This window comes from Lepeophtheirus salmonis, chromosome 9, assembly GCF_016086655.4.
Source record: "Lepeophtheirus salmonis chromosome 9, UVic_Lsal_1.4, whole genome shotgun sequence".
Lineage (NCBI taxonomy): Eukaryota > Metazoa > Arthropoda > Copepoda > Siphonostomatoida > Caligidae > Lepeophtheirus > Lepeophtheirus salmonis.
Window position 1 is genome coordinate 20756842 of NC_052139.2, and position 58920 is coordinate 20815761.

The 58920-nt window shown below is 30.2% G+C and overlaps 1 protein-coding gene and 1 long non-coding RNA gene across 2 annotated transcripts; one reads left to right on the forward strand and one right to left on the reverse strand.

Annotated features, from left to right (window-relative positions):
- The first annotated feature begins 5551 nt into the window (after positions 1-5551).
- Positions 5552-37656, forward strand: LOC139906421 (uncharacterized). The gene is made up of 2 exons (XR_011781920.1): positions 5552-5688; positions 35769-37656. It is a non-coding gene; the product is annotated as an uncharacterized lncRNA (long non-coding RNA).
- An 18064-nt stretch (positions 37657-55720) lies between these two features.
- On the reverse strand, positions 55721-57192 carry LOC121124114 (uncharacterized). Its single transcript, XM_040719227.2, has 9 exons — positions 57033-57192; positions 56924-56968; positions 56721-56759; positions 56639-56665; positions 56527-56583; positions 56300-56467; positions 56214-56237; positions 55985-56159; positions 55721-55912 (listed from the first exon to the last, which is right to left on the reverse strand). The coding sequence occupies exons 1-9, from the start codon at positions 57100-57102 to the stop codon at positions 55801-55803; spliced, it is 717 nt and encodes a 238-aa protein (XP_040575161.1). The 5' UTR covers positions 57103-57192; the 3' UTR covers positions 55721-55800.
- Between the last annotated feature and the right edge of the window lie 1728 nt (positions 57193-58920).

Sequence of the window (58920 nt, forward strand, 5' to 3'; positions counted from 1 at the left end):
AAAACTTCATATCTTATACCCACGTACATTATAAGTCCCTCTTCTAAAATTTACTGTCAAGCTTTTCAAAAATATCATTACATGTGCATGTTCCCACAGTATGGATTAAAACACTATGGTTCTTACTTTTATTTAGTAACTTATTTTGAAGAGCGATTTTAACAGAAGGATGCACTGTACTAAATTACTGCTATACCTCTTGTGTCTGTTTTAGGTTATGACCTTATTCTATACAACAACTAAACGCTCGGTTGTAATTTCATTTTTGTATTATAATATCAACTCATATGAAAATAATGTACATTTTTTTTTGCAAGCAAATAAATTAATAATTTTATTCGTTTTTTTAGAATACATTTCTCGACCCTGCCATTCGGCTCACTTTGAGAACAGCTGGCTTAGCAGATAAGGTCCTCGCGAGAAACTAGTTTCATGAACTTAATATACATAGTTTTTATAGATGTATATTTTTTGTAACAGTATACGTTGAGCCTTGGCTTCAATGAATTTTAGTAGTTTAAGCTCCATGTAATTATTTACGCTTGTTAAAATGATTGAGAGATTGAAGAAACTCAGTACTCATTTATTGTAATTGACTGTTGCAGCGGCTTCCTTTTCATTCTTCACTGATGATGACAATCAAGAAACAAAAGAAACAAATGATCATAAAATATCTCGGCAAATGGCAAAAGATACGTTTCATCGAAAATTTAATGATTCTTTGTTCCTTACTTGATTTCTTTAAGTAAAGAAACAGCCTCATTTATTGTTTCATTAACAGCTCGCCTATAATTATATGAAATATAATAAATATTTTTTTTAAAGTTGATGATTCTGTTCTATGCGAAGCTCCATATTTGTGAAATAGTAACTCTGGTTACATAAAAGTCTAATCAAAAATTACAAATGTTTAAAGCAATTAAAAATAAGGATTAGATAGTAGTTACGTTGACAAAAGATTTCATGCTTTAATTTCTACAGAATAAAAGCAATTTCTACTACGTTGCGTTCAAGAACACAAGAAGATACTGAAGGTAAAATAAAAACACTTGAAAGAAAATATATTCAATAGCATTAATTTACTTTGTTATTAATTAAAAGTAATCCTAATATATGAAATAGAGTCGTATTATTTATAAGTTTGATAAATATATATATATATATATATTTTATAAATGTCAAGCAATACTATGTAGAATGTTTTTAAGAATTGGAAAATCCCTCAGTTCTGTCTAATAATCCATACAACCTCAGATACCCGAGGGTGTTTTGGGTGTCAGATATTGTATCTTTCTGGATAATACAAATTTACTAATACAGTACCCGGGTAGAAAATTTGTCCTATCCCCACTAAAGACAGGAGAGAGTGTTCTAATTAGAACATTCTCCCAGTTTGATTTTTTCCATTTCGGACTAGTTTCTACGAATTGTATTCCAGCACTTTCGTGAAACAACCACATTGTGTTAGCTATAACTCTTTCATTGTGTTTGGAGTACACCAAATCCTGAGCTGTGATTCATTTTCTGAATTTTTAACGCCAGAATAATTATTTCCTGTTCATTTATTTTACATTTGTCTCACAAGCATTATTTTAAATTCTTAAACTTTTTGTATTGTGGGTAAAGGGGAGCGACGCCCAAGACAGTTTCTATTCAGAGAGAAGAAGGCACATCTATAAATGAGTATATACTAACATCCAAGTGATAAAGATTCGATTTGACATATTTTAAAAAGTGGTACAAATATTACTGGCTCTAGGAAAGATTGAAGGTTCCAGTCCAATTCATCAACAACCAGAGGATATTTGCCTATTTTGTAATGTATCTAATTGAACTATCGAACATCACTTCTACAACTCCAGGCTTTTAAAAAAAGTCTTATAAACAAATCGTACATAACCTAATCGATCATTTTGGGACAAAAACGGGTAAAGATGATTTTTTAGGACACTATGAAAGGAAGGTTAACGCTATTGTTAAGATAAGTCAAATTTGTCAATCCAGATGGAATTATAGTACTAATTTTTTTTTCAAGGAAGTCATCATAATCTTAAAGCCTTTGGAGTCTTCAAATTCCTCAATCTGATCATTTAAAAAATCTGATTCCCTAGAATACCTTGATTTTGCTCAAGAATAGTTGATAGGAGGTCTTGGATTAGGAATACTTTATTGATAGCCTTGCTTAATAGGTTGGAAAGATTTAAGGAATAGCTTCCAACCGACAATTCCCTTGACAAATGGAATGTTAGATCTTTTTTGTTTGATCACTTATACATGAAATTGTCCAATTTAAAATAAAGAGAGCAAATCCTTGAATGTTTGATTGGTATCTAATTTTTTCTTGCAACAACCTTGATCCAGACATCTCGTGTTAGCTTATTCTGGCAAAAATAATGTAATGAAAGTTTACATTCATCATCTCAAAATAGAACCAATCCTTTAGTAGGAGGTATCCAACTTTGACAGCCAAAAACAGAGCCATAATTTATCATTGTATCCTATAAATAATTGAATCACAAAAGGACAAAAAAATTACAGACAGCAATTTTATTAAGTATATCATGCAAACTGGAGCTCCTCTTAGCTATAGACTTCCTTGACTAAGTTTCATATAAGCCCCGAGCACCACCTTTCCATGAGTCATGCTCCTCCAATGAAATAGCGCAACAGTACTTAAGAAGTTTAAATATATACAAATATATTAGTTCTCACATCATGGACTCTAGAAATAATACGTTAAAAGACAACTTTCTGGTGAAAATAAGGAACTAAAATTTCAAATGATGGAAAATAATTTTTATTTTTATTTTTATTGATAGTCTTTATTCACTCGGCAAATCGTTAGATTATCAGAAACATGAATTACCAACAGTCCATGTCAATACTTTTCAAAATACACCTAATAAAATAACCCCGATATCAATCAAGAAAGACCATTGCAAATGATTTGAGTGATTGCCTTCATTATTGACATGTATGACCAAAAAATTTGTGAATCACTGGAATAATTTTGTATTATACTCTACCCTTAAATTTTCGGATCCTCACCTATATAGTATAGTGTATATGATTAAATATCACTATTTTTGGGCAAACAGAGTTGCACTGATTAAGTATCAGTAAACTTTCTTGTATTACAATCATTCCATCTGATCTAAGAATCTTCTTTGAACTCCATATACATTAAGTATTTAACCTTCTCTAGGAACGACCGTGAATCGAATATAAAAAAATGCTATTATGTTGTCTACTGAACTATATATGGCTATAGTCTTTATTCATATTATAATTGATTGCTTAAATTTACAAAATGGCGGACATCAAAAATGCTGAAGTCATGTAAAAAAAAAATATATATTTCTTGCAGCCTTTGATCATACAATTAATATTTAGATAAAACTGAAAAAGCATACTTTTTTAGAATGCTTTTTTTGAAGACTTTTATATAATATTTAATACTTCCTCAAATTAATTTGCAAAGTGAATGAAAACAATCTCACTTATTTACAAATGCTACATAAATTAGAAAAAAAAATCATCATTTATAGTAAATATTGTTTATTGGTGTCAGGCGTAATCTAATAATAATTTGAATAGCTAAATTTATAACCTATTATTCGTAGATTTTGGGTAATTCTATCAATGAAATTAGCCTTAAGTAATCATTATAATATTACATAAACTCCATCTAACCTAGGAATCGTTCTGGAATTACACATGATAAATGAATATGTTCTGCTTTACAAAAAATCGATTCTATGATTTTGCTCAAGTGCGTTGTCTGATGAACTACACCTCTTCATTTTTGTATATGTATATTAGGGAATCTGGAGTGTTAATTAATAAAATAGTATCTTTTTAGCAATTTGGAGGGGTAAAAAAAATCAGAGCAATCTTTATTTTGAAATATTATAGTTCTGGCTCGAAGTAGCTATTTCCAAAAAGGTTGTCTTTTTTAAATTAATTTCAAACAAGTGAGAGGTCATACACCCATGACAGCAATGTCAACTTTGGAGCGTGTCAATCAAAAAAGGGTGCAAGTTGGAGTTCACTAATTTCTAACAAGTTTTTACAAGTTGTGCTTTAGCAGTTTTGTAGGTTAATGGTGGTGTCTGTAGAATTATATCTTTTAAAATAAACTAGGAAAAATAATTTTTTTGGAAAACTACATTAAAATTAAATTTCTAATTTTAAATTTTGTGGAAAAAATGTTTCCCAAATTTACTGTTGTTCATCAAAAAAAAATTGAAAAATAACTTTTTTTTTTTAAATTTCGAAATCTACAGTTATTCACAAAGAAATAAATTAAAATTCCCAAAATGTGTTTGAATATAATTTAAAAGTAATTATAATTTTAAAGTTAAAAAAACTTTGAAATGATATTTCAGAGATTAAATTTTGAAGAAAGATTCAATTCAATTTTAAATATTAAATTTTTTGAAGAGAAATTAAATTGAACATAAGATTTTCTAACAAAAATCAAAATTCCTAAGCCAGCCTGGGGACGTTCGTGAATATCCATCCATTAGTGTTGCATTAGTTACTACTCTTTGAGAGTAATGAGTACATTCAATTCAGACCTGTGACTCATTTTCTGAATTTACAACCATAGAGTTTTTTTTTCATGCTCATTCACTTTCAAACACATTCATAAACTTAAATTTGTATTTTGTAATAATAAGATTAATTCAAATGAATTTATCCCTCTATTCTGTAGGATATTAGGAATATTGAGAAAATATTATGAAGCAATAATTATCATTGTTGTGGGCTTCTACGGGTTGTGTCAATATTTTATGGTGACAAACAATCGTTTTTTCTGAAAGTATAATACTATAGAGTTATCCAATTTTAATTACTCCTACGTTTGTTAAACTTCATCATATAGGCTTTCTAAGTTAAATAACCTATGGTGCACCACTATCTCCATAATGAGGCCACATTTTTTTATTACTCCAACTATGTATATCCCCTGTACTCAGATACCTACAGCATATTGCCATTGTTTAACAAAGATGTTTGAACGTAGGGCGTTGTATGTTGTTTTGGCGGATAGGCATTGATTTTTGGCTAAGTTAAAAAAAAAAAAATGACATCGAGCGACAAAGTATTCATTCTACATCAAGGAAGAGTCAGAATATCCTGACATCCCCAACGTACAAGAGAATGTTGAGATATCAAACATAATCCAAAGGCAATTATATTGAAAAGTCATATTCACTTTTTTAATCGACTATCATATGGCATTGATTGGATCATCATTCTTTTAGGTGAAAATCCGTAGAAAAACGTGTTGGTTGTTAAATAGAGGCCGCACCTTGTACATCTTCTCTATTCTCCTATATTTTAAATATACCAAATTATTGTATTTATGTATGTACTTTTTTGAGGGCGGTTCATTGTTGAGTATAAATTGTTGATATTGTGAAAGAGGAAATAATCATCCATTGGTAAGAGCGATTCCTTGAGCTTCCCTCTGCTTACTAAAAAAAATAAAATAAGCGGATGTAGTTGTCTCTGTTTTTTTCCTTTACAAGCTATTCTCTTATTCAGTTAGGAAAAATATTGAAGACGTTCAGATCATCGACAGAGAATTAGTTGTTGTACTTGGGAACAAGAGTAGCATTTACATAGTGAACCAATTGAATAAAATTTGAGGAGAAACTTTCGTACAAGGTCGACATAATAGTAAGTTTATCTTATAAATACTAATGTAACATTAATCTATTCATCGGTTTTTGGTTTTTTCAATTGATAGAAAACCCTAGTATATGTCTCACAGTGTATTTAAAGTTATTATAATTAATCAACTTGAACTATAAGGTGTTATAATTTTTCAGCTTTTTCGAATTTAGATTACGGCTAGAGGAGAAAAGATGCTACGAGGTATAAAAATTATCTATGCTCAATTTCCTTGTTTTACTAAGTCATTTGTAGTAGTCACACATCTCGATCCCATTGTGAAAAGAGACAAAAACTCTTTTCTTTGGGAATATAGATACAACGACATTTTTATTTACTCTTTTTATGTTAATTTTGATATAAACTTTTTAAACTTATAAAAATGCATATTAAGTGGTTTTTTTCTAAATTGTTCTATGAAACAAAAAGAGGAAAAATTTATTTAAAATATGATGATTTGCATTAAGTGACCATCCTTTCTTTATTTACGTTTTCAGGAAGGAAATATCAAAATTTTTAATTGTAATTCTCTCTTTTTGCTACACATGGTAACTTAAAAAAAAAATACTTATATATGTTTTTGACAAGTTAATATTATGTTCCTCATAATTAATTCATGTAAAATATTCATTACTGCTGTATTTAATGTTTAATTACGAAATAAATAACATTGGTATTCTTTCAAAATTTGAATCGAAATTAACATTTTTTCATAGATTATTGTCTTACCCCATGGTAACCCTTCCGTACTTGCTGTGATTGAAAGTTGAAAAAAGTTGAGAAACAAACAACCCTAATGTAAAAGGTGATTCCATTTATCAGAAATTTCAAATTACATTTATTAATTGTTTTGAATATCCAGGGTCTTTAATTTTTAATAAATATAATGTGGTTTGATAATGATGGTATAACGACTGTATCTACCGGGTGTACACATGATTATATCTGGCAAGGGAAAGGTAAACAACAAAAAAAAGATTTGAAGAATCCACAGCTGTAAAAGAAAAAATATGTTTTTTGGAAAATAAATTAAAGGGGGGTGAAGGGGGGGGGGGTATTATGATGCACTTATGTTGTTTTGTTTCGCATACTCTCTTCTACAGTGAAGGTAAATGAAGGTAATTATATAAATTATTACGATATATGTAATTATACAATGTATTGAACACAACGTTATGTTTCTAAAAAATAAATAGTTTTTCTTTATTGAATCAATTTACTTGAACTGCAATTAATATCAACACAATAAAAACAATGATCGTTGTGTATCAAAAATTTACTTTCCCGAACAAAAATTAAGAAAAGTAAATTTCCAATTTATTGATTTACTTAATACACATTAAATACATATACTTTAGAATACGTGCATGTATATTTTTAAAAACTGGAATTGAACTTTAACTATTCTTGTTTCGACAAATAACTCGGTATCATGTGTTAGCCAAAGACTCCCGCAGTCCCAATTTTCTAACAAACTTTCAATATTATTTCACTGACTTATTTTGGCCAATCATAGGCTTCGTGTTCTAACTTTTGGGATGGATTAAAATACATAAAACTAAAAAAGTTTTTAAAATCCATAGCTCTTCACTAAAAAGCTCTAATTGTTGCTATTGCTGCAGAATTTGCTCCTATGACCTTTTTTAAGAGAATAAATCTTTTTTTTTAAATTTAAAAAAAAGTTAAAATTCCTTAATTTAAGAGTGCTACAACCCCTCCAGTTACCCCCTGCGAACGCCACTATTAAAGTAGTGAAGTTTTATTTGATTTATGAGACGTTTTTTAACTCTGATATGACTTTTCAAACGTAAACTATTGGATCTATATCTGTTTTTACGGTTTGTAACCCTTTTGAATGATTTATAAAATAATTTTAAAATATAAATGTATGATAACCATGAAGATTAAAACACAAATGAATTATTTCAGCTAGATTTAACTTGGATAGGGCATAATGGTGTATTTTTGTGTATATACACGTCAACACAACAGCAACCTATAATTTTATTTCTCTAAATAGAGTGTGGATTATATTCGTATTTTTTGACAAATTATTATCAACTTAATATAATGCTCAACCGTCCTAAATTGCGCTTCAATTAGCCAAAATATATATTCGCAATAAAAGAAACATAACTTAATTTATTTCATGTGAGAGGGGCTGTATCGGGATTTATATCAAATAAAAGTTCGAAACTATGTGCGTCACCAATTCTTAATTATCATTAGTCATCCCACTAATTTGAATACAAAGGCAATAATTAACTCAAATACGTCAATGAAATATTGGATTTTATGTAATGTTGTGCAAGTCCTTATTTATTAGGTCCAATCCAGTTTTAGGATCTGTCTTTCGGACTGTCTGTTCCGAAACAGTCTGAAGTCCGGACAGAAAAAAAATTGAGTGAAGTCATCATGGACAAAACTTTATAAGTTTTAGGACTTATATGCAGGAACTCATGTTTTCAGTTCTAAATAAGTCCCAACATAATACTAGCTGCAAGTTTATTTATTACATAAAAGTTGTGGGCCTTTACCTTTTGTAGCATGTATAAGCAAATTGTATGAGTTCCAACCAAAGAAAACATGAATAATTTTTAAATGAAAGATTTATGGTAGTTTATATTTACGGTTTGATTTTTGGCTATTTTTATACAGATTACTGTAATATGAGTACTCAGAGGTCCATTGTCAATGCCCAGGGTTATATTTACATAATAACGATATAATTATATTTTATAGAAATGAAGTGATAACATCAATTAATAGATGGGTAATGGAATACCTTTTGATATAATTAAACAGTGCATTTTGAGGCGAATACATTAAAACTTGTACAATGTGCTCATACATGCTGCAAATTTTACGTACATTGGACCAATTACATAACAGATATTAGGAAAAAATAATTGGGTATTTTTTCCTATATTGTAGATTTTTGCTCAAGGTTGCTTGTCAACACATCACATATTTTAGATTTTTTTCTTCAAATAAATAGTTTGTTTTCTGTAAGCACAGAAAGTATAATTAATTTGTGTATCTATCTACTGACCTTTGTTGAATAATTTATGAGTAAAGTCAAAACTATAATTAGGTTGTTCATTTTACCAATTTATAATTACATTAAATCTTCCATTATAAAGGCATTCAAAGCCAAATTAGTGTTATTTGCAAGGTATGTTCATAAAAACATAATGAATTAATTAGAATGAAATGTTTCCTTTATTATATCTGATGAACATATTAATCATGTGAACATTCAAAAGTGTAGTAATCACGTATGGATGATCAATTCGGCATGTTCAGAGTAAATCCTCCAACAAATAAAGCAACTTAAACCTTACTCTCTATCAAAATTATATCCCTTCTATTGTCTAGTTTTATTATATATCTTACTCTAAAAGGGGTTTAAAATATGTTATTACATCGTTATATAAGGATATTTCCATATTATAGATGGAAATTAAATACTACAGTGGAAAGAACAATAAATATGTATATTCTTATTTCTCGTTCCTAATCGAAATTGCAAAAAAGTTACAATTTTAGCTTTTTTTAGGGACTTTTTATACATATTACATTCATTACATTCAAATATCACTGTTTATCATTGGCTCGATTATTATTCAATATAAGTATCAAGTATTTATTTGTTTTCAATGCCATTGGACGGAGTTTAATCAAAATTAAATGTGAATTAATTCATTTTATGTAGTAAAAATATGAAAGGTGAAACACCAAGAAAATGCTGTAAATTAAATTGTAAAAGTGTTGTGCCAGTCTGTAACTTTTTGTTTAAACTAATTGTTCTAAGAAAATGGCGCATGCTGAGAATGCTTTTCTGTAGCACCCTCTAAGTGGTTCACGTGCACCTATATTTCTAAGTTTTATATTATACTAGCAAAGAGTTACCTGGCTATGCTCGGTCCAAAAGGGAACTGGCAATAACAAAAACAATTGTGAAGAAATATTCAGAAAATACTTCTATATTACTATAAATTTTCTTAAATATTTAATTTATTAATAGTTGTTACTTTTTAAAAGTTGTTCTTAGGTATACACAACCATGCTTTACACCGTTTCCGTATCATAGTATAAATATTTGCATTTTTCCAGAAGCATGAACTTCATATTGATATTCGTATAATAATAGGATTTTTAAGCGTAAGAATTATATACTGATTTTGAATATCTTGTCGATTAAGCAGATGTTTCGATTAGTGGAACCTGTACAAATAAATTTTAGTTAAGAAGCATAGTTTGAAAAATTTTGTGATACAGAAAATAGATATATTATTAATATACCTAATCATAAAACCCTCAGAGTCATTATTTATTGTGATACAAATGACAATTTAAAGTAAGAATTAATTGTTTTTTGAGAAAAGTTGAACCTTTAAAAACATAAATCAAACTAAAATTTGATATATGGGTTGTCAATAATCACGTTTGAAGTGTTACATATCACTCTTGTTTTTATTTACTTTTATTAAGTTGACGTAGGGAATCTTTTGAATAATTAATGTACAATTTACCTATATTTCTTACTTGTCTTGGAACCGTTTATCAATATTCTATGAAATAAATTGATATAATATATCCATATCTTCAACAAATGCAGTTAAATAAAGTTTTGAATTTGAAAAATTGACAAGAAAAAAAAAATCACCCGACTTTATAGCCTTTTTCTGAAGGCCCTAAGGATGATAGCGAAAAACTAATACCATTTTTGGCATGGGGAAATAAACTATATGTTATACTACATAATACATCAATATATGTATACATTATATTAATCTAGTTACGTAAGATAATCCACGAAGTCTCTTCATAGCACCCCCTCCACCAAAAAATATTCTAACTATTGGGGCTTTTAACCTTAGTAGTAGCATTAAAATTTTTTTTTGAACAATTGTGTTATAAAATTTAACTAACATGTATGCATAAAAAAAATTTCTGGATAACAACTCCATTTTTTTAAATTGTCCAAAAACTCCCAAATCAAAATTTGAAAATAAAATTACGAAATACTTTTCTTTTCCAATTTTTGCAAAAAAAAGTTATAAATAGCATTTATTGGAACTGTAAAGAGTAGTAAAAACCTACCAATATTTTTGGTACTTGCAGAAACAAAGAAGTTATTAAAAATAAATTTGTCAAAAAAATAATCCTTGATATCTGGTTAATTTTAGCAAATATTTCTGAAATTAAAAAAATATGTTATTCAATGTTAGAGTCCAAATTGTATCGTTTAGTAGCATTTCTTTTTAAAAATTGAAAACTGACGTTTGATGGGGGAAAAAAAGACAAAAATTTAAAAGAAGGAAAAATTATTCAAAAAATAACAGATATTTCAGCAAAACATCAATTTTTATCTGTCAAATTTATATGCTAACAAATCTATAGAGCAAAGTGTACAAAGTTTATTTTTTTGAGCTTACTTTTTGATTTATAACTCAAACTCATATCTAGAACTCCTTGAGCTTCAAAAGTGTTTTTTTGTTTGTGTGTTTTGGGTATAGGATACCTCCCCCCTCCTATTTACAGCCTATCTTAGCCTGACCAGGCTCAAAAGAGGTACCCTCCCAAAATTTCAGGCTCCTAGGTTCAATGATGTAGGCAGCATAAAGAACACACAAACTCTATCGTATGTATGGGTATATAAAATACAGATAACAATATCATTTACATAGTTTAATTTTTTTCCAGATACTTCGTATTTTTGTTATACAAAATAGTTCCTTTTCTACAATAGAACAACATTTAATTGATATCGGATATGAGAAAACTAGATTAAATATATTGGGCATATAAGACGAATAATTATACTTCTATGTCTTTGTTGGACACAGAGTAAAATCGATTTACATCGGAGTAATTCTTGCCAACACCTTTGTTTATTTCCCCCATCTCGCCTTGTCTCCACAGATTGTAGCTGATTGTTTAAACCTCATTACAACTTTTATAATTTTCCGGAATACCATGTTGATTATTTGTATCTTTGTTTTTTTTTTTTTTTTGTCTTAATTTAAAAATAATAGTATTTTTTGTTATTATTGTTTTGTTTTTTTAATTTGTGGTTTGACATTTTTAACAAACCATAAGTGAACTGGGATATTATACATCCTTAAATTTATAAAAATGCTTCAATTCCTTTGAATCTTAATTCAATTTCCAATAGTTCTCAGATGCTCATAAAACATTAAATTTGATTATAAGCCATTCTGAACTTGTTTTGATAATGACCAGTTTAGGATATATTCGTATTTAATAGAGCTGGGTTTAGGTATGGAAATCGTAGACCGGTCAACACCCTTCTATTTTTGTAGGTCTGAAATAATTTGGTCCAACAAAATCTGTATCGGTATGATATAACAATTTGGTGGAGATTGGTCAAAAGGAAGAGTTTGCTCTGAAGAAAAAATTTGGTATAGTTCGGCCACAAAAAAATCGGTCCTAATCGACTTTGCAGATTAATTGGTCCATACATTGAGACTGCAAAAAATATCGAGGAATAAAGTGAGACCGAATCAAAATTGGTATACAAAGTGAGACTGAAAAAAATCGGTCTGTGGTCTGAGAGTGCAGTCCAAAATGGTATAGAAAAAAATACTTAAGACCAAACCAAAAAAATAGGCACTGGACCGACCCTCAACACTAGTACTTAACAATTTTTAATCGAGTTAATCCTTTGTTTTTTCTCTTGATCTTATCTTTTTTTTTTAATGTTAGGACGGAGAAGCTATACATATATATATACGCAACCTCTCAAAAATTGATGGTTACTAATTTGATTTGAAATTAATAAAGATTCAATATTTTTACTTTAAAATTAGCCAACTATATTTTTTAATACTGTATTCTCATGTTGTTGTATTTCAAAATATGACTAAATTTTCTCGAAAAAGATATTTACTTACGAGGTTTAATTAAAAAAATCATTAGATGAAAATTGTCAAAGTTATGTGTAAAAAGAATCAAGTAATTTAATCAAACATATATTTTATATAACATAATATTATAGATAAATTGAAAGTATTTATATATGATAATTGCTTAATAGTTCATCCACATATAACAGTTCACAGCTGGCAAGAAGAAAAATACAAAGGGCTACCAGCTATGTTTTTTCTTTCTCAAATTTGTTCTTTCTTTTCTAGCAGTCGAGGTTGATAAGTGCGTAAAATAGCTGGATTTGTACAAAAATAGTATTTTTATTATTAATATTGATTCAGCATCAACTATTATGAGACACCTAAAATATTTATTCCTATAAGGGAGGAGTTTAAACCTGAAGAAAACACAAAAAAAGACGACTATAACTTCTTAAAGGGATAAAAATATATCGAACACATAAAAAACTGAAAAAAGATAAACTACTAATCATATATGTCGAACAAAATATATTTAAGAAAGAAACATTATATGTAATCAAACCTGGTACTACAGCCAAATATTTTAAGCGTTTCCTCAGACTAAACCATTTTATAATTTACAATTTTGACAAAATTGGAAAACTAGTTTAAAAGTTTACCTGTCCTAAAAGGGTGCTTATTCTTTTTTTTCTATGCCTGACCACATAACGCAGATTTGATTATTTACAGAGGGAGACTAGTACTGTGGTGGTCCTTATTTATATGGTCCAGTCCTGAACTGATGGTCTTTGGAATTGCTCATACAAATATTGAGGGTCTACGAAAGCGAATAAGACATATTAAATATGTACTAAGATTATTGCACATACCTTCCACAAATATTATTTTTTCATTAATTAAAATATAATTCGATCATATTATATTGTTTCTTAATTATAATATATGATTTATCATATATTATACAACGGAATTATTAAAAAAGAAAAAAACACCCTCATTGATGTCCCGAAGGATTTATTTTATCTTCTTTAATGACCGACATGTGGAACTTGACTAGAATACGATCCTCAGTCTTAAATACGGGCTGACAACTATGGTTGTTTGTATAAAACTTGCAAAAGTATTGTATTACAATTTCATCTCATTATAGTAACGAGGTTTTATTAGGCAACCAAACTACAGCTGAAACAAAATTATGAAGTTTTGTTTTTATGCTGATATCTCCATCCATACAATTTAAAGACCCATTACAGCCTCATACAGCCAAGAAGAACTAATTCTTTTGCAACAATAATACGGCTGACTTTTTGCCATCATCCATGTGGCCCACCTCCAGTCCTGACCTCAACTCCCTGATCTTTATAGTTTTGGTGCGTTGGAGATTAATATTTGTCGCGCCTCTCATGTAAGTTTGTATTTGCAACGAACTGCCATCCAGCAGGTGGTATGCAATGAACACATTCTTCATTGTAAAAAAAAACTGTGTATACTATTATGCTTCTGAAGAAGGACTTATTGAATAAAAAATATTGCTAAATATTTTTTTTAAACATATCCATATTTGTTTAGAGTTGTCTTTCCTTGATTCCATAAAAGTCTCGGTTTAGTAATTTACTCATACTACTCCAAATTTTAGGCCCTACTCTGTAAGTACCTAAAATTTACATTACAACCGTATTGTATAATATAGATTACAGTGAATAAAAAATACATTTTAGCCAGTTTTTCTTCAAGATGTTGGATAAATTGCATGATATTTTGCATTTTAAAAGAAGCTTTTTTGGAAAGAGCAATATTTTTTTACTAATAGACACAGTCAAATTTTATTATTCGTTTTTGTCGTACCTTATATCCTTTGAGTACTTGATTACTTTGCTATTAGTTAATATATTTATTATTAACACTCTACTTTAAGGATATCCAATTTAAAATATTTTTAACTTATCTTATAATTAGCTTGTTTATTTCAAAATTCTAAACTAAAATGATCTACTATAAAGGGCAATTATATTATATAACTTGTGAATTACAGGGTTCGGAAGCAATACGTGAATGTTAATAAATGATAACTATGTAATTCAAATGGAGAGGTTTTCTTATTTTTTCCGGCATATTCCGAGTCTCCTGCACTTTCTGCATAAGTAAACATAAATAATTATTTCTCAAATCTTTCATCATGAGTTTGCAAGAAGCAAAAAGGCAGAGGATATCAGATCATCTATATGCCACAATTGAGAAGCCTTTTAGAAGTGCTCCAGGAGCCTTATTTTCAAGGTAGCCAAGATGAAAAAGGATGGAAAATACCTCTCAAGGAGGGAAGGATGTAGTATACAGAACTTCAAAAAGGGATTCCCAGTTTCTGGGGGACCTGAAGAAGAAGATGAAGGAGGACTCAATAAAATCCATGAATCACCTCTCTAACGAGTTTGATGGGGACGAGGGGACAATCAGGAGGGCTGTGAAGGAGGACTTGGGGCTGCCCTCTTACACAAGGACCCCACACCACCTGTTGACTGACACTCTGAAGGAAAGGATACTAGAGAAGTGCTAGAAAGTTCGTGCGTGGATCAAGGCAAATGGATCTGCAATAAAAATTTATTGTGAGAAGAGGATTTTCACTTAGGAACAACTATGTGTAGACCCAAGATGGTGCACCCTCAAACACATCGGCCAAATACCAGAAGTTCTGCGACGACAACATAGCTGATTTTTGCCCTAAGAACATGTAGCCATCATATTCGTTCGATTTGAAATTAGAAATTATTTATCAAAAAATAAAATTATTGACATTTTTCAAAAATTCGTCATTCAGTCCACGTTTTGCTTCCAATCCCTGTATAATGGCTGCTGATTTTTTCATTTCTTTAAAAATAACTTTATATTGAGACGGATTGTAAAATTATAGGAAAGAAAATAATGTTTCTACACCATGTATAAGTTTAAGTTTAGGAAAAGTTATGTCGTATTTTTTACTTCATTTCAATGCTTTATAAGAAGTGCTACAATCGTCTGATTTAATCCTAGTATGCTCTGTTCTGTTCCAAAAAATTTTGATAAGCATAATCCAACTTCGTATTGCCTTTCTTGCAGAAGCCCTTCACCCTATTAACAAAAAAAAATCGGATAAACAATTTTCATAAGCCTCTATTGGGGCCGAATTTGTACCCCCAAGTACGTTGATGATTGAGAGGAAGGTTGTAATCACTTGATGCCAGACATGGAGAGTAGGGTAGATGTATAAGAATTACAATCCGTGCTGCTAGAGCTTTTTGTGGGGCATCAAATATGTGTGCGGTCTGGCGTTGTCTTGATGAAATACAATTCCTTGTCTATTCTAGTTTCATGTTATATCCACTCTTCTATAGAAGAAGAATGGTTTTATGATCGATGTTCAGCTCCTTGTCGATGTTACAACTACTAATATAAGTACCTATCTTTATGGCATGGAAAATTTTTTCTTGGATGCCTCCATACTTGACGCACTGTAATTCACGACTGAATAGGCAAGGGAAATACTTTAATGAAAAAGATATATTTAGTTCAAAAAGGGGCAAGAAATACGAAATTACTTTTTCACCCAACTATTATGCACTCATATGTAATGAAAGGAACGATAACGTTAATATACTTTCTTAATTGATAATTTAATGTAATTTTCAATAAAAAAAATAATGTAAACAGTTTATTTTTAATGAGTGTATATATTTATAAAAAAAAAGTTATCAAGTTCATTCATATAACTACATCTACTTAACATAAACTCTCCTAATTAAACTCCCTTATTCATGAATATAATAGCTTGGGGAAAAAGTAATTTCGTATTTTTCGTTATATATTTAAACCTAAAACATAGTTTTACGTAGTATTCCACTCTCTCTTTGATTACTTGTTTATACCGAGAATTTAACTTCATAATATTCTACTCACATTTTTCTTGTCTTTAATGTCAATAAATGAAAATAGCCAACATTCAAAGACCTCTAATGAAACAAAATTTGTACCCTCAAGCGCATTGGTCCTATACAGGAGCAGGTAATAGTAACTTGTTACTAGTCCAAACTGTTGGGCAGATGCAAAATAACTTTCCAACTTTGCATCCGAGGTCCCGGAGTTTCTGGTCACTCATCAAAGTAGGGCCTGGTGTTTTATACATGAAACAAGATTTTTTTCCTATTCACCCATGTGTTTCTTTTTATTCGATCGCCGGCTTCAAACGGTCGAGTTGTTCTCAATGGAACGCTGAACTGAGCATTTGGACAGAAGGGAGCAACTTATCGTCGATTATTTGCTGGAAGTCACACCAAACACACAACAACACCTTCCTGGCAGTCAATTCTGGGCTGTTCAGGGTCTGGGCCGCTTCATTGGATTTCGAATATGATCTATGTCACTTGACATTCTTATTAGTTATTCATTTTTCATCACCAGTCACACATTGCTTTAAAAGTTAAGCTTTTTTCTTTCAAGTAGAAAAAATGTTAAATATTGCAAATATATTGCAAATCTTCCTTTGAGACTTTCATACTTGACGCGAGAGAATTCACGACTAAACTAATCTAGCACAATAATGTTCCAAAAGCGTTTGTAGTACGCCCGCACACCTTAACAACGCTGTATTCTATTGGGTGATGTGAACAATAATGAACAAGATATATTTTGTTGAAAAAAGACGTAAAAAAAGAAATAGGAAAATACTTTTTCCCCAATCTAATATTATGCTTTTAAAAACTTTTCATGTTCTATGGCTCTTTAAGGAACTGGACTATATCAAATGTTAAGAAGGACTCATTTTCTAGACATACAACCTCAGTTTAATTGTTTTCATGTTCAATAATGCTCTTAAATTCTTTTTGTTGAATGAAAACATTTTTAGTAGTAACTGGCATGGCCAGAGTATTTAGGCGTTTACTAACAGACAAACCTTTATTTTAATATTATAAAAGATATCTCCCAAAATAATAGCTTGATATTTCTTTAATATGATGTGATGAGCCAAGAAGTACTTAAGACTACTCACCGGATGTCTTTTACCCTACACAAGCTCTTTATCTAACCAAGCCTAAACTAACATTCATTATTATTTATAATATATGAATGTGTACTTCATTTTTTTATATGAGCTCGTTATTAAAAACATTGTCAGACACACAAATAAACAAAAATTCAGACTTTGGTTTATTCATAGAGATAACTATTTGTGAATATTTAAAGAGTTAAATGGTGTGAATTAGTTAAGTATTTATATTTGTGTTTGAAGCCCAATAGGGCCAACTTGATACATATAAACTTAGAAATGAAGGAAGAATAGTTTGTTTTTATTCTATGCTATGGGAAGAGAATTGCTTCCTAATTTTGAATGTAGAGATAGTTTACAATTATAAAAGGATCAAATATCTTTATTTATGGTTTTTAGCTAAAATTAAATTATGTTCAATAATATGCAAATTTATTGACAACCACCATTGTTATTACAACTTACCCTAGAGCCTCATCGATGGAACATTGTAGGAAGTTGATACAAAAATGGCTCACATTAAATTTGATATTTTTTAAGTATCATCATGACAATGTTATGAAATCGGTGCCAAAATTTGCAAACAATTAGATTTCAATATTATACAAACTAAGTAACATGCCAAAAAGTACATTTGTGTACCCAATAACATACGTCGTAATTTACTGATTAGATATGACGTATCTCAGTGATTGAATTTTTTATCTAATGTAGTTCTGAACCCTGTGTAAATGAACTGGGATTTTCAACATCTCAATTTTGATAAAATTTGTTTAATGTGTTTAAAATAGATTTGAATACTAGAAACAGCATTAATATGCTCTTGAAACATCTGTCAGTGTAAATGCAAATTTTTGTTGTTTAATAATGTACTTTCATTGAACTACTAAAAATTTTGCAATTTTGAATCAAGGTTTGGTGAATTTGATTAATGAATTGTTTTTAAGTCATTCTTTTGCTTAGCCTATTTTTCTATCTTCGATTTAAGGAAAACGATCGTCTACAAATTTAATATCAGCTGTTATCCCATGTATCACACTCATTGTCATCAAAGTTATTCAGTAAATTTTTATATCAAAAGTTCGATTAAGTTAATAAATATTTCATCGAAGTTTTTATGGACAATGAAATTATAATATTGGAACTATAATAAACACAAATTATGCCGATATCGAATGTTATGATTAATTAGCGTAATTTTGACTCTATGTCATCTGTGTATTAAGAAATAAAATTCGCTAAATATTTGGGTCAACGTTTAAACTAAGTTCATTAAGTATATTAAAAGAAAGGATGCTCACTAATAGAGGCTTAACCAAGTTGGGTGAATTATGATTTTTGGGGTGTGGGAAATATTATTTTTGTTTATATCCCTCGTTAACTACATTTAATATGAAAATTAAATACAACACAAAATTGACAATAGTTGGAAAAGGATGAGGACTCTATTTATATTCTGAAATGGGATATTTGGGATTAAAAGGTAACTCCCCACTTATATGGTATCGAAAGTATCCATGGGACGTAACAGATGCAACATTTTTGCAGATTATTTACTCTGAGTGGCTATAAGATTATATAGGAGCTACTTTCAGCGCATAAATTTGTATCTATACAAAGGAAGCATCCAAAGTGGGAAAGAGTTGCTGTCTAATCAACAGAAGATAATTTTTCAACATTCAAATCAATGTCTGAATTCATATTATGAAATTAAAATTTGTAATACATGATTTGTAATCATTAAGTTATTTAATATAGTATATTGATGAAATTTGAATAATATTTCTTTTTGAAAAAAAAATCCACCAAACAAGCATTCCCCCTCCTCCCCCAAAATAGATTCCTGTCACTGAAGGTAAAAATGTTTTGTGGTGGGAAGGGTTCCTTGGATTAAATTAAGTATTTTACAAGTGGTACATCTCTAAAAAAAAGAAGATTGAGAATCCCTGGGTTAGAGTATGTATCTGATTTTTGTTGGAAATAACTAATCTGATCTTGTGTAAAAATAGTAAAATTAAATAAAATAATATGTGCAATTATGCTCCATAAACAAAAAATCACCAACCCTTTTTTTATAATGCGAGGCAATGCCGCTGTAGAAGTACTTCTAGGTAGGATTTAGACAAGAAACTAAATACATTTTGACAAATTATTACTTTTTTTCATAAAGAAAGGCAATTTATCACACACTCTTAGAGTAGTTAATTGTAGTTGTGGTTATGCTATCAATTATTTTATGTCAAAATTTGAATGTTGGTTTCAAATCAGCAAGTATTCATTTCCCTACAGCCAGTTATTAAATAATAACCTCCTCAGGAAAGTTGAAATGAGGTAATGTTTTGCCCCATTTTGTTCGTTAGTTTGTTTGTTGGTCACCAGGATTACGCCAAAAGTACCAGTGATTTTGATCAAATTTAGTACAAACATTGTGTATGGTCACAGTAAGAGGTAATTGAGTTTTAAGCGGCCAAGGTCAGGGAACACAAAACCTAAAAAATGCTTAATCTAATATTGGGCTCTAAAGAATACTAATTCTAGTTATCTTTTAGTTATCAAAAGGCAGTCATGGTCTTCTGATCTTGTTCCTCTGAGTAAAAAATGAACTTCTAAAGACTTTATTTTTAGGTACTCTCTTAAAATAAGTATCTTGATCCATTCAAATTCAATTTAAATTATTATTTCCTAGGCCTTGCATGCTCCACTTTCAGGAAGTGAGCTACATAATTAATTTTTTAAATATTGTTTTTGAAATAACAAATGTAGTTGTCCCACTTAGCAAAATAACTGAAAAACTAATGAATAGATTGTCATAAAATTTTAACAGCTGTCTTTTGAAAGTTGGGTCAGACTGAAATGGAGTATAAAATTCACTATTTATGCGGAAAGACTAGGAATGTTCAGGCAATGTGTTCATTTCTATGACAATTTGAGCATTTTCACAAAAGGTTTTGGTAATTTATGGATTTATTTTGAATTTATAAAATAAAGTATAACTTCCAGAATTTAATTATCATCCTGTCAGCTCCTTCATTTTACTCAGTTTATGGTTAAACCTCCGTTAATCGACATAATTACATACTCTAAAATATTTTTTAACCCCATGACTTTCAACAAGAAATAATTATCTGTGGGTTATCAAGATAAGATATATAATTTTATATGATCAAATTTAATGTTTCAAAGCATAATGAAAAGTATTGGCAATAAAAAGGCAGATTCAAAGTAATAAAAAACATTTTTTTAAATAGCAGGTAATATAAATTCTCAGTTCCCAAATGGAAGGATAATCGGAAGTATATTCTCAAATTATAATTAAGATAAACAGCGCTAGACAACAAAACAAATGTGTAAAATTACATATTATGTTCTAACAGAATTTGGTACATTAATTACAAATCTTTAATTAGTTTTTTCGTATGAACTCTAATTTTCAAGGATGGATTGAGTTCTTCAAGGTCAAAATGAGTAGTAATATCTATTTGATATTATTGTTATTAAAGCAGAAATTTATGTAGGCTTAGTTCTGGAATTTTTTATATTGTACGAAAAGGAGGAAAAAATAATAGTTGTATCCAAATATTAATAGGTACACAATGGAATTTTGTATACAATATCCTTTCAACCTCCTCTAATTAGTACTTTCCTCTATAATAATAGAAAACAAACAAATATTAAAGGTAAAATAGACCTTTTAGAACCCAAACAGTCTTAAATGAAACCTTCATTTGTCATGTTTGGGTTGTTAGATCAAATTACAAAAATGAAAATTGAATGATTGCATAAAGAATATAAAAACACATTTAAAATAAAAATAAAATTTAAAAATTGAATGAGCTAAATATTACTCAAAAGTTTGTTCAAAACAAAATAAGATAAAAATATACAAAAATTCTCGTAAATCAGATAATTGAAGATTTGTAATCCATTTGCCAAGTATTACTAGAATAGAATATGTAATATTAAATTTTTTTAAATATCTCAAGGCTTACTTAAAACAATTAAAGGTAACGTGTGTCCACGTCATTGGCTTCATTTGAAGGTTATACACAGCCAATGCTATTAATAGAAGGTTAGTGAGCCTCAATTTTCAGTTCTCAATGAAAATTTGTAGTATAATAGATGACGTCATTAGGACATATATGCATGATATAAAGCAGCTGGCTCTACGTATTATTAACTCAAAAAACTTAAGTGAGCCATATACAGAGTCATTTTATAAATATCAATTGAGGCTGAGTTTTTTAGCTTCCAAATTGTATATTCATAAATATTATATGGGGGAAATGGTATTGACCTCATAAGCTAGGTGTTTATATAAATTACTCACAATGTAGTATTATCTATAGTTCGGCTCAATAATGGGTAAATACTAGGGCTGGAACGGTACGCTAAACCCAAAATATTCTTAAAAATATTTGATTTATATAGAAAACAAAGGTTGATATAAAATACACACGGGTTATTTAATACTATTAATTTATATTTTTTTTTTGCAAAAAGCTGATCTAGTCTACACTTTCCTGTAAAAAAAAAAGACCGATTAACATTCACAGGATTCACAGTTGCGATGTATCATGAAGTTAACTAGGAAGCATAGGGAAACAATTTAAATTATCCCTCAAGCGTATCACAGGGGGTTTCGTTAACTGGGATATACTTTATCATTTTGTAAGTCGTTATCTCATTTTTTTTGTATTTTCAAATACATAAACTATTTCTTATATAGATAGTTAGTAATTAAAATCTTACTTCACTATCTATATGAAATAATTGAAAAAAAGAAAAAAATGATATCAAAATATTTCATTTGTGATAAATTAATATTATATATATACGAACCGAATGAAAGGTAAAAATGTACTGAAATTTTTTGAATTACAACCCCCTTTGCCTTACCAGTTGTGATAGTTACACGGTTTAAAAAAATATGTTGGATTTTTGGACACGGAATGCTGTATGTTTAGATTCAATTTTAAAAGATAAATATGGCAAAAATGAATATTTTAGAGTCTAATTTTTAGACAAATTTCGAAGTTCAACGTATCAATATTTTTATAATTAGAACGAAAATACACAAAAAGATTCGAATTGTTATTATAAATAAAAGTTAGATAATATATTTACATGTAAAGACATAAATATAGAAAAATGTTAAAAGGGTCATATCACTTTAATTAGATAAAATATACATTAGGTTTATTCTTGTATAATACTCATCTTCTAAAAACTTGATAACTGGAAACATTTGTTCGCCATAAGCATAGTGTACGCCATTAAAATTAGGCCTAAAAATGTAATATCACTTTTTCCCCTTAATGTAAGGCTGGGGAGATAATAAGTTTGTTTTTCTCGCTGATTACATCTCATATTGGATAATCCGATAAACCTTTGTTCATGTGCGAGTCTATATGACAAATACTTTTTACAGTATCGTACTTTACCTGTTTAATCGTGAATATATGTGCCTCAAGTATGAAGGTCTCAGTAGAAAAAATTCGGCATTTAACAAACATTTTATAAACCGAATTTATATCTGCGAATCGCTGCTGAATTGGAAAAAAAAATTGCTACATTTCTAAGACAAATTGTTACTGCCCATACAAAAATGGATCAAAAAGCGACAGAGACAGGGAGTAATCTACTATTAGCTGCTCCCCCATGACCACAAGCTTAATTCTGCCCTCTCCTGTGAACAGCTTTGACCCGTTTGAAGCTTGTGATCAAATAAAAGCAGTCAGAATGAGTGAATAGGAGAGGACTTGTGCTTCTTCAAGACAAGACCAGCCTGCACATATCGTTAATTTTGTGCCCGAAACTCTAGGAGCTCAGATAGGAAGTTCTTATGAGTCCATATCTACCTGTTCTTGTCTATATCTAACGCATTAGGAGTGTAAAAATTTAGCCTCAATAGAGGCTTGTGGAAATTGTTTGTCTGAGTTTTTTATCAATAGGGGCCAAGCTTCTGCGAAAAGGGCATTATGAATTTGAATTCTTGTTGGCAACAAGTTATCGAACAGAATGCGGCATATTTGGCTTAAATCGGATTACTGTAATAATTGTTTTAAAGCATTGAAATAAAACGAAAAATACGAAATTACTTTTTTTCGAAGTTCAAAAAATTAAAGTTAAATTTTGCTTGATAGGATTTGAATTTTCATATAAGTTTATATCAACCGTGGGCCTGTGTATATAATTAATGTCATTTCATCCTTTGATACATTGATACTTATGCTGACACAATAAAAAATTCTAATGCTTATAGCAATGAATAGTTGGCAAAAAGAAAAATACAAGAGATCACTTGGGTTTTCAAATTTTTCCTTTCGACTTACACTTTTGTAGTGGATACATTGAACCCTGGTGTGGTCTTTACTTTTTGTACTCACCCCTTGCCTTACGGGTCAAAATGACCCAATCTTAAATATTTACTGTCCATTTTTTTAAAGTTCAAAACCTATAATATTTTATAAAATGAATTAACAATATAACAACTAATTTTGAATTAAATTTATTATTAATTTTATATGCACAATTATTATAAAACCCTGATATATATTTCATGTTAACGGATAAAATATTAACTATTTTTATTTAATTTATTAAATAAAAAAATAAAAATATACAGCTAAACTATAATTAGTTTGAACATGCTAGACATTTTTTTATTCATTAAGAATGTCCGGGAGTCATATTAGGTTTCTATAAGAATATCTATCAATATTTCTTTGGATTTTCCTATATATATTATATAATTTTTTGAAATTACTTATAATATAAAATATAGTATATAATAGCCCGATCAAAAGGAGACAATCTTTTTACGCAAGTTATTTTCAGCAAAAATGTGATAAAAGAAGCAAATATAAATGAATGGTGTTCCAATCAAAAGAAGATTTCTTTGTTGAAATTCTTGAACTCATTATATTTTCCTGAGATTGTCTGCCTTTGGGACACTAGAATACGAAAAACTGACGGACGGCATTTTATAAATTCAAAGTATAAAATTTTCACATCAAGGGCGATTTTAAAACATTCAATGCACACATCAAGGGGTGAACCAATATTGGTCAGAAATGGTTTAACTGCGCATAACATTTTCAACGACGAAGAAGGAAATATTTTAATGTGAGCTTTTGGGGTACAATATACAATATTTTATGTGTATATATTCGTTCGTGGGAGAATTTTTTTTAAAGACAACTTTAGCAAAGTTTAAATCTAATCTTAAGAAGGAGAGGGTCATAATAGCAACGATTTCAATGTGACAGAAAAATCAAAACGAGTCTTCACATTAGAATCTGGATTCCCGAACATTTCAGAATTAAAGGTCTGGAAAAAAGTAAACAATTTAACAGATCTTGCGGATGTAACAAAAAACTATGGACCTTCCTTTGTCAGAGAATATCTTGGAAAAATATCAAAAAGCAGGATAGATCACATTTACATATAATGTTTGTACTATAATTTTTCCCTGGAGATATTTTTATCCTACGTATAGCTTTTATACATTTGTTGAACGGTTTTTATAGCGTTATGTTCCTACACTTCATTTTTCTTAAGACACTCTACTATAAGTATATATCTGTTTATGGGATTCTAGTTAAATATGTTCTTATTTTGCTGTCCAACTTTTATTAGAATTTTCTATTTTTTTTACTTCTTTCCTCAAATAATTTTAAAATCAAATTATTTGTATATTTGTTATCATTGATGCTTTGATTTTGAAATTTGAAATATAGATACACCTACTAGCCAAGAAGAAGAAGAAAAAAACTATTAAAACACCTTCTCTCCCTCCCCGGATTTACTTATTCTTTGGATTAAGATTTTTTTTTCCTGAATACAAAATAAAACACTGGAAATTATTCATTCGATAAAATTGACAATTTTTTAATTTTTGTTAAACAGACTTCTACACAAAATGGTAATCTTAAACATAATTAACTTGAATAAAATGAAGATTAATTATTATGTTTTTTCAGAAGGTATCACTTTTTTTTATGTTTCAAAAATACTATTTGACTCCAAAAGTTGGGGTCAAATGGGCATTTCTCATATGTTGCAATTTTTAAGATCACTTATCAATCATAAATTAACGCTGCCTAGTGGAAATGGATTGTTATGTTAACATTGAAAAATGAAACATGTAAAATATTTATCCAACTTCCTGTAATAAGCAAGACTTCAAGTGCAAGAATAGACCCACTCTATTTCATTAATTTAATAATATGTAAAATTTCTTATCTTTACTTTATGACAAGTTTTTTTTTTTAACTTTTCATTTACTCAGTAGTAAACAGGATAAATAACTGCTTAAGCTTTCAAACAAAAAATCAGCAAAAATAAAAACGAATACAGCCAATTTAACGTAAAACGTCGAAAAAACTTGTCAATATATATAGTTTGATATATGAACATCATAATTACACATATTTCAATGATAGAATACATAGATCAGTTTATTCAAAATGTAGTTTTTATCGTTGCAAATTTGATGTTAACATTTACTGTATATTATGTACAAGTATAAAAAGTATTTTGAAAAAACTATATTAAAAAGAGTTTTTATTGTATAGGAAATCAGTTTGCTCAATACTAAAGATATGATAAAAGTCGCAATCCTTATGAGCTTCGAGACACAACAAACAGATTGCAAAAACAACCTGTACGGCTAAAATGATTTTTTTTGCACTGTATTTTCTCTCAAACTAGTTATCAGATTAAAAAATAAAACCATTTTTTGAAAGTTTGATGGAATCTTATTGATTTAATTTAATATAATCATATATATATTGATGAAATGGATTATTTACAATGGTAAATAATTAACTGATAGGGATAGTGGCTATGCTCCACGGAGCATAATCATTTATGCTTTAGAGATGTTCAAGAATTGTGATTGTATAGGCTATAGAACAGGTTTGAAATTTGTTAATAGAGTTACCAGGTTATACCATAACGTGTGTACGACTGATGCTTGACTTCCACCACGGTTTTAATATTGACGTCATAGACTATGAGTGGTTGCGTGTTTTGTCAAAATCTGTTTTTCTTGCCCAACAGTCGGTACAATACATCAGATTGAAAATTCAAGTAAGCCCGACTACTTGATGATCTAACCTTGTACTTCTATTTACCTTAGATTATACCATAACTATGGTTGTGGTAATCGTGTTTTGTGTAAGTGCACCCGCAAATACAACTTCAACTTTGGATATAAACAAACTTTTATTCATAAATCAAACTTGATGGCCGATAGGTAATTTTGAACATACTTCTAAGACATCTTTATACTTTTTATACTTATACTTAGTGAAAAAGAAGTTGAGAATCATATTACCATTAGTAATTACCTTAGAAATCATCCTAAGGGACATCTTGTATATTATTAAGATATAATTTCCATATAAATGACAATATATAAATACATTTTATATTCTGTAAAATTATACAAAACAAAATATGTGTATTACAAAAATGTATTATCCACCCAAAAATATGTAGTACATTGAAACTCTTCGTGTTCAATCCTTCTAAAGTCATCATTTGATTAATATATACGTTTATAGCTTCATTTAATTAACTTATACTGAGAAATGAGTTAGAAAGTTGAAGTAAATATTTGAAAGTTATATATCAATAATGGAATCGACGTAGTTGCCTATAATTTACCCACCATGTGTAATGGAAAATCAGAAGGCTTAGAATGCTTTTGAAAATCATTTTGTCTCATTTGTTGATTCCCCATCTCTTTTTGAATTGGTAGATAAGCCTTAAAACTGATATGGAACGACGTAGCTCAATGTGCAACACGCTCAGGAGAAATTATTTTCTTGAGCTCAATATAAATATACTTTATGTATTTGGATTTCACACAAGATTCCTAGGTTAGATGGAGTAATTATAATACTATAATATTTACTTATACTTAATCAGTACACCTCCATCTAACCAATAAAGAAACATTAGATATATGTATATTTATATTAGTAGTAAGCATATTAATATACCATGAAATTGGAACATTTATTCAAACTTCTATTTGTTCAATCAATATTGATTTCATGAATGTAAAAGAACCCATTAATTTTGTATTGATACTTGCTTATGTAAAACTACAAATATAATTTTAAGCTGTGATAGGGGCACTACGAGGAAGATAAATGTAGGGGGACTTTTTTTCTATTTTTTTAAATCACAGTTATATCTCGAAGTTTTGTTAAAAAAAATAATTCAAATCTTTTTTGACAATAATATCGAACTTTTTGTATTTTTTTGTATTGTTGAGATGACATTTTTATTTATTGTTATTTAACTTATTTTTTCATTTTTTGCAATATTTGCTTCTAATTCAGAATATGAATTATATTTTATTTTATAAAATCGAGTAAATTTTTAATTAATTATTAATTCTTATTTTTTTTTTAAATTGGTATTCAAATACGTAATAGAATGCTAATTTTTTAATGTGCCATCCGTCAGAAAGTCTGGGAGCATAATGAACGTTGAACAATTAATTACACCAAGCGGCTTTAAATGAAATTATATATATTTTTTTTGTAGTTGAAACTTGTTTATTACTCATTAAATAACATTATTTTTGAATTTGAGCTCTCTTGACTCACTCCAATCTACCCCGGAACAATTTCCATAAGTTGAAAACGTAGTGCTTTTACATTGATCGCCACTCTTTCCCAACCGATTGTTTTAATTATTCAATTGCTTTGTGATATTTACAGTTTTTCTCTTTAGTTTTAAAAATCATCAAGTAATCTTTACTAATCAATCTGTATCCAACAGGGAACCAAATTAGCTTCATTTTGTGACCTTCAAATGAAACTTTGCCGAGAATCATTACTAAGAGCGGATATTTGGCGGTAGACACATCAATAAGGTTGCAGTTGACTTTTCCAATGCATACAATCCAATCATTTTGGCTATTGAATACAGGATCTACTATAAATGCCTTCTTGTTTGAGAAGAACAAAATTTGGTTCCCGTAATACCTCAGGTCATTGTAAAGCTTTTGTATCAATCAAATTGTAATTATTATTGTTGTTGAGTGAGCAAGTGTCGTTCAATATATGAGGCAGACTTCTTAACAACTTTTTATGACATTGGAAACTGTAGAACGGCTCACTTACCGCTTCTTTGCTAAGTCCATCATCTTCGGATTTTTCGATAAAGCTTTTTTTGCCGTTTCAGGCTTTAATTTGATCAGCCTTGCACTTCTATGACAATCACTGATGTATTTACCATTGTTGACCTTAACTCTGACCCTCCAGACGAAAGTTCTGCAGACATTAAGGGATCTTACAATATAATAATTGCTAAATCCAGCACAGACTAAACAAGCCACTTCTGACATTTTTTGTTCAATTTTCGTTAGTATTTATCCTAGAAACTTGGTAAATAAAACATTCAAAAGATAAACAATCAGCTTTTCTTTTTTGTATACGCAACTTTCCCTTAAAATTAAGTAAAACCTCTCAAAAATACAATTAATGTCTTGTTTCAAAACCTTTTGAAGGCCTGGCACATATTATCAGGTTTGATATCAGATATTTAAGGATTTTTAGAGTTTTTTCTTACTTTTGTAAAATATATTTATTCATTATGAATATTATTAGATTTATGTATTAACAAAGACGTTGTTATCACATCCTGGGTTAAAAAGCAAAGAGGATATGCCACTTGCATATTTAATTAAAATTAGGTAAACGACACAAGTATAAAAACAATAAAGAAAAACTGTCCAATCCAGAGATCTGATAAGTAAATCATATCATAAAGAGAAGATCTTGAGCTAGTTCGGACAAATAATTAATAATGAGTATACTATTTATTTTATATTAGTATATTTCATCGATAGAGTGGGAGATGGTAATGATAAATGTCTGAGAGACGTAGTTATAGAGAATGGTGCTCTTGCTTCTAGTACATCACTGCATTTATTACACCCTGTACTTTCAAGGACGACTCAGTATTACGTATTTGTATTTTAGAGGGGGGAAGGGCTTGGTTTTTGGAGTATTTTATTAAAATTACTGATCGATCAGAATCAGACAATGATCCAATCTGAGGGACTCAGTCTATACATTTGTATTTATTATCTAATGTGTTTTTTAAGAAATTTATATAATCCATTTTTTTAATGAAATTTTTCAAACTTACTTTTTTTAAAGAACAATTTAGTTCCTACCTGAAGGTTTCTATGACCTTTTTTAGAAAAGGGCATTTATTGTTCGTAATTTTTTTAGCACCAATGAAAGCAATCCACTCCAATTCTCTTATAAAATTGTCATTTTTATTTACATATATAATCTTCAGGAGATGTACAGAGTATGGATCCAAATCATGAGTAATATTTATTAACATGTTAATCCACCTTATTTTTTTTTTAAAGGTTACTTTTTCCAACCAAATGATACCTGAATCAAAAACTAACAAGTTTTGTTTAAATAGTTTGGCTTTAAGTGTACAAATATCGGAGCAACACAAAAAAGACAACACAGTTACAATCTCATCAGTGCAAGTGTCAGTTCCAAAAAGACTACCAAGATCATTGGCATTTCAATCTGAACTGCCTAGAATATTAAACAGTTAATTACCGTCTCATACAACCAATAAGAGCCGAAAATTATCCAATAACAATATGGCAGACTTCTGGTTGGCCTCAACTTGTCTCTTTCCAACATTCAGAGCTTGTACTTTGTAGTCTGCGGTGTATTGAAAAAATATTTTCTGTACGTCTCATTAAAAACTAGATTCATTGCGAGCTACCACCATGAAATTGTGGTACTGTGAATCTGTTAATCAGCCTATTGGGTCTGTTATTGCATGTAGATGAAGACATTCGTATAGAAAATATAGCTAAATTTATTAGTTAAACATACTAAAAATTGTTTTTGAGTTGCTTTCTTTAGATTATATTAAAATCCAATTTTTTTATCATTTAGTAATCTACTGCAACCCTTGCGTCCTAAACTTGTTTTTTGATTTTTTATAGAATCTGAAGCTCATAATTCATGGGGGCTATACTATTTGTCCTACCCTAACAGTGTCTCTACTTTTAATGACATAAGAAAATATTTTTTACGTCAACATTATTCATTTGAGAAAGTTTCATGACAACTAAGTATTTACTGCTTAAAAATTGAAAGGATTGTACTGTCCAACTGTTTAATCTATTAAAACACTTAGTCATTTTGAATAAAAAATATATTTTTCAATATAAAATATCTATAAGGCTTATTATTGTTGTTGGTGAAAAACAAGTTTTTTGTCATTAATTATTGCTTAATGAGGATTTAATGCATTGTCTAGACTATTTTATTGCTTTCACATAACAAATAACCAGGTTCCTAGAATATACATATATATAGTATGGATTTTAGCTCTATTTTTTTTTTAATTAGTTTTGATTTGAAGGAAAACGGCTGAGAATACTTGGATAAATCAGTTGTTTTTAATCATTTAAAGTTTTCCTGTTTTTAATAGCACAACCGAATATAATCCTATTTTAAGTGTTAGCAGTTGAAGAAATAGGAAGAAGGTAATTTCATCTATATTAATATAACAAAATTTATCTATGAATCTTTGAACTAATCTTTGATGGAATTACTATCTGCGACATAGACATCTAGTCAGGGTGGATCTTGAAGACCTTTAGTAGTTATAGAGGGCGCACGAAATATAGTACTCCCTCATGTATAACAAATACCAATAAAGAATAAAGAGAAAAAAAATATATACGGGAACTCTATATAAAATCTTTTAAATCTCGAAGGCATTTAGTTCAACTCATATTTACTCTCTGTTACGAACTAGGATAACGTTTCTTATTCTTTTGAATTTATAGTTTATTGTTAATGAATTTCTAAGTTATTTATTCTGATTATACCCGTACAAATTTTATTTTTTTGTTGATAACACCTTCTCTATAACTTTTTTGTAAATTTAGCCTTTTTTTTAATTGAGGTTTCGGGAATTTAATTAACTGTTCTGGTGAAATGTCCTTCTTCTGTATTTCCTTTCTATTCCTTTTTTATCATTTTTCTTTTCTTTTTTGTCAGGGATTGTCATATCATTTTACACTCAACCTCATCAAAGCTGATGAGCACAAAATTATCTTATACGAGAAATATAGAACTCCAAATTGTCGTTATAATGAAGAGAAGAAATGTATATAAGTGGAAATTTCCAAAAGTAAAAGTTAGAGAAATTTTCCTGAAGTACAAAAAATTAGTCATCCTTCACATGAAATCCCTTCTGCCTTGATCCTTGAGGAGAGGCATATGCAGATAGGCCAGAAGTCACCCCTCGTGTTGTTGCATAAGTTTTGGTTTTTCTTGGCTGTATTGGGGTGGAATTGACTTTTTGATGTTCTATGCCGCTCGGATTGAGATATCAGCAGTCTTTGCAGTCTTTTCAGCGCTGACAACAATGATCACACGCAAGTTGTCTTCTTTTTTTTTTTTTTTTGTAGATCCCACATTTATAACTAAGAGATATTCGTAATTAAATATTACTAAAAGTTTTGTCTCCGCCTCTATTGATTTAATTATTTTGAAATAAAGGTAAGAGGGGGTCATAAGTATCGTTTTCGGGGAAACAGTTCATCTATTGTATGACACTGATGCAAATACCGGTGCAAACATAATGTCGACTTTAAAGGGTATATTAATGTTAATTGTAGGTTCCCATGAAAATAATTATGTAAGTCTTCAACTTCAGGATGTTTATATATGGAGTAAGAAAATAAAAACTTTCGAAGTTTTAGAATTACAACTCTAAATGGCCATCATGGCCTCTATTGTGGGCCTGAAGGCCATGTAGAAATTTACGATATATCCATCAGACATGCCGTCTCAGTGACTCTGCTCCTTAAACATGGATGATCCTCTTTGGCACGCCCCAGATCTCGATAATATGGCACTAATGCAGCTGAGCTTGAAAAAGATTGATCAACTTAGAAGAGTCTTTTAGGTTTTTCCATTGCAAGGCTGTTTGTTATGATTTTGCCATAACTATTAAAGTTATGCTACAAAACTTCCTCTATCAGATTTAGATCCCCGCTATATGGTAAAAAAATACCAATACTGGCTAAATACTTTAATTTACCAAAAAAAATAAAACATAAAAATTGCACATTTAAGGTGATATTGTAATAAGTAAACATTTTTTTAACAAGGGATAGAGATACAAATGAAAGAAAATAGTAACTTTTTTGAAAAATATCATAAAAAAAAAAAAAAATCAAATAATTAACTAACAAAATACCTTTCATTAGAAAAAAAGTCATGCATAAAACAGCTCCTGTCACATAAAGATATTGGTAATGAGAAGGAGGAAAAGAAAATCATCTAGCATCTTTTGCTAACACCATTGTTAACTTAAAACCGACATGTGAGATATTATGAGGAAAAAGCTACAGTTCTACACTTATTAAAATATAATTTAATAAAATTTAACTAAACACTTTTAAAATGAACAAATTTATTTTGCTTCTATAACATAAATTAAAATATAGTAAAAAAAAGGAACAATTGTATGTTCCTAGGACATTATATATTTGAGGTCCACCAACAAAAAATCAAGATCGAATGATTTTTCTCAAAATAGAGTCAGAATTCAATTTGGAAATTGATTGTCAATTTCTATTAAAAAATCATTAATATAAAACCCTTTAATTGCTGCAAATTACACTTCAAGTAGCAAAATTGATTAAAAGACCGAATTGGGGCGAATATAAGTATCTTAAATCAACAAAAGATAATACAATATAGTAATCTTTCTTGGGTATCTTAACTCAACCCACAAATTTTGATTCAAAGTCAATAATTCACTCAAATATGTTAATGAAATATTTGAGTGTCATGTACGGAGGGGCGATCGAAAACTTGCAGTAGCCTGACTAAATCAAGAAAAACGTGATTTTTATGGAATCAAGAAATGACAGCTCAAAACCTAATTGTAATATATTTCAATATTATATTTGGCCAATTTTTTTATTATAATTATGTTTCTTGACTTACCGCAAAACAGATTGGCAGCTCTTGACTATGATGGGTGTATCCACGGCATATCAAGCTGTTCGGATAGCAGCTCGAAGTTAATCTAAATTGGGTGAGAGGTGTAGCACACCTTTTTCTCTAAGACACCCTAAACTGCAAAGTTGGAGGAGACCAGAAGGATGCAGGTCCGTTGTCATCCATATTGTTGTCGCATAACGTTTTGTTATTCGTGGTTGTATGGGCTTGAAATGGACTTCTTGACATTTTAGACTGTTGGAATGATCACCAACGGTCTCTGAAGCCTTTTCGTTACCCAAAATAAGATATGAATTGCCTTTGCTTTAAATGAGTACTCCAAAATTTTTACATTAAGAGATATTAGATAAATACTAAACTCGTTTATTTTTGTTTTAACTGTCGTTTGGCTGCGTACTCACATATCATAATTAAAATGTGAGGCATAAAGTCGTAATTAAAGTTTTAAGTTGAATACAATTTTTGAGTTAATACTTTTTGATCATAATGAGATGTATAACCTACAAAAAGGGTAAGAGTCGGGTACTGTATATCAATGTAAAAGGGTAAGGCTTTCTCAGCTTTTATAAATTATGTTTTACTTTCCAAGAGAGCTTCAGGTAATATAATGATCAATAAAGTAATACTATATAAAGGAAATTACAGAAAAGTTTTATAAAGGAGAGAGACATTGCTTCATTAATTATTGTATTAACTGATGGTGAAGTACGTACATGATGTGATGTAATGTATGGTGGACATCAGTATAAAATGAATCATCCTCAATTCATCAATGACGCATGTACATTATTGGATGACTTTTTATAAAAATGTTTATAATAATTATAGTTGAGTACATGAGTTATCAATATATGTATATATATACAAAGAATTAGTCTTTAATAATATGAAATTTTGTCCAAACTTACTTATAATAATATCAATTTACAATTTGATGGCAATTTTTTTTTTGTTGTATTGATGATGTTAGCATGCTGAGTCAACACTATGCCCTTGTTACAGGGATGATTATCCTCTGTATCTCCATTTGTTCAAAATTATGGTCGATATTACGTTTTTGAAAATTAAACCTACATATTCATATCAATTTTATCTCTGTCCTTTATAAGTTCCAAAATATTATTGAGTATGCATTTCCAACGTTTTGTGCTACCATCACCTTTGACCTCACAAAATTTAATAGTCCCTTACTGTGACCATATATAATTTTTGTTTCTAGTCAGATAAAAATAGATAAATAACTTGTCCTTGTCGTTGAATTGAGATGCTGAATTGCTTATTGCTTTTATGTCAAGAAAAAGTTTATGAAAGGGAACTTTATTAACCAAAATTTCTACATATATGTAGTTACGATTTAGGTTCACTTCTAGAAATGGAATATATATTATGTATATTGTCAATGTTACAGACCATGTGAAAAGATTCCTTTATTTACCAAAGCAGTCATCATTACTATTTGTTTTTGTTTTTACGGGGGAAAATAACTTTAAAATAATAACCAGCGCGTGAAAGACGAAGAGTAAGCCTAAGGATTTTTGTGGAATTAAAAGTTTAAGTCCCTGTTAGACTCGGAGTTGAATTGGGAATCAATATTGGAGTAATCCCTGCATATGTCCTCCCTAGATACGGAGTGCGATTTGAGTTTTTTTCCTTCATATCATAGCTTATTGCAGCTAATTTAATCAAACATCATGACCGCAAAACTGCTCCATAAGGTGAATATTTGTTTTTGGCCAAATGCCCCAAACGGTCCATCGACAAAAAGTACAATTGACAAATTGTCCTTCGGGGAAATGACTATACGTCAAATTGTCATTCGGAAAAAATGTTTTTACCCAATTGTTCCCTAACCTTTCCATTGTGACAAACATATTTTGCTTTTATCTTTGAGATATTTTGATTTAATATAGAAATAAGTACTACTAATAACTTTAGTTCCTATATTATATATTTAAAATAAAACTTTTTTACAGATTTTTGCTTTTTGAAACATGTTATTTGTTACAAATTGCTCTGTATGTCATTTAAAATCATTGTAAATGTTTATAGATATTACATTGAATTACTTTTTTTTTTATTACTTTTGATATTACTTATATTAAATTAATTTACAATAAAAACTTTTTCACATATTTTTGCTTACAGAAATACGCTGTTCGATGTAATCGTGCTACAAGTTCAGAAGATATGACAATTTAAACATACGCTACAACTTTGTTCAAATTGTAAAAAATAAAAGGTTTTATATCTCAGGAACCAATCATCTGACTTGAAAAAATAAATAGATTTGGAGTTTGCAGGTAAAAATTTAAACTAAATTTTGTATTAAATTCGAAGTTTTTGAGGTTAATAACTTTCGGGAAATGGATGTGGAATAACCCAATAATTTTTTTTAACATCCATGTAACTTAATGATAGCTTTCTCTTTGAAACATCTAATTACAAGAAAACCCCATAAAATATAAATGTTTTCCGACTCACAGAATTAATATGACGAAAAAATGACCTTCCTGTAGAAGTAAATAAAAAAAAAAGTAAATTTTCTCATCACAACAGTAAAAATTAGAATTTGTAATAAAAAAGAGCAATTTAACAAAATTAATATTTAAAAAGTTATTTATGAGTTTTTTGACACTGTTCCAAAAGATTCCAACTGCCAAAAGATAAACAAATGAGTTTAATAATTTTTTTGGGGGTCACCACGAATAAAGATTCTTATTTTATATACATATATTTGCAAAAGTTAGTATTTTCTTAATTATTTCCGAAACAAAATCTGCTAACTGCAATGTGCTATGATTATTTTATTAAACCTCTCTCGAATAATACCAAATCACTTAACCACCTTGCAGTTTCTGTAGACTTATTAGCTTCGTTATAAAGTTAAAAAACAGCTTGTATTAGATCCCCAACATAATTAACTAAGATCAACTAATTTAACAATTTACATTGAAAAGTATGGTTGTGTTGGTCATTATTAGTTTGGTCCATTTTAGTCATAGGACCGGTCTTATCAGTCTTTGGGACAGATCCTTACGAGTGTCAGTACTAAAACTCATCAAACAAAGAAGAAATAAAACTAAGGGAATTCATCAAGCACATCATTTAATCTATTTACTTACATCCTTTTCATCAAATGTGTGTTAATCTCATAATTGTACTATTATTATTTCCTTATTAGGATTATCATTCATCATATATCATAGTTTCTCTTCTTTTCGGAAATACGTATATTTGTCTTTATACTAAAAGCTCTTATTATTTGCTTGTTCTTTCTACTCAAGTTCTGATTATGTGTTTTGTCTTTGTATTAAAGTTCTTACTAATGGGTTTGTCAACACCAAATCAATCTTAAACAAAAATTATGAAAAAGAGAAGTTCCCATTTTACTTTTTTACTTCATAAATCTACACGTCATATTTTGGTCATTTATGGGACACACACTCTAATTTGTGGAATGGTTTGAGATACCAAAGAATATTAGCTATTTTATGGAGCCTTCATTTCGTCTTATTTCTAATAATGGTCTGATTGACAATTTTATCCATATTTGTGTAGCATTTGTAGTACCCTCCCATGATTTATAAATACAAAAATAAGATAATTTATTTGTGTGTACAAGAATAAACCTAGATCATACCAGCTTGCTTCGACGTTGAAAAGGTATATATGGTATACAGAGTGGAGATCCAAAACTTGTAGCATCATATAATTACGATTTTATCCACGTTATTTTTTATTACTAAGTTTTAATACATAACCAAACGACTTGTGAAACAAAAGTAAACAAGTTTTGTTTTGTAAATCTGGACAAAATTTAATTGATAATAATACTGGTATCCTTGCACTGTGTTCACAACTGAGAGTCTCAATTAAGAGGTTACAGTCTTGTGTAGAATATAATCTGTTGACTGAGGAAAAAAAGGAGGTCAGAATGTCCCACTGCAAGACTCTGTTCTCTAGGCTCAAGACGTCCAATGCAGGTACACTATCATTATCTCAGATGAGAAAGTATTAACTATTGAACGCAAAAGGAAATCTCAAAATGAAAGATGGCTCTTCACATCCAAGCACAATATATGTCCTCTATATGTGTACAATTCCAAGAACTCGTGCTTCATCATGTTCTTGGGCGTCATCACCAGCACAGGGAAGGTCATGCCACCATTCTTCTTCAAGAAGGGGGAAAAGGACAATTTTTCAACGTATGTGGAGTGCTGTGCTTCCCTAGGTGGTACATGCAAATATCCCTGAGACATACTTGTGGCAACAGGCCTCTGCCCCTTGCCGCACGTCCAAGGTCATCCATGAGTTCATCACAATCAACTTTTATGATTTCTTGCCCCCCCCCCCCTCCCGAAAGACCCAGACCTCTAAATTTCCCGATTGCAATCTGTTGGATACTTACTTCTAGAGAAAGTTCAAGAGGTCTGTTCAAAGCACCACAACAGTGTAGACACCCCGAAGGCAACCATGAAGAAAGAGTGGGGAAGGATCTCAGAGCTGGAGATGTGAAGAATGCCTGCAAGAGCTTCTGGGCAAGGATCGAGAATGTGATTACTGGTGAGGGTAGTCACATTGAATAATAAAACAATACATAAATGTCAAAAAAATAATTGTTGTTTTATTGCTTACATCTCTATCTAATCTACAATTTTAGAAATACACTTTTGAATTTTGTCTTGAGTTGTCTTAGCAACCCTGTATGTTTGGAAGTGTATAACAATAACAAACAATGTAACTATTGAGCAATCTCCTCCGTGCTGGCGTATATGCCAAGAAGGATGCAGTGTCAAGTGATGTACCGTTCCTTATTTAGGACTGAGGATCTCCATCCAGATGGGATTCTGATCCCATCTCGTCCAATACCACTTGCCGGTCCATAACGAAGGTAAAATTGACTCCTCTTGACGTCATTGAGTGGGATTTTCTTTTTTCAATTCTTTTGATATGTATTAGAATAAATAAAATAATTCAATAAAAATATTTTTTAAAAGATATATGCAATACTCATAGTACATATATGATGTATTTTATTTGCCTTCATAAATTATCCGAATTGTTATGAAAAGTTCTAAGGGCAGATAGTTAAGAAATCAATCCAATTTTGAGTTATGAGGCTTTTGAGATGAATATCCTAGCTTTTTGATGAAATTTAGTTATCAACGTATTGTAAACCAAAGTCATTATAATACTTTATTGAAAAAGATATAATTATAACTTGAATTATAATATTTTTTTACTTTTGTTATTATCAGAAAGTAAACAATGATTTCAGTTTTTAGCTCAAAATATATAATCTTTGACTATTTCTTTAAGTTTTAACCCTATAATTGTATAATCCCTTTTGGTTAAAAACTATCATATAAGGATCATGGTTTGCAAAAATAAAATAAAAAAGGTTTTAACATAATCTCATGTGACCAAAGTGATACCTTTTTAATGAGGTACTTTATTTACTCATATTTTTTTCAACCAAATATTCCTAAAAATGCTAATTTCTTCATCTAAAAAGCCGTGTACCTCAGGGTTGGATTGAATTACATATCCAAAACTGTTATTTAATCGCTATAGCTTAGTGACATTCAATGTGCGTTTCGTCCCAGGATATTCCTAGAGAAAGAAATATATATAATACTTTATGTTTATACTTCACAAAAAGATTCATAGGTTAGATGGACTAAATGTAATACCATAACGTTTACTTATGCTTAATCTTTGCAGCTCCATCAAACCAATTAAAAAAAAACTAAAAAAACACTGTAGTTCTAAGCTGGTTTACTGTCTACCATACCACAAACTGTATTGTAATTCACCCTTTAACGCCTTCATGTACTTCAAAGTCTCTTATAAAATAAACATGTGTATCGCTTTAATTTCTAAATCTATATCTTTGAACGACCAAGTGATATTTAGAGTACTGTTCTAGGTACACTCCCACTAAAAAAACACAAAAAAAAACCAGTTTTTTGTTGACACTAATTTGTTATTGATGAGCTAATTACTAATCCATGTTGTTGTGTCATCACGGTGCTTCTGCCCTTTCATTTTTATTCCATTATGGAGGATAAACCAGATAAGATAACATTTTTGAAATAATTCATGGTTCTGTAGTAATGTATATAGAGTTTATAAAATCAAAGAAATAGTCAAATATGTATACGATATACGAAAAAATGTCCATATATTTTTTTAATTGGATTTTAAAATCTATTTGGATTACTGGCAACGTGATCAACAATAGATTTGAAAGAACATATGCCCCTAAACACATTGTAACGTAACCACAATCGTTATATTAATTATTTACAAAAGCAATGAACATGCTAATGCACTTAGGATTATAGTATCAATTATATTTTATGAAATTTATAAAGTTATATTAGCCTACAGTTAGTCATTATTATTATTTTTTTTTTTGTGGCGTATTATGATTTTGTCACTTAAGTAACCCTATTCAGGTACTTCCAACACCTTAGATATTTTATTTGAAGAGGAAAAGACCAAGTAAACTTGAGCAGAAGGTAAGGGCAATTTTTTTCAATAGCGATTCTGAGGATATTTTCTCTGATAACAACGATATTGAAGATCTTGACTATCATCGTCCTCTACTTATTAGTGATAATGTGGGAGAAAAAATTACAGTAAATAAAGAACCCTTTTTATACATTTTTGAATGATAATACATTTTTCAATGTTTAGAATATTTTTATCACTTCTTATGAATTTCTTGTTTTATTATTTCTAGCCATTCGCCCAAATATACTTTCAAAGCCATGGTACATAAATATGCCATCTGAACGAGTAGATTTTTATGTCTTTTTACGATAATTTTCATATTAAAAATATTTTTGATGTTTTTTCAACTACATTATACTCTGATGCTTATTAAAGTTAATAGAATTGATATTTTTTTCATTTTAATTCATTAAATAAAATTCAGGCAGTAAGGGGTTAAGTCAATTTCCTCGTGAAAATTTATTATTGAATGATCCATATGTACTTTGAAGGTCTTTTCACTTTTGAAGATGACGTTACATTTACAACTTTTTGTAAATGATTAAATAAGAAAGTAATGATAGTTTGGCTGAAGTCAGATTAGTATTTGATGAAAAATCTATTTAAACGTTCCTCAATCCTGCTCAATAGTTAATTCCACAGAAATTTAAGAGTTCCTTAACGAATAATTTTATTTTATAAATCAAAAAAATATATCAAGTGTAGAACTCATCGATTTAAATATACATTTTTTCCAATTTATCTTCAAAAGCTATAAGCTACAATTTTTTTAATATTTTTGAGGCAAAATTAACTACATACAGCGTGTGGCTGTTGCAGCTGTTTGTTGTTTTGGTGGCTAGTCAAAAGTGTTTGGGGTTAGTTAAAAAAGTGCATCGATACACGAAGAATTTATTCTACAATAGTCGAAAAGGCAACGTGTCCTTGTTATTATCAACGCTGAATGTTGGAATTGTAAAATTCTTAAGCCTGGACGGACCGTTAGTCTGGGGAGTTAGGAAGGCAATAAGAGAGTCTACAGATGACAGCAAGACTCTTCTCTGTGTCACACTGCAAAGAAAACGTTGATCGTGTTGTTTTAATATTCCTTTTTAATTGGTTAGAATGGAGTTGCACTGATTAAGGATAAGTAAAAATTATAGAATTACAATTACTCCATCTAACCTTGGAGTCGTTTTGTGAAATTTATATAAATAAGGTATATTTCTTTCTTTCTGAATCACCTAGGCGTGAACAATGTAGACTGAGTACAAAAGAATAATTTCTCTTGATTTTGTTTTGTATTTTTTTGTATATTAGCCCTTTATGGGGTGTCCAAGCTCACCTGATGCTAATACAATTAATGTAGAGTGCAGTTGACCTTAACAACAACAGATCTTCCTGCAATTCCAAATCTGAGCAGATGGACAAGATCTAGAAGGAGTCCCAGAATCTACAAAATGAGAATATCATCAAAATGTGCTCCCGTATTGGAGGTCGAGTCGAGCTCGTTATTAGCACCAAAGGCGGTTATATTAAATAACATATTTTTTTATAATTCATTCTACATTGGGCATGAGTTTTAAAAAAAAATAGGATGATATGTTTAAGAGAAAATCCTAATAAAAAAAGTCGTGTTGATTATTAAGTACTCCTGAAAGTCGTACCCTGTTTTGCAGAAAGATGTAGTGGTCCTAAAATATTGATGTACACTCCTATCCATTTCTAAATCTTACGGAAGAGTAAAAAATCGGAACAAAATGCTTTTTTGCTAAGTGACTTCATCCTAAGTATCAGCCAATGACATCAATCAATAGATATAATTTTAATAATAGAATATAAAAAATACATATGATTACATAGACTTAGGAATTTTTAACTTTCCTGATCTGAGATTTAAAAATCATATATACTACATTATCAGGGGAAGGCTAATCAAAACATGGGAATAGTTTATATACGCTTCAAAACACGTAGTCCTTCTTTTATAGTGAAACTTTACAAATTTGATATCCTCTCAATGTTAATGTACGGATCTGAGATATGGAATTCTTTTTTGATCAAGTCCCTTGAGAAGGTACAAGTTAGAATTTTTCCTTTTTTGGAAGATAACTACAAGTATCCACTCAAAATCAAAATACATGGCCCCTTAAATTTGTATCATAAAGATGTTATAACGCTCCACATAACTTTAAACAAAAAGATAAAGACATATCCCTCCCCCTGGATACTCAACAAAGGCTATTTCCCCCACGAAACAAAACAGTCTGCCCACAACCCAAAATAGGAAGGAATATTGGATACGAGCAAAAATATGTTAAAGGTATTTTTTTACTAAAAATGCACTCAATACTTTAAAAAAATAATTCACATCTCTAATTTTAACCAAAGCACTTAATTTAGTATATATTCCCATAAAGTTAGGTAAAGTACATTTTATCTATTATTTAATAAGCCTTTTTAGGTTACTAGGGATTAATATCATCGTTTCTGTTAACAATTTGTTAGGATTCAATAAATATTACTGAGGTATTATTTATAAAGTATGTGAATATGTTTCTTTAAATTATAATTATAGAGTTAATTATTGCTCCTTTTCCTCATAAGTTTTGTTATGATTTCCTTTTAAGTAATTTGGACATTTTATATTTAAAAATACCTTTATGCTATAATATATTTGTCATCAAGTTTACCAAGTTCATCATCAATGTTGTACATGGTAGCTGGGAATTTCATAAATGCGTAATTCGTTGATCCATTGAAGATTATTTTTTTCATTTTCATTTCAACTGTTTGTGTGGACTGATTCCCAACAATATTCACACGAATTTGTTTGTTTTTAAATTAAAACTTTCGTGGTGTCTTTCATTTCTGCTATTTTATTAGACTTTTTCAAGCGGTTGTTAACCAGAGTTAAAATGAGGAGGTAAATCACCTCATTTTGCAATATATTTAGGCTCATAATTTGTCATTGGGCTCTCTTATTAATGTCCTTTTTACTTCCAACCCCCTTATTAGTTTAGAATAGCTCAAAAACGGTGTATTCTAACTCATTGATTTTAATTGGGCTCTTATTAAAATGATCAATGCCATAAAAATAAATAATATGTGTGATTCCTTATTTAGTACTGAAAATGCAGTCTCGTCTATTTCAGTTTCAGATTGGTCCTTTATGTTAGTCCTAAAAACTTATAAGGTTTGATCCTTGATGCCACTATATAATTATATTTTTACTTCTTTTAATCAGTTATAGTACTGATATCCGAAGGACTGGCAGTCTTAATGACCGGTCTAGTATTTTCTTATAGAACCCCATAAATAATACAATGGCTCCGCCATCTAGGCCCTGTGGGTTTGCTAATTTTAGGACAAACTAACGTTGCATAATAAAATGCCTTTATTCTTAATTAGATTACTATCGAGAGTTTCTCTGTCTATCTCAAAATCTTCTTTTTTTGTGGGTGTGGTGTTGTTGTGGTCATTAAGTCAATTTCCCTTCTTCATGTATATTAGACGTTCTTCCGTTAGTTTCTTTAATTATTTTTAAAGTGCATTTCCGAAAAGAGAATTCATACCTTATGTATGTTACTAGGAATTGTATAAAATATTATTTTATATCTATAGTTTGTATCTGTCTCCGTTTTAGTACAAACGGTGTATTTTTTTTATTATAATACAGATGATTACATTTATTCTAATATAGTTTGGTTCCAATTCAACTATGGCTCCGGGACCATTATTTTGGAAAAAACACTCCATTAAAATACATATTTATCACAAACACGTTAATTGTATTAAAAAACTAGTAAGGCTGAGAAATTAAGAACAATATCTATTTATAATAAAATCATTTTATATTGATTGAAGAGACAAGAGATATCCGTGCTAAACTGTCACTCAAATAATTTCATAAGTTCAAAACAATCTGTGAAAAATCATGGGTATGTAAACTCGTAGAATATATATATTTATATATTTAATTCTTACACTTAAAAACTGAAACCTTTACGTAAAATATATACATAAATCAACAGTTTAGTTTAAAATTCAAGCATAAGGGTAAGATTACATCACATTTTGCTAAAATTTACAAAAAATACTGGTAATATTAATACTATCGGAGGTAAAAAGGATGACGATAAACTTGAATCTTCCGTCCCTGAATGATGGAAAATTATCAATATCATGGGAATGGTAAGAATTCCATTATTGATGCATATTCCTCAAGAGATGCAGGATCCTTGAGTAGAGAAAAATATATTATCCCTAAATTTTGCTGGATTATATCTATTAATACATCTCCCTGGTATACAGGCTTGTATTTCTAGATAATTCTTTGTGCAGCAGCCCAATCCTGAGAAATTACACTGAGGGTTGTATTTGTGGATCTGTTCTCATCATTATTCTGGAATATATTTCGTAGTTGTAATTGCACTCCTCCAATCCAAGGTTGGGTATTTTTGCCGTATCTTCATGTAAATTTTAGGGATTATTTTTGACTGAAGAGAAATTCCTCCACCGAGTTGGGCTTTGGCAGTTTCACTCGCTTCCAAATAACGTTTATGAAAAAATCTTGGTAACCATTTTTTTTTCTTCTAATATGGCTTTTTTCAGCAATCCTTGAAGTTGTAGTAGCTGCGTAAAGTATCAAAGGTATTACCTGGATATTATAGAAGTCAAGCCTTTTCTGAAGATTAAATCCTCTCCACTTACTCAACCTCTCATTAATGGGGGAACAACCACGATCCCACTTACACATATGAATTCCATCTCTATCCTACTCTAGGCCCAGAATATTAATACTTGTTTGTATCATGCAGGTACTAATACTGATTTTTTGATGAGGGATCCATAATCCTATGGGGAGAATCGATATCTTCTCTTTATTCAGCTCCAGGCTAGATATCTTTCTGGCCTTGATAAATAAATTCAAGAGCACTTCTATCATAATGATAAACTGGGCTCTGAGTTAGCTTCTATAGTTATTGTCACATCGGCTGCATATAGATCCAAGATTTTAAGGGAGTCTGATAACTTTACTACCAATCCACTATATTTTCTTATTATAACCCGTGCTGGTGTTTCAATGGCGGAAAAAACCGGTGAGGATCAGAGGGCAGCCTTGTCTACAGCTCCTTTCCAATAAGATACTAAATCAATTTAAATTGATGATGTACCGTTGAACAAAAATGCACGTAACGGATTAAAAAAACGTTTTTGAGAGCAACTTCCTCCCAGCACAAAGAATAGAATTATGAGAAATAGGGTCAAAAGATTCTTTGAAGTCAATCCCTATTATAGCGCCAAACTTGTTCCTTGATTTAATAGACTCAATCACAGCTTGAATATTTCTCAAAATACCTAAAATTATTCTGCGCTTTCAAAACCCTTTCTGTGCCATTCTATTCTTTATTCAATATAGGCTGCGTTTAATCTTCCAAAATGCCAGATAAAATTTTATCAGTTTCATTAAGAACCGTTATTGGTCTCCAGTTCTTAGAATAAATTAATTCCATTACCTTATTTAGGAACTATGACTATTATTTCTTTGGTTAACGATTATGGTATTTTACGAAGCTTTTCTATAGCTTTACCGACGTGTAGGAGATAAGGTGCACTTTCCTCGAGGAAAATAGTAAAAATTTCCCCAACAATAACTATTTGGACTACTTGTTTTTTTGCATTTAAGTTTTTCGGTTATGTAGGACACTATTTTTTTTCCTTTGAGAAAACCTGATCATCTAAATAAGCACTGAATGATCGTTTCCGTGGAAAATTCAACCTTTCACTATCTACAACTTGTAGAATAAATTAGAATTTCTTAAATAGTTTCAAGTCTGTCAATGTGCTACTGAATATATTAATACCTAATAACTTTATTCCCTATAGACATACACACGCACACGTACACAAACAAATTGTGAATATAATAATTATAAGGACCTTTCCTAGGAAATTTTCTCAAAAAAAAAATGGATTTTCCTCAAATTTAGAGTTGAATTTGGTTTATAACTCAATCCAACTCTGAATTCTTAGGTCTTAGATTTGAAAAAAATAGCATTTCGATGAATTTTTTATGAGTGCAATATCGTAAGCCAAGGCAATGAAAGGCATGTACTATTCTTAATAAAAAAACTACTTGGCCAACACAAAAATACTCACCTGTCAATTTTCTGGTCATATTTTATACGTCAGCGCAACTCCACAATTTATTGTTTTTGATATATAAACGAATTAATAAGTTATTCTCTACTTTTGTTCCGGTTCCAAAAGAACAGGAATACAATTTCTTGTTGTTCACTCGTCGTTTATATAATACATATATATAGTGACCGTCTTATTATTTTTATGAAGACATTTTGATTATAATATACATAGGAAGGAACCCAAAAAAATGTATAGCTACGCTTTTAATAAAATATTAATGAGCAATTATAATACAGTTTGTAATAAAATATAATTTAGGATTATAATATTATTAAAATTCATTTAAAAATGTAGGAGAAATGAAATACGATAAAAGTCTTGAAATACTTTTATAAGCAAAATAGCAATAGGTATGATTGACTTATGTTAGTAACTTTCAGATGATTTCTGGCCTTTTTTTGTTTCTTTTCGGTAAAAAGGTTATGTTATACAATAAAGGTAACGGCGTGGCAGCAGTTTGCTAAAAAAAAATAATTTAAAGATATATATATATATATATATCTTGGTTGTATTATGAAAAAAAAGAAGCAAAATATAACTTTTGTATTTGACGCGTAGGATATTTGTTCCACTTTCTTAAACCAGTCTACGTATAAATAGCCAATATTACATCCCGATTTCTAGCTGTTATTTAATTTGGGGTTTCTCATAGATTATCTGTACTCTAAATAGGATAAATTTGATTAATTTTTAGGAATAAAATATGATTTTATAAATGAAATGCCTATATCAACTAAATATGCGATATATTTGACATATTCTTGTATTTTAATAGTTATTCAATTTGAAAACGTAAGTCTTGACTCAGACTGTAAGCTGTTATCCTACAAAATGAAAAAAAAAAAATGTAACATCTATAACATTAAAATGAAATTTGAACTAAATAGCATACTTAAGGAATGTCAAACTTTTTTCCGATAAATAACTAATTTGGGACAAAAACTATTAAACTGCAATTAATCAGGACATTTAATCGTTTTTGTTTTTAAATGTTGTGTGATAAGTGTAGTTATTTTTTGACAGCCTCATGTTCGGAGTAGTTAGAGCATTAAGTTTTGTTTCTTTTTTTCACGAAAAATAGTTCATAATTATTATTTTACATACTATTGAGTTTGTCATTTGTGTATATACATTCCATCGTACAACACTTTTTCTGAAAGTGTTGTACGATGATTTTGAGACAACTTTTAAAACTAAATAACTCAGTGTTTGCAACAACAATTTGATTATTTTTACCATTCAAAGAGAGCCTGAGGTGTCCTCTTTTTGTGAAACTTCAATTCAAAATATTAGAGTCAAATAAATATCACATCGCAAAAACAACAAAATCGAAAAATTGCAATATTGCTTGCCGGTGGAATATCCTCAAAAGCAGTTATTGCTGTCTAAAATTGCTCGAAGACAACTGTACAACGAGTGAAGGAATATCTGGAAAAGGGTGAGGATCTCAAAGATACCGTCGGAATTTTTCTGTCCAAGAAAATTGACTACTGAAGCTGTAGTCAACGCGATTAGAGCATTCGTATCGTTACATGACGGGGATGGCCATGTATGTCAATATATCAAGGTCCAACGTACCAAGGTGCATAAAAAAGTATGGTGGTGTCTCTCTATGAGTCCAAAAAATACCCCTTCTCACAACAGAGATGGAAATAAGTGAACCCTCAGTTTATTTCAAGTTTTTTTTTTTTTTTTTTGTGAACTCTTAGCCTTTCCAAACACTAAATCTGGATCCCTTGGATTGTACTACCTAGTGGCAAGTATAGTTCCAGGTCTGCAGAATCCGACACATAAATGTTGAAGCTTTAAAAACTCTATCAATATCAGTGGGCTCCTATGTTAGAGGCCTACATTGAAAATATATGCAGCAAATTCCAACGCCACCTGGAAGTTGTTATTGCTATCTGAGATGGTCCTATTGAAGATTAATTATCCTTAATGTGACTATTATAAGTCAGTAACAGAGGGTACCTTAGTACCAACGTTGCAGGGATGAAATAGAGGGCAATATAAACAAAAGATGAAAGGTAGAAGAAAAGGGACTAAGAAAGTAATGTTGATAGAGAAAAATGGAGAAAGGGAGAGCCAGATATATATAGAAAGACAGTTGGGAAAGGAGGTTTTATTTTAGTCAAAAAAAGCTTGCCAATTACCTCGGAGACCCTCAAATTATTAATAAAGCATGTTTGGTAATTTTATAAGTCTACTTAATAAATTTCCAACTAAGCTATTAAATAGTTTTAGATTCTATATATGATAACACCAAAAACACACTTACAAATATACAGGCCGTTAATATAAAATTAGCAATATTTTATCTTAAATCTTAAAATTGTCACTAAGTGCACATTTTTCAACAAATTTAGTTACAAATTCGCTTGAATTGTACATAAGAATGTTGAAAAATAGCTCATTTGATGTATTTGCCTTCAGCATCTATCACGTACTGGATCCGGAGAAAGATCATCGTCACGGTGCAACGCCGTTTCTCATCTGTATATGCAATCTTCTTTATAACTGAAGCCTTGATACCCAAAACTTCACTAAAGTTTGTCAATACAACAAAGCTTCTACGGACAAAAAAAGAGACGCCATCAAACAGAAGCATCACAACAAAATCACCAGCAAACACAAGCGCCTATTTTATCTTGAGTCCCTGTATATAAGATATTAATAAATTTGTTTTGGATATAGAATGTATACAAAATTATACATTATTTTTGCATTATGTATCATGTTCATTTTATAACTTTTACTTCCAAACAGTTCTTACTTCTTGTACTTCCAAAATTGAATTTTTCTTTGCAATGAGCTAAGGTCAAAGATGTAAAAAACTACATATGTACAGTCTTTAATTCCTTCGAAGTGAAAATCTTCCAAACTGAATATTGGATTGAATGAATCTTTACTTTATCCTATAATTATAATTACTATTTAGTATGAATGAGTATTTCTGAAATATGTTTATTGAGTAGAAGATATGAAATCTTATTATTTATAGTATAAGTAGATAATTGTTCTGAATAAATTATCAGTATTGATACGACATGCATGTTACAAATCATTTAATTTTTTCAAATTAAAATTCTTGTTCATTTCTAAAAATAAAAATAAAATTTCCCTTTGAAACTCTGTCAAAAATCAAAGATGTATCATTTTTTATTAAAAATTAAAAAAACTTTCTATTCAAAATAACTGACTGGCTATTCTTGATATTGCATAAAACGCCTCTTACGGCAGGTTCACAAACATGACGTAGAAAAATTTGTTATGGGAAAATTTGTAAGCACAATTACAATTTGTACTGAGTGATGAATAAGGTCATTACACAATTAATATAAGAAACTATAAATATTATTACTTTATACTCGTATCTACCTATATTCAAAATTCCCCCGAATTATTTTTGCATTTTCATTATAGATCATTTTCATATACCATAGATAGTAAATATATATATTTTTTTAATGAGTAAAGATCTACTAGATTCAATATTCAAAGCTGCAACTTAGTCCAGTTGTAAAAGTTTTTAAAAAGAATGAAAGAGTAGGAACCAGTTTTATAAAATAGCAGATGGGTATATATATCAGATAAGAAAATGAAAGGAAAGATATTGTTCTTGTTAGAGGTCTAAAACATAACTGGAATGGACAAGGACTACAGTCTTCAGTCCTAAATAAAAATCAACATAATACTAGTCATAAGTAGACTTCAACATTTTTTCTATGGAATGATCCAGTGATTAATTAAATATTTGAAATTGCATTCATCAAATCATAAATGATTAGAATGCATTATAGGGTTAAAACCTTCATATACGTACATTGAATTAAGGTTAAGAATGATTTCTAATGTGACTTTCTTTAATATTTTTACCAAAATAAATTACTATAAAGACTATTAAAAAAATGCTTTTGCAATATCAATTTTCTAAATATCATTAACTAAATGGAAGGCTTTTCATAATAATATAAGCTGAGCTATAATGTAAGTGTATGCCTGTGCACCAACATCCAGACTAAATACGCAACAACCATGTATGAGTGTCTTTAAGGTGGTATAAAAATCTAAAAGTAGTACTTATTTTTTTATCACTTTTTGTCTTTGGAAACCACCTTTTATGCTTACAGATATAATATATTACCTTAAATTGAATAGTCAACCTTATTTTTTATAAGAGCATAAAACTGGCCAAAACATAAATATTTTTCTAACGTATTTATAAATATGTTTAAAGTTGGATAGTTACTCTTGGTCTGATTTGTTAATTATTTTCTACATACCAAGGATAGAAGATTTGAGGTTTTTAATTATCTTTAAAAAAGTTAGTATGGAATGGGCTCCAAAAACTTGCAATAGCATTTAATTAAGATTTTACCATCATTATATTTAATTACAAAGTTTCATAATGCAAAAACCAAAACCAACACTTCTGAAGCAACAATATGACTGACTTCGTGCCTGTCTCCAGCTCTGGCCTCAACTCTCTGGACTTTGTAGTTTGATGTGTCTTTGAGAAGAAATGATATACCATGGACACAGCCATCATCGTAAGGATATGTCAATCTGGTCGCCGGGGTGGTGAGGCTGTTATTGAAAATAAATATATATACGGATTTTTTTTTTTTTTTTTAAACATATACCGTACATATTTTGATTTTTTTTTTTTTTTTTTTTTGGATTTAAAAGAAATTGCGTTGTATTGTTTTTTTGCAATCTCACAATAGTAGCGCTTAAATTTGGCATTCCAAAATGCAACTTTAAAAACTCATAACGTACATCTAGTGTTATAAATGCATTTTTAAAAACATCTTGGGTTGCTACAGGAAATTCCCAATATACTTTACTACGATCTCCATTGATAATAAAAAAATTATACTTACCCAATTTTTACGAGTAAAACTTTGGTCGTCATCATAGGCTCTTGGTCAAATACTGTAAAACGATTTAGTTTCTCGATTACTTCCGTTTTCTTTCTCCACAATCACCAATGGCCATGCATTAAGAAAACTAGACTCTTTTATCACATTGATTCGAAGCATATCTTCAATGTCCTCTATTAGAACTTCTCTCATCCTAAACGGGACAGCATATGCCCTTGGTCTCACAGGAATATCACTTTTAAGGGTAATGATGACGAACATTGTGCTATTAAGTTATTCGGTAAAAATTGATATATATTCTTAGAATAATTTCGTTGATTTGTTGGCCTTATAAATTAATTTCCTGAACAAAGAATCTCAGAGTGGATAAATTTGTCGTCTTATATCAGAGTTTTCTTAATGACATGAGCTGTTCCATTTCTTTATAATTTAGTGTATAGCCTGACAAAATCATAAATCGCATTAAGATCTGGAATGCTGGAGTAGAGGGATACTTCCTACTATATGATGCTATAACATTTTTTACTTGGATGACAAGGTGCTAAGTCTCGTTTCCAGATCCCAAGCCGATCTCCAGTCTTTCGATTTACCTCCCGATTTGAAATCTCCATTGTGTTATACTTAAATTCAATATTTATGGGTTGTAGCTGTCGCCATGATTCCACTTCTCCAATACAGTCTTTAATATAACAACCAGCAAAAAAGACAGGCCATTATACAGCAGATCTTGACGCATTGTGTTACAATTACAAAGTAATTTTTTTTCATCAAAAAAAAGAATTTTGAGGAAAATATTTTTTAGTGGAACATATCTGTACATTGAAATGTGTGTAAATGAAAGAAAATATCAGGATAAAAGTTATACATATATTCATCATTATTTTTCGAAAATGAAGACTAATTTCATTTTTTTGAACGAATTATTATTTGTAAATAAATAAATATTTTTATACAACGCTTCTTCTTGAATAACACATCAATCACATTTTCAATTACCAAAATTTTTATATGTGTAAATTAAATAAAAGCCTTGCTCTAGATGAATAAAATACTATACTTAATATCAATAACAAAATTCAAAAAACAACTCTATCTTTGATATTTTTTAATGTCATTTATTTGAACATATGTATTGTACATATTCAAATGGATTCTAAGAAATAAAATATATTAAATTGTTAGCCTATGAACTTAACACATCAATAATTATCATTATAAAAAAATAATCTGTAGAAGATAAAAATAATTAATTTTGCCGTTTTTTCCATTCGTATCTACATTTAGTGTAAAGTTTGTGTTCCGGTGCTAATTTATAGAGAAAGGACGGGGCATGGACTCGATTACGAGGTACAACAGTATACTATAAATAAAATAATATTATCAGTATATATCTTAGACCCAAATGGGATCGAATACTCGAATATTTACGGATCATAAAAAAGATATAATTGTTTAATAATCAAGCCTTTAATAAGGCAAACTTTTGATCTTGGTCTACCTGATCTGGGTCTGTCCTTGATAGATTGAGTTTTCTTTTTTCTCTCAATCGTTCTTTTGATGAGCATGGGTTTGTGTTGTAAGGTAACAACCACAAAAATACACACTGCATTTATTTTTTTCTTTTAATCAGTGTTCTTAACATTGCTTGGTTTGATAGAAATTATTTCTTATAAGGTTGTCAACAATTAATTTTAATTTAGATAATAATTCCGTAATTGGAAGAATTGGCTCCTACGACTGATTTTAACCTTTTTTCAATATCATTTCGGCCATGAGGCTGTGAGATACAACAACGATCATGAGCTGTACAATTTTATTTTCACAATATTCTAATCAGAATTCAATTTCGCTAAAGTCTAAACTTTAGGTGAATTGTTCCTGAAATTCGAGACTTGTATCCGTCTAGCTTTGGTTCTGGGCCTGTGTCCGAAAGTTTGTGTACTTAAATTTTGGTAAATATTTACATCTAAAGATCCCTAACGATCTGGATCTGAGAAAATGGGGATCCCTCCCATCTTTAATTTTTTTTTGTTTCTTTTCTGTTACTTCTTTCATTTTTCCTGTTTCGTAAATGATTTTTGGGCTTAAAAATCAGTTACAGAATATCTTACTCCAAAATAATTGTAAGAGCTGTTTATGAAATTTTTTCAAAAAACGTCAATGGTTTATTAGGCCAATTAAACTATATCAGATATTTATTTAGTGTACCTTACTCTTCTTACAAACTAAATATTTCTTTTTGATTATAATTCAATGTAATACGTATTTTACATAGTTATATAACTAATTTATTGTATTATATAACAGAAGAATTATTGATAGAATGGAAAAACCAATGTTATTATAACAAGGTTATTTAACAATAATTTTTAATTCTCCCTTTAACTTTAATGGCATACGGATGACATCATTTGCGTTACAACGTTAATAAATAAAGAATCAATGGGGAAAAAAATAATACGATGCCGATCCTTGTTCTAATAACATTGTGAAAAAACTATGTCATGAGGGATCGATTTGACCTCTTTAAAGAAACAACGGTTGGGACTTTATTGGCCCGAACGTAACCGTGGGCTACTAACCCAAAATAAAGATCGATACAAACCTAGTGTAGATTCTATGATGTATTTAGTTATCTTAAGGTTTGGTCTTATCTAGTGGTACACATTTTATTATTTTCAATCTGGAATAACATTGGTGCAAAATCACGGGGGAGGACAGGAAGATGATTCTAAATTTTCTGAAGGCCTACAAAAATTTAGAAAACAGCAGTCATAACCTAATATTCAGACAATGTCTCTGCTTTAGTAAGACATTTCCTCAGTACAAAAAAAACACAAAAAAAACAGCTGGAACCATGGCCCTGGGCATTGTGGAGTATAACCTCATATTTTTGTGGAAAGTAAGGAGGCGCTCAATGCAGATACTTACTGCAATTTTAGGATAAGAAATTGCTTCTTTGTGGCAGTGAAAAGTTCGGGGACAAGTTTGTTCTCGCTCAAGACGGAGCTCAGTGTCCATGTGCTGCAAGACCCAGGCGTTCCTGAGAGATAACTTTCTGGACTTTTGGGACGTCAACATGTGACTGCCCTCCCCCCCATACGCAAACACCCTGGAATACTCTATCAACACTCAAAATTGGTTTCAATCTATTTTTCAACGTTGGTACAAGTAGTGTAGGTCTTACCAGCGTAGATAAAAGGAAATCGGCAGTTGTTTCCATACCCAGTTTTGCAGGCTATCGAAAATACGAATTCAAAATTATAGGAGGTTAACTAAATTTTATTAATTACTCACAGCCCGATAATGGTACAGTAGTTTTTATGTTAGTTGCTTTTTTGGCAATCAGCACAAATCAGACCTCACATGCATTGTATTTTTTGTTTTTCCTCGGACGTTTTTACAATTTACAACGATTCCAAGCGCTTGGAGGCTGGGGGTGATCTCAAGCATTCCCCTGGGGCTGGCAGGAAGCCTACTGTCTCAACCAGGCAAGTAAAGGCAGTGTTCAAGAGGACTCCCAACTGGGTCATTGCCGACATGGCCAGAAAGATGTGAACGTCTACATCAACTGTTTCAAGGGCATTGAAAAGGGCTGGAGGAAAGTCCCTGAGTCGAACTGAACGCCCTCTGCTAAGTGAACATCAGCAAGAAGTCAGACTTGAGCGTGGCAAGAAAATCTTGAATTATATCAAAAGCTCATCTGGACGCATCATCATTTTTTCAGATGAGAAAACTTTTACGGTCGGTCCTGTTTTCAACAGGTAAAATGACCATGTTGTGAGCTTTGGAGATGTTTGGAGATCCAACGGGAAGGCCATGAAGCCGGTAAGGTTTCCCACTGGCTCAGATTAACAGCGGAGGATTATGTTAAGATTCTGGCATCCAAGGTCCTTCCGTGGATCAAATCCATAGTTGGCAACTCTCCTTGGGGTTTTCAACAAGATGGAGCACCCGCCCACGCTCCCAAGAAAGCTCAGGAGTGGCTCAAGGAGAACATGAACTTTTGGGCAAGGACTACTGGCTCCCTCAGAGCCCAGATCTGAACCCACTAGACTTCTCTATCTAGGCGCACTTGGAGACCAAGGCCTGCAAAAAACGACACAAGAACATAAATGCATTAAAGGCTGCTGTCAACAAGGCCTGGGCCTCCATGGACGCCGATTACATCCAGCAAGTCTGTGGCAGCTTCAGACGTCGCCTGACCAGTGTCATTGAGTCAAATGGTGGCTACATTGATTAAATTTGATCACAAACTATTTTATTATTCTAAAAATGTATGAATAAATTGTTTCTCAAGTCATTCGAAATATCATTATTGTCTGCAATATGTTCTGAAAAAAAATCGGTAATTAATTCTGCACGGCTATCAACTATACAAATTAAACTAATTTAGACAAAAAAGAAGTTTTTCTTCAAAGTGTTCATTGTATGGTTAAATCAATCCCAGCATCTTTTGAGGATAATAATCAAATATGTGTACTTAAAATTAGGTTTTAAGACGTGATGTACTTTTTGAAATACTCATTTATTCATAAGGAAGGTTGTGTAAGCTAATTAGACTCATTAAAATAATACTAATAAATATTTTAATCATTATGAATTTGATTAGTACATAATAAATAAATTTTAAAAAAAATCAATTTGGAAATCCTCAAATTGATAATCCAGTTTTTCCGATAACTTGGCTCATTCAGGCGTCTGTATTGATAAAATAAAAAAAGAGCTTGTTTATATAGCATATACACGAATCAAAACTTAATTTCTACTCACCTAGGCAGTTGAACAAGCACTGTTACAGGTTTCATATTCAACAAATCTATGATTTGAGTCAACACTCGTTGCACACCAGGGAATATCATTGTTTTGTACTTTTGTGCAGGAGTTGTATGTTGTTCCGAACGCCGTGAAGGGAATATACATGCCTTTCCAAGAACAGTTGCACAATCTGAAGGAAAATGTATAAAAATGTAACCTAAAGGTTTATTCGATATATACTCACTGGGATCCCTAACAACAGATTCATCTATATATGCAGATAGAAGTAATCGATTAGATTTTGTGTGGATTTTTAATATTATTACTTACGAGGACAAGAGGGTGTGCAAACATCGAATGTTCTAGCTTGTCCGTTGCTTCGGATAGATGTGGCACACCAGAATGTGTTCCCATAGTCAACGTTGGTACAAGTAGTGTAGGTCTTACCAGCGTAGATAAAAGGAAATCGGCAGTTGTTTCCATACCCAGTTTTGCAGGCTATCGAAAATACGAATTCAAAATTATAGGAGGTTAACTAAATTTTATTAATTACTCACAGCCCGATAATGGTACAGTAGTTTTTATGTTAGAGGCTCCTGTAGTCTTGGTCATTACTGAAAATTATTGGCGTTCAAAATGATTTATAAGTGGAATAACATATTAGGTTACCTGCTCCTTTAGTAGTCTTGGTAAAAACTAAAAACAGATTAAGTTTAAAATCATTTATAAAACGAATGATATCTCTATTTACCTGGTCCTCCAGAGGCCGGACCACCAGAACTAGTTGTAACTAAAAGAACAAATATGGAAGAATAATGGAATGGTATAGACTTTTAAAAAATTTGAGCATACTAAGGGGTAATTAACGGAGGTTTAAGAACTCAAAACAAGAGGATGAATATGAAATAAAAATTAATTTTCGGCAAAATAGTATGATTTATTTAAATAACTTACCTGGGAGAGTAACCGGTACTGTTGGGGCTGTAGTCTTGGTCATAACTTAAATATAAAAAAATATAGATAATAATGCCATGTATACTAAATATCTTCTCAAGCCTCTTACCCGCTCCATTGTTCATTTGGATCAAGTTGACGGAAATGAGAATCAAAAGACTTGATTTTATTGAACTCATTCTTCACTTTGGATATAAAAACTGTGAATGATGTATATTTTCGACTACATTTAATCTTTATATATAGAATGTTGGGTATATGAGAACAGTTGTGGAGTTGGTAAAAATTATCTTTGTCATCTCAGATTGTTCTAATTAAAGCAAAAAGTCCATAAATATTAATTCAAATTTGTTTAATTAGTTTGATAGATAGTTATTAAAAAAACACCACGATTCTTAATTTTTTTTTTATATTAGTTTGTTGGATATTTAGATATTCAATCAAAACATTTGTTCCTTTAAATGTGGCTCAAATTTGTTACTTAGAACAATTATTTTGGAGCAAAGGAATCAAATTCAGAAATATTTAATCATATACCTATATATTTCGGGCAATGATGTAAATCGGGCATTTGGCAAAAGTTCTGGGCAATCTATAAAAGGGCATTCATTTATATTGCCGAGTAAAATGATGATGGTTAATTTGAATGATAAACAATTCTTTGCAAGCAATTTGATGATCAAGGATTTGATTATGATACAATTTCATTGGATAATTAATTATATGTACTTTCATTGAAAGTAGAGTAAGGGTGTCCGGATTTGCCCAGTGATTAAGAAATTAAAATTAATAAAGAACTCTTCTGCTTAATATAAAACAAAAAATAAAGACTTTAAAAATGTTTCTCATGTTGGTTTTATAAGTATGTATTTACTATTATATGTCTATGGAATCTTCTTTCACGTAATAAGGAAGTAATTGCTTTATTCTTGACCAGACTTGTAGTCTCGCAGCTCCTTCTTTGAAGATCAAGTAATCCGCCTAAGACCCCTACAATGGCTCACAAGGTGTTCTCAGAACCATATCTGGAGCCTTAAGAACATACATGAAAAATATCAGACAAATCCATTATGTGGTTCGGCCTTTATTGAAGGATAAACACACATACATTTCTCATTTGATATATAGACTAATATTGTATTTGGACAATCAAATAACTGTGTAGTAAGAAATTGTCACGAGAGACCCATTTTATTTTACAAAATATATTTTGGCCGACAGGTTTCTCAGGTGGATAGCTGGTACCTAAAGGGGATCAGAACTTATCTCCCCCACCATCCTGGTTATCAAGGACCCCTTCTAATATATAGTATAACACACTCCGCCCTATGCAAGTGAAGTTAGGGCCCACAAGATGGGTAAACCTCACTGCCGCCACTTACCTGATGATAAAGGACAAAATTAATATCCTAGAATACAGCCCTGCCCATGGGTTATCTAGGTGCACCGCTGTTCCAAAGGTGGGTAAAAACCCATTCCTGGCACTTTCCTAAGCATCAAGGACCCTCATTATTCTACTCAACTCAAGGGCTTTAATTAGTTCTGTTATTAAAAATTAGGGGGCTCTGTGAAGGTTTGTGAAACTTTGGTAGTGATTAATTACCTCTTATGCAGCTCCTTTGCAATTGGAGGTTTCAGGTGTCTTTTAATAATTATTTTTAATATTTTAAAACTTTCTTCCGTGTTATACAAATTATAAGCAATTTTTCTATTAGTAGAATAGTTGGGAAATGAGTTTAAACAATTAAGAATCAAAAGAACTGTATTAATTAATTACACAAATCAACAAAATCAAAAAATAACCAAAACAAACTTAAAGTGCTGATCATGACCGTGTAATTAGTTTTTCCCTATCAAATTGGGTGTTTGGGAATTTCCAATTTGAGTTTTGGAAACTTTTTATCTTTGTGAATTGATTGGTTTAAAACATTGTAAAATTTTATGTTCAATTCCAATATATGCCTATATTTTTATACAGTGCTCCAATCTTGAATATA

Excerpts from the sequence above, each read along its gene's own strand:
- LOC121124114 (XM_040719227.2), bottom strand. The coding sequence starts at position 57,102 with ATGAGTTCAATAAAATCAAGTCTTTTGATTCTCATTTCCGTCAACTTG. Across the intron at positions 56,760-56,923 it reads AGTACCGGTTACTCTCCCAG|TTACAACTAGTTCTGGTGGT; the intron begins GTAAGTTATTTA and ends TTGTTCTTTTAG. Across the intron at positions 55,913-55,984 it reads GTGCTTGTTCAACTGCCTAG|ACGCCTGAATGAGCCAAGTT; the intron begins GTGAGTAGAAAT and ends TTATCAATACAG.